We start from the raw sequence: 72,089 nt of genomic DNA on the forward strand, positions 1-72,089 counted from the left end.
GAATATGCATACTGGAATATTTTCCAATCATGTGAACTCCATTCTTTTGTCCATTTTCTCCCAGATCCTGTGCCCCTTCCACAGATCCTGGTCAAGTCCGCATCCATCACACCAGACTGGTGCAATGCCACCCTGGAGTGTACAGCCTCAGGGGACACAGAGGATCTGAAGGTGACCTCGGAGAGCAAGGGCCTGCTCAAGGCGCTGGAGCAGAGAGTAATATGGGGACGACCCTCCAACTCCTGGACTCTGTCTGTGAGCCTGCTCCTAAGCCAGCCCAGTGTCAGCTTAACCTGTGTGGTCAGCAACCAGGTGGACCAGAAAACTGCCACCTTAGACCTTGGAGAAGTATGTGCCCATGGTGAGTGTACCTTCCAGAGGGGACGGGCACCCTGAGAGTTCAGGTAACACTGAGTCCTTGATGTTCAGGGCTTTTCTCCCCATTGTTTTAATAGCAATGCCTTTTATCTGGTTATTTCTTACAATAGCCTGGGACACACATTCAAATTATTTTTGCTGTTAAATGTCTTCACATCCATGCCCTCCTGTAAATCCCTGGTCCCTGCAAGGCCAGATCGTTACAATACCCCTCACCACTCCCATTCATTGTTCATGCATGGTCTTCAGAAAAGTAAATCATATTGGATCATTTCTCTCTGCTCTTCACTGAGTCCACCCTCCAGGATTCCTCATAGGATTCAGGGGTCAGATGGGCCTCTGTCCATGTGTATGGTCCCGCACATTTCACCGTGAATTTCTTGCTTGTAGTTCATAGAATGTGCCCTGGTATTTCAACTCTGGATATGCTGTTTCTCTATCATTAGCCCTTCTTCATCCTGTGTCTTTGATTTCTGTCTTATTTTGTATGAGGATTCTCCATAGTGACTGCAGACTTGTGATCATGTGAACATGCATACACATGCGGCCCTACCCTAACAAAGGGCCCAATATTCATTTAGTATTTTATGTGTTGTCTTTGAATTTTAATAACTTTTTATCAACTTTTCTGATTGTTTTTGCACAGAGCCCTGCACTGGTTTAGCCATCCTGCCCTCTAGCATCACCTCCTTTAAGGACCTTTCTTTAGTCACCCCCACAAAGGGTAGTAATGTTTTGTTTATGCATTTCTCTCCTCCGTAGACAGGAATATCTTGAGAGCCATGTTTTGTCCTCCTTTGAATTCTTGGACAAAAAACAACTTCTATCCAAACTTTACTTGCAATCAGTGTTTTATTAAATCAATGAATGACCTGATAACTGTACGTAGTCTCACCCTCTTTCTACCATCCTCTACACGTGAGCTGGTGGAGAGATCTGAATGTTAGCCTCAATATTTGTTAGTCTCTAGACACAGGCTGAAAGGTCAGATAAATTTCAACACTCAGTATGACCAGGAAGAGCCCTCTGAACACCCTTGACCACAGCTCCTCCCTACTCTATACCCCTGCCTGCCAGGGTGCAGGAACCTCCCAGGGCCTCGCCTTCTGAAATAGTCATTTTCTGATCAAGGTGCTCCGCCTACCTGGAATGCAATACCCACCCAACTGTACCTGGGAAACTCCTATTCCTTCCTAAAGTCTCGCTGTGCATTACTTTTTCTGAGAGGACTTCCCCAAAGTCCTGTGTATAAGATGTAAACCTCAATTGCACTGCAGTCCCTCTGGCTGGCAGATCTTGGTATTTTCTCGGTCCTCCCCTCTAGATGACCATGTCGTGTTCATCTCAGTATTCCTGGAACCAAGCAGGAGCTCAGGACCTGGTTGATTGAATGAACCTGCCATGCTCCTCCTTCTTCAGCTTCTGAAGAAGCTGAACCAGGACCCTTAGACCTATCCACCTGCTCTCTCTCTATCTCCCCTTGGCAATGGATATCTCATGTTCTCTCTTGTCTTAACATCCTTCATCCTCTCTGTGTGAGGGAAACAGGTCGACACGCAGAGACCAGTGCTGCCCTGCTACGAGGCATCCTAGGTGCTGTCATGGTTATGCTGTTGATTCTTGGAGGTGGACTGTACCTTTGGAAGACATGTGGTAAGAAAAAGAATAAGGAGTCTGGAATGTGGAGACAGGTTGCCCTTATCCCCTCTGTTCCAGATCCCTGCCCTCCCCACTGGACTCAGAGTCCTTCTCTTTTGCATCTTGCTACACAAGCAATCGCTCTGCAGAGGGAATGACAGGTATCACCCTGGCCCTGGAGTTTATAGTGATGGATGAGGATTCAGGCTCCACTGTGTGTCTGGCTCAGAAACACGACTGAGGGAGGACCAGAAGGACCATGCTGGTGGCATCTACTATTTAAAGCTGAGTCAGTAGGATTCTTGAGAGGGCATGGGCAAGATGACAGCTGGGAGCAGAGGCAAGACTGGGATATCCAAGATCCCTCACTGACTGCCTGGATTTGTCCAACTAATCACTGCTGCTTCTGCACCCTCTTGCCTCTTTAACTCGTTTCACACAAAGCACTATTGACTAAGAAAATATATTAGTAGGACAGTGAAATGCTGGTTTTTTTAGAGGGCATTAGTAAGCAGTGCATGTCAATGGGAGTTGGTTCCATGTGAGTTCCTCTGGGCTTCTGTATCCCTCAGCTGACTCAGGAATCCTGTTTCTTGCATCACTAGGGTTTTGCTGAACAATATCTGGAGGAAAAGGAACCTTTTACTAGTGTCTTTGGTGAGGTCCATACCCAAGCCATGTCATGAAGATAATTTAATTGGAGGAAGCAGGAGAATCGACAAGCCTGGTACATTTTTGCTGTGAACCTGACCACTTAGATACCTGCCTCTTCCAGATGGTATCTGCTCCTCTTCTGCTCCAGTTCCAGATGCTCTTGGTTGGCTCTACCTTGACCCTCATGGCTTCAGCTCTTGGGGCACTGGTGGTCCTATTACTTCCTTTCCAAAATACCCTCCCTCTAAGGATTCTCACCCCTGCAGACAAAAATTCTTCCTTTCATGGACTCTGCTCCTAACCCTTCTCCTGCTGAAGCTTCTTGAAGAGGAAATTACTGACTATGCTCATGTTAATCCCCCATCCTCAGCTCTGTGCCTGGAATGGGTCTTTCTGAGAACACGAGACCAGGCAGGGACTGTGTAGAAGTCCTTATCATGCGACAGAGAAAAGAGCCAGAATTGGTCCTGGAGTCTGAGTTGGGAATCCATGGGGCAGCATGAATGGATGGGAGCCCCCAAGCCCAAGGTTCCTTTGCACCTTCAATCGGGCCAAGAATCTGTGTTAGGCTGTGTGAGTGCACGTGTCTGTGTACTGGGAAGAGTGTCTAGTTCAATCATAAACCTTACTACTTATTTGACATCTCCATTTGGATGTCTAACATGTCTAAACTTGAACTCCCTTAACATGCTTCCCATACATGCAATCTTCCCATTTAATAAATGTTATTTCTATCTTTCTTTTTCCTTTTATTACCAAACATTGGTGTCATCCTTGGTTTTTTTTTTTTTTTTTCATATACCATGCTCTCTCAGAAAATATTTATATATTTTACATATATATGTTATATTATATATTTAATATATATAATGCTGGAGAAGCCTCTTGAGAGCCCCTTAAACAGCAAGGAGATCAAACTGGTCAATCCTAAAGGAAATCAACCCTGACTATTTATTGGAAGGACTTATGCCAAAGCTCTAATACTTCTTTACGTGATGCAAAGAGCCGACTCACTGGAAAAGACCCTGATGCTGGGAAAGACAGGACAGGAGAAGGGGGCGACAAAGGATGAGATGGTTGGATGGCATCACTGCCTCAATGGACATGAATTTGGGCAAACCCAGAGAGATAGTGAAGGACAGAGAAGCTGGGCATGCTGCATTCCATAGGGTCACAAGAGTTGGATGACTTAATAACCGAACAATTATATTATATATGTATGTATATGTATACATACACACATACACATAATCCTGTCACCACTTCCCTGATTCAATATGACCATCATCTCCCATCTGACAATTGTAATAGCCTCCGTCTCTGTTTCTATTCTTGGCTCCTCAGAGTCTATTTACAAATGTGTGTCCAGAGCAATCATTTCAGATAGGCATGCTTGCATGTTAAGTTGCTTCAGTCTTGTCTGATTGCTTGTGACCCTGTGGACTGTAGCCCATCAGGTTCCTCTGTCCAGGGGATTCTCCAGACAAGAATACTGGAATGGATAACGTGGCCTTCCTCCAGGGGATCTTCCAGAACCAGGGATCAAACCAGAGTCTCTTTATGTCTCCTACATTGGCAGGTGGGTTCTTTATCTCTAGCACCACCTGGGAAGCCCTCTTTTCAAACATAAATTGTATTAAATCACTCTAGCTCAGTACTCCTCCATCACTTCCACCTTCTCTGAGGGACCCTGCACCATCTGACCTCACCTCCCATGTTCCTTTCTTTCCTTAGTCCATTTTGGACACTGGCTTTTTTTGCTATGCCTTCAATAAAACAGACAGGCTCATGCCTCAGAGTCTTTACTTTTCCATGGAATTCGATATGTGTCATTCCCTCACTTTCTTTGGGGGTTTGCACATATTTTATCTTCCCCTCTGCCCTATTTAATACTGCACCCTCCTTCTGACATCTTCCTCACTCCTTGCTCTATTTTATCCATAGCATTCAACACAAGGTTAGAGGCAGAGTACATTCACTCCAGGCTGTTCTTTAAAGACAAACATGTGAATCGGGTCTCAAAGAGTAACCTGGAAATGCTAGTATTCAGATGTCTTCATTATTCCCAGGAAATTGCAACACTGAGAAGTTAATGCACTTTCCCTGGATCAGGTAGCCAATATATGGGCAGAGTTGTAATCCAAAGTTGGAGTCAGATTCAGAGGTTACTGATCTTGACCACTAATTAAACTGACTTATAATGTATAATCTATCTACAAGATACTATTTAATTCATAAACATATTAAAGCTCATTTTTATATATTTAAATTGGAAGGTGTGGATGAAATATTAAATGTTTTATAATTACATGTACAGTTTTACTCTACAATTATAGATATAAACATATATATATTTATATGTATTTTTGTGTTATAAAGAATATCTAAATGTTGATGTGTCAAGAAGTCAGCAGTGGTTATCTTCTGGGATATGTCACTTTCTTTATATTATCAGATTTTTATAACTGTTACTAGACAAACCATCAACTATCAAAAGTTTTGAGCAGAGCAGTGACATGATTAGAGTTCTGTTTCTGATAGATAAAACTACATATATGTCAATACCAGACTTATAATCTTGGAATCTAAAGTATTTTTTTCTCAGACTCTACTTTTTATTGTGCTCAATATCAATATCTTTATTGAAAGATTGTTCAAAGTAATTTCCAGTACTTTTATTGAAATCAGCCTAAATATCTCTAGACCCATCTAGACAATACAAGAAAAGTGAAAATTTGGCTTAAAACAGAAAATTGTTCACAATCACCAATCGGACTCGCAAAAATAAAGATGCCTGGACCCTTTGAGCACACTTGGCATCATGTGTCCACACTTCCATAGTTTCCTGGATCACAAGCAAACTTTTATTGTCTTTTCCCACAACTAATATTGGCATCACATTTCCTAGGGTGGACAGCCCTACACACCACACCCCAATCTCCAAGGGGAAAAGTATCCCAGAAGTCTAACACACTCACTTCTCTGAGCACTCTCTGCATCCCAACAGACTTCTCCAAGATCTTGGGTGACAGTTTTCTATTCCATCTGATTACTGATCACACAGGTGAGGTTGGAGTCAGGACAACTCAGAGGCCAGCTCACAGGGAGAGTCCAGGAGGGGGCTGGCCCCCATTTCACTTTCTGCTCCAGTTCCCTGGGGAAGCACTTACTCACCCAGGTCACCTTCAGGTCCTCTGTGACCCCCGTGGCCCTGCACTCCAGGATAGTTTTGCACAAGCTTGGTGTGATGGATGGTTAGTTGGCCAAGATTTGGAGAGAAAAAGAGTTCATTAGTGCATTTGTAGAGCATGCTACTCATCCATTATGTAGTTTCTGAGAAGCCAAGTGGGATGAAACTGCATTTTACAGCCAAAAAATTGAAGCTTCAAGCGGTATAATTGCTTGCCAAAATCAAATAATAAGAAAGTGATACAAAATCTCTTTTTTTAAGAGAATGAAAGCCAGCCAGAGTCTCTCAGCTCCTTCTACCATCCATATCCCATGCCTGTACCACACAGCTTTATTCACACCAAGTGTCCTTCACATACATCATCAGATCCTTCACAAACCCTATATCCCTTGGAGGGTATAATCAAATCTCTTGAGATAAAACTCCAGAAGTCAAGTTTGCAAAGAGATCTGAAAACTGGTTTTCAAACTCAATTCTCACCTATCCTAAGGCACACAAAAATAGAATTTGGTGGTAAGTGGGAAGAGAATTTCTTCGGGTGAGCCTTACTGGGAGTCCACCGCCAATGTTGCCCATTCTTAGTTTCACCAATCTATTCTTTTAGTCTCTATTTCATTTATTTCTACTCTGATCTTTATGATTTCTTCTCTTGACATAATTTTGGATTTTGTTTGATCTATATCTAACTAGCATATTCCTTACCTCACTTTTTTTCTTCTTTTTTTGGTTTGCTTTCAGGGAAAACACTTAAGATTTACTCTCACAGCAGATTTCAAGTATCTGCAACTAAAAGTTTGTACCTTTGAAATCAGATATTGACATTTTGTGGAACGCCCTGCATTTGTGATTTGTATGATGGTTCTCTCACAACCAGACTGCTGTTGAAAGATTTTTGAAGGAAGATCACAGAGGGAGAGTGCTATTTTCATTATCTCAACCATTAACATGGCATGACTTGATTTTGACCATGACCTTCTGCCTGAGGTAGTACCTTGTAACATTTTTTTTTTCTCTCTCTTTGAGTTGTTATCTTCACTTCTGTGATCTTCTCTCAATTTTCAGATTATTCTTTTCTTGTGCTGTTGGGCAAGGGTGTGTATTTTTCTAGGAAGGCATTCCTGTACTTCTGTCAGAACCTCCAAAGGGAAGGAGCTTGAAATAAGTCCCAGGAGAAGACCAGGAAGGAGGCTGTAGTCAGCTGCTATTTGTGGTTCAGAAGAGGGAAGGGATGGTGTTCTGCATGTAAAGAACCTCACACACAGTGCTTTCTATATACAACACTTTTGAATTTGATGTACAACTTTAAATCAATTTTACATAGTTCTACATTAAAATATTAAGGTATTAAAATATCCATACAATTACAGACTTGATGAAAGGCAATAGTTACTATTAATTGCAAGAAACAAGAGAGGTTACCCCTGAGGACAGTGGCTGTGGGAATCAAAGGCGAAAAGGATACGCTTTCTATAAACAGTGGATTAAACTTTTAATCATATGTGTATTATCACATGATCTTTATGGAACAATTTGTTTTCTTCGTGTCACTTTTTAAAACTAAACTAATAAATGTTAGATTTTTTTTTATTTTCATTGGAGGCGAATTACTTTACAATATTGTATTGGTTTTGCCATACATCAACATGAATCTGCCACGGGTGTACATGTGTTCCCCATCCTGAAACCCCCTCCCACCTCCCTTCCGTACCATCCCTCTGGGTTATCCCAGTGCACCAGCCCCAAGCATCCTGTATCCTGCATTGAATCTGGACTGGCGATTCGTTTCTTATATGACAGATTGTTTTTCAGTTCAGTTCAGTTCAGTTCAGTTGCTCAGTCGTGTCCAACTCTTTGTGAACCTATGAATCGCAGCACACCAGGCCTCCCTGTCCCTCACCAACTCCCGGAGTTCACTCAGACTCACGTCCATCGAGTCAGTGATGCCATCCAGCCATCTCATCCTCTGTCGTCCCCTTCTCCTCCTGCCCCCAATCCCTCCCAGCATCAGAGTCTTTTCCAATGAGTCAACTCTTCGCATGAGATGGCCACAGTACTGGAGTTTCAGCTTTAGCATCATTCCTTCCAAAGAAATCCCAGGGCTGATCTCCTTCAGAATGGACTGATTGGATCTCCTTGCAGTCCAAGGGGCTCTCAAGAGTCTTCTCCAACACCACAGTTCAAAACCATCAATTCTTCGGCACTCAGCCTTCTTCACAGTCCAACTCTCACATCCATACATGACCACAGGAAAAACCATAGCCTTGAGTAGATGGACCTTTGTTGGCAAAGTAATGTCTCTGCTTTTGAATATGCTATCTAGGTTGGACATAACTTTCCTTCCAAGGAGTAAGCGTCTTTAAATTTCATGGCTGCAGTCACCATCTGCAGTGATTTTGGAGCCCAGTTGACTATATATATCAGGCACTGAGTGATACATCGTTCACTTAATCCTTACAATAAATAGATGAAGTCTGTCGTGTTAATATCCTCATTTGGATCATGAGAAATCTGAGGTTCCCTGAGGCTGAATAAACTGATCAGGCTCACACAGTGGGGAAGAAGGTCAGGCTCACAATCCCAGCAGGCAGGTGCTTAGTTGTGAGTGCTCAGGATAAGAAGGAGGCAGTAGATGTCCTACAGGTTCCAAACACTGCACATCATTCATCTCGGGCTGTCTCCAAACTGTCCTGAGAGGCAGTGGTGACTAATCTCCACTCTGCAGAAAAGAAAACCAGATCTCAGAGGGGAATAAGTGATGATGGAAAAGGTAACAGAGATATGACATGGGAGCTGGACTTGCTGTTGATGTGTGGTCTTCTCTTAGTCTTTCAAATCAGTTGACCTTCCAGGGAATGAATAGTTTCTCCAGAGTCTGACATTTCCCCCTTGAATAAATTCTACTTCAAGGAAAATCCTGTGCCCCATGTACTCCCTACCTGCAAGACACCTGCCTTTACTTCTAAGAGTCTGTCGCAAAGAGTGGGGCAGAATACCACTCTCTTCTCTGAAGCTGTTTTTCACTCAGAAGTCTCTTATCTGGATCGAGAGCTCAGATGAAAGACACAGAATTCTCAAGGGTTCCCCATTCCCAATGGTACCCACTCCACTCTCAGTCCTAAACTGTCTCCCACAAGGGTCTAAATTTTAGCCCCAATTCTCCCCACTATAATCATGAATATGGACATCTTCTGCATAGGAACATCACTCCTGACCTCTAACGTGGGATAATATTGTCCAGGGACTTGGGCCCTAATCACAAGGTCCTGAGACATGTTTTTACATCTGAACTGATGCTCCACCAATATACCGGACACCTTCTCCCAGCCTCTGGTTCTAACCACACCTATCTCCTCTCCCGGTCTCTAGTTCTAACCACACCTGTAAGTCTTTGAGGTCAATGTTAAGGGCTGAATATTTGTATACCCACAAAATTCATATTTGGAAGCCCTAACCCCCAATGTTGGGTTTTTAGGAACTGGCCCTTTAGGAAGTGTTTATTTTATGATCAAATCATGAGGGTGGAGCCCCCAGGACAGGATTATTAGAAGAGGAAGAGAGACCAGAACTTTCCCTCCACACCATGTAAGGAGACAGCAAGCCAAGAAGAGGGCTCTCACCAGGAAGAGCATCAACCTGATCAACCTTGATCATCAACCTGATCAGCCTTGATCTTCAACCTTGATCTTGGGCTTCACAGCTTTCAGGACTATGAGAAAATTAATTTCTGTTGTTTAAGTCATCTAGTATATGGGGTTTAGGAATAGTTCCCCGAGAAGACCAAGCAGTACTTCAGGAAGAGAGAAGGATTGACTCCATGACCCTCCAACCAGCATCCAAGCCTACCTCAAAGCATCTTTCTACCCTGTCTACTGAGCGCTAGTGCCACCTGGTGGCTGAACACCAAACTGATGTTAGTGCTTTCCTCACCATTCAGCCATCAGTCACACAGGGAGAGTCTACTGTGCACAGCACCACTGGGATACAAAGACGAAAGGCAAAGTCACTGTCTTAAAGGAGTTCAAACTCTAGTAGGGAGACTTCTAGAAGCAGAAACTGTTGCAGTGTGGGTTTATGTGCTACAGTATAGAGGAGTTAAGAGGTATTTTCTTTCAAAGAGAAGTAAAGGGCAACACGTGTGAAACTGAAATAAAGGAGGAAGGCCTCCTGGAGGAGGACTTCAGGATGACCTTCAGGAGGCAAATAGACCTGGCCACCAGCAGGGAAAGGGGCTGCTTCAATAGAAAGAGCTGTAGCTGGGAAGTCTGTGGCCAGGGTCTCTGTCCCTTACAGAGGCCAAGGCAGGTGTAAACTGGGAGGAGACTGGTCCAACACTAGGGATGTGAGACATGGCCAATGCAATGGCCTTAAGGTTAATTTAAAAAGAAAAAAATTGAGATTCTCATGAATAAAAATTTACCAGGAACTGACAGTCTGAGAGAGCAGGATACAAGGGAAGAAGTGAGTTCATTGTCTGTCTAGGTTTTCCTGAGATCCCTTTTTACACATCTCTAGGGGTTCAAGTAAGGCTGAGATCTCAGCATAGAGGGTCGGAGCCAACAGGACTGAGGAGGGCAGAACTGACCCCCAACAGGCCCCATCCAACAGACCAACTCAGTATCCAGAAGGTAGATGTGAATAGGAGGGACGGTGGGTCCCATGGACAGGCCCTAAGAGGATGAACTTTGACAATGGGAGCCTGAAGGCAACACTGATGAGCAGAGTCAGCATCAGTGAGTTCCAGGTAAGCCATCCACTTAGATCAATACCCCACCAACCATCAGGAGGGGTATAGAGAAGCCCCACATGCAGGGAGGCAGAAAGAGGGTGAAGCCAGGAGACCAGGGCCAGCAGGATCCAGGGAATGTGGACAGATCCCAGTGTCACAGCCAGATCATGTGATGAAAATACAGGAGAGCATCAAGACTGATAGCGCCCTCCCTGGAGAGGGTCTTTTATGGAGGCAGACGGGGTCTGTGGCTTCCATTAGAAAATGGAGCCCAGAGACCAGGACAGCCTTTTTCACCAGTGTCCTCAGGCTTCCCACAGCCCTTCAGAGGCTGCGTGCTGAATAAACATTTGCTGGATGTGAGGATAACTCAATTTGCACATGAAACAAACAGACAATTCCTATACTACATATCACCGAAGTTAAAGGGCCTTGGTCTCTGAGCTAATCTTTCCCCAGAAGGTGTCCCAGACTCCAGTCAGTGCTCGGAGGTGCCGGCCTGGCTGAACTCTGCTCCTCAGCCTGCCAACCACTCAGTTCCCAGAGGTCCTGACACTCAAGACTGCCTCCTCCCACTAGCCCTGACCTAACCCAGTGAGTACCAACTTCCCCCTGAACCAGTACAGCCAAGACACAAGACCTGTGCAGGTTCAGGATGGCGGACAGTGACTGTGGTGACATGCCAAGAGTTTCTCTCAAACATTCCATGGACTTAGTGAGCACAGGTTGACTGTTGCTCACACCTTCTAGACAGCCAGGGACATAACTGAACAAAAATGGCCCTGGATTTGAGACTAGATATTCTGGTCACCATCCCAAATAATATTAGGTGTTTCTCCTTCTCCCAGAAGAGTCTGTAGGCAAACTCAACCTCCTATGAGATACTTAGCTCTATCCCTGGGCCAGAGGACTTTCAAATGTCCCACTTCCTCAAGTCCCTGGTGCTGGTATGCCTGCAAAGAGAAAACCCTTAAAAATTGCTAACACCTAATCTGGACTCCACTGAACCATGAACCATGAACTTCCAGATGTTCAAGCTGGTTTTAGAAAAGGCAGAGGAACCAGAGAGTAAATTGCCAACATCCGATGGATCATTGAAAAAGCAAGAGAGTTCCAGAAAAACATCTACTTCTGCTTTATGGACTATGCGAAAGCCTTTGACTGTGTGGATTACAATAAACTGTGGAAAAATTCTGAAGGAGATGGGAATACCAGATCACCTGACCCACCTCTCGAAAAGCCTGTATACAGGCCAGGAAGCAACAGTTAGAACTGGACATGGAACAACAGACTGGTTCCAAATAGGAAAAGGAGTACATCAAGGCTGTATATTGTCACCCTGCTTATTTAACTTATATGCAGAGTACATCATGAGGAACACTGGGCTGGAGGAAGCACAAGCTAGAATCAAAATTGTCGGGATATATATCAATAACCTCAGATATGCAGATGACACCACCCTTATGGCAGAAAGTGAAGAGGAACTCAAAAGCCTCTTGATGAAAGTGCAAGAGGAGAGTGAAAAAGTTGCCTTAAAACTCTTAAAACATTCAGAAAACTAAGATCATGGCCTCTGGCCCCATCACTTCATGGCAAATAGATGGGAGAACAGTGGAAACAGTGCCTGATTTTATTTTGGGGGGCTCCAAAATCACTGCAGATGGTGATTGCAGCCATGAAATTAAAAGACACTTAATCCTTGGGAGGAAAATTATGAGGAACCTAGACAGCATATTAAAAAGCAGAGACATTACTCTGCCAACAAAGGTCAGTCTAGTCAAGGCTGTGGTTTTTCCAGTGGTCATGTATGGATGTGAGAGTTGGACTATAATGAAGGCTGAGCAGAGAAGAATTGATGCTTTTGAACTGTAGTGTTGGAGAAGACTCTTGAGAGTCCCTTGGACTGCAAGGAGATCCAATCAGTCCATTCTAAAGGAGATCAGTCCTGAGTGTTCATTGGAAGGAATGATGCTGAAGCTGAAGCTCCAATACTTTGGCCACCTGATGTGAAGAGCTGACTCATTTGAAAAGACCCTGATGCTGGGAAAGATTGAAGGCAGGAGAAGGGGATGACAGTGGATGAGATGGTTGGATGGCATCAGCGACTCAATGGACATGAGTTTGGGTAGACTCCGGGAGCTGGTGATGGACATGGAGGCCTGGCATGCTATGGTTCATGGGGTCACAAAGAGTCAGACACGACTGAGTGACTGAACTGAACTGAACCTGGACTCTTACTGCCTGTCCCTTCACTGTCAAGGCTGCTCTCACACCTTGTCCTGTCTGTAAGCAGTGAGACTAGCCCAGGAGCAGGATCCTTCTGAGCACAGCCCCACTCTGTGCGTCCAGCAAATGATTGAGGTCTGGCCACTCCTTTCTATGGATGTTGAGAGAGCCAGGATCACATTACCCTTCTCTTCTTGCCAACCTCTCTTGGTAAATTTTCTCCATAAAGCTAGTTCCTTAACCATATGAATTTTCAGGAATTCTACCTCTTACTTAGGTAGGTAGAATAGGGAAAAGGAGTCCAAAATGGCAGTGGCTAAAAGACAAGGAAGGGAAAAGCCAGCGAAAATAGAATAAAGGAAGGTCTGAGGACCAGAGTGAGGACCTCAGGTAAAACAAACAACACTCCTGGCTGGCCCAATTTACATAGTACAGGCCCAGGGAGAGAAAAACATATAAAAAGAGGAGCCAAAGCTAGCGCACTTGCGCGCGCGCGCTCTCGCTCTCTCTCTCTCTCTCCCCCACCACCGCCTCCCCACCCCCCTTCCCACCTGCGCGCTGGGGCACTCCTCTTCACGTCTTTGGATCCATGTGCTCTCAGCCTCAAAGACGGATTTTCCTGCTATCTTCTAAATTAAATAGAGCTGTAACACTGAGCTATAGTACTGATTTGTCCAAGAGCTATAACACGGTCCTTTCGCGACCTGAGAGCTATAACACGATCTATCCAAGACTCAAGAGCTGTGACACGCTGAGGGGGCTTTAATGGCCATCACTCCAAATCTTTGTTGTGATGAGACAAAAATCGAGGAACATATACTCGTGTGACATACCTTTGACTGGTATACACCATGTTAATAACAAAAGACCCACCTTGCAAACCAGCACAAGACTGGAAGTCAACAGTGAGACATTAAAATGATTTTTTTAAAGGAGTCAAAGGCAATGGGGCTGTTTCTCCAGGCCCCACACTGCCTGCAGCATCCCTACTCAGCCAGGGAGCATCCCTGCTTCCCAACAATGCCTGCTGCCCATCACTATACATTCAACTTTCCAGCTTTCTTTCTCTTGCCTCAATATCTCTGGGTGGAAAAAAAAAATGTTCAAAAAGCCTAAGGATTCTCTTCCTCTTAAATATAGATTAAATCACTCCCGTTTGTAGTATAAAGATCCGTCTACTGAAAAGTGAAGCAGCACCCTCTTATCAGTGAAGGATGATAATGAAGAGTGAGGAGTGGGAGACAGAGGGGTGGGTTCTGCCAGGGCAGCTTTGTCCTGTTCCTGGAGGAAAGTTCTAAGGAACTCTCAGAGTCTGGGAGCTGTGTGAATAGTAGAGAATAAAATGCTGAGACTGCTCTGGTGGCCAGGAGGACAAAACTCAATTTCAGGGTGCTGGAAAGAAGCACTGGTGCCAGGATGTGAAGCAGATCAGTACTGAGAATGGGAGCAAAGAGAATCCTCCTTCAACATGCAGTTGGGCCCATGTCAAAGAGGGAGGGTAAGAATGAAACTGTAGTAAGTCCCCACCGTGTTCAGGGCACTGTGCCAGGAGCTTATATACATTCTCCTATGTTATCCCTATAGCTCTAAGTCTGCTCCTAACTACCTGGTCTACACAAATGCATACACCTGGCTCCAAGGGACATGAGGAAAAAAACTTCTGTAATGTTGGATGAAGCCAGAGGAGAAAACACAAATTCTGTGCATTCATTGTGTGTGCCCCCAAACAAGCAACAGAAGTCTCCATGTTCATGGATGCCAACCAAGGGGGTCAAACTCTGGAGAAAAGCAAGTGCTTATCTCTGGGGATGGGGACCTTGTCATTGGTAAGGAACACACAGAGATTCCTAGGATGTAAGGGTGTTCTATCTAGTGACCTGTGGTGCTCTTGTTGACTGTTTCTTTATAATTCATTAGGCTATTCATTAATTGTTACATCCTACCTCTGTTGTTTTTCACAATTAAGAAGGTCTTTAGCAAAGAATACTATGAACAACCTTGAAGCATAAAATATTTACAATATTTTTGAGTTTTTTCCTTAGAGTTTATTCCCAGATATGAGTAATGAAGCAGATGGCATGAACAATTTATAGTTTTTGATTCACATTACATTTGAATTTCCACCACTGCAAGTAAGTTCAAATGTGTGCCGAAATGTTTATTAACTGCTTATGCTTTTATTTTCTGAACTCTCTATACATACCTTTGAATATTATTCATTTGGGAAGTCAAGTCATGTATGAGAAACTGACTTAGAGTGATTTGAGGGCAATGAGGTGTCCATGAAGAGGAAGATACTAAAGATACCGACGGGCAGGGTAACTGAGGGGACCAGCTGGTGTCACTTCCCCAGGATGCAGATGCAGAGCCCTGAGAATCCTTACTGTTTGGCCCCACCCATCCTGTGTTCACTGAAACCGCTCACAGGACAAGCCCTGGAGATGCAGAGTGAGCCGACTGCATATGCCTGGGAGAAGCAGGGCCAGAGGGATAGCAGACAAATCAAAACAAGACAACAGAGACACAGGACTAGTAGAAGCACACACAGTGATGAAAGGTAGACAACATGAACAGGCAGGGTAGGGAAACGAGCACTTGAAATGTCTGAGGAAAGAGGTTGGACATGGGGCAGTGAGGGCTGGGGGAAGAAGAAACACAAGCAGATGCAGAACTGCAAGGAACATTCAGTATGTTTGAAACTGGTCTGGGGAGACTGGGAGAGACCATGAAGGCCCCAGATGCCATGTTCAGAGTCAAGCTTTATCTTGTAAGCTGAGATTTCCAAAGTACTAATTTAGTGAAAGCTCAGACATTAATTTAGTAAAAGCTAAGGAGGGTTTTTGCTTGAAAAAATTAGAAGGAACATGGAATCCCATGGTCACATATGTTGTGAAATGCCAGATTAAAGAACTAAAACTGAATTTCCCACTGAATAGGGTACTATTAAGTCTCTCAGAAGGGATCAATCTGTGTATTTTGTAAAAATTATCTGACCTATGGGCCCCACCATCTTTTTGAGGAGTATTCTTAGAACTGATGGTCCATAGAGCACCCTGAGAATTTCTGATGTAGGTAAACTGAGTGCCAGCTTGTGGTAGTGTGTACAGGAGCCAAGCTATGTTTTGTTCTCTTCATGGGTCCTCACCTTCCTCTCCATCTCCCCCACCTATGGTAGATCATCAGCAATGTGATCCTTTTAATGGACCCCCATTTTATTGTAAGTAACACAACCACATCTCTGCATTAAGCATGAGCTATTTGAAGTAGACCTGTCTGCCCCAAGCCCAGGTCCTCTTCAATGGTATCCTCTTCCTTCCACAAATATTAATGAGAAACTACTACAGTCTCTGCTCCATTTGCTTAGGATACATCCACTAATGAATCCAACAAAACTTCTGTCTCACAGAGGTTCAGCTCTCAACATTTAGATAATTAAGATGCTGTCATAAATGTAGCAAATTTCTATACATTTTTTTTTCTTTTGAAAATTTTATAGCATTCTCTGCTGGTAAGACATTAATATTTCTCAGTGCTCATTTCTATTGAATAAGAAGATATGATGGCTGGCTTTGGAGACCTGCTTTAAAATATATTTTCTACACTTAATTAGAATAGCATTAAACTACCTTCTTGTAGCATTTGTATTCTTTTATATAAGTACATTCTTTTATTCTTTACCCATCCTTGTTTGGCTCCTGATTTTAGAGAAAAGGCTTTTAATTTTTTAGTAAGGCATTGAGACTGACACTAGTTATGGATTTGTGTATATTGCCTTTGTTATGTTGAGCTATGTATCCTCTACATCAACTTTGTTATGAATTTTAAATCATGAATTTGTCTTGAATTTTGTCAAATGCTTCTTTTGCATCTATTAAGATGATCATGTGACTTTTATTTTTCATTTTGTTAAAGTACTGAGTCATATTAATTGATTTGTGGGTATTGAACCATCCTTGAATTCCCCAAATAAATCCTACTTAATCGTTGTTTTTGATCCCTTTTTTGTATGATATAATCAAGTTTTCTAATATTTTGATGATAATTTTTATATCTATATTCATCAGGGATATAATTTTCTTCTTTATAGTGTCTTTATCTGGTTTTGGCATCATGTCCAGGTGTGTGTCTATTGGGGTTCCTCTTGTTTAAATCTTTCTGTGATTCCCATTCCTGGATTTCTGTTTCCTGCTTCAGATTCAGGAAATTTTTCAGCCATAATTTCATCAAATACATTTTCACCTCCTTCCTCTCTCTCTTCTCCTTGTGAGACCTATGAAGTGAATGTGAGTGTGTTGAATGCTGTCCCAGAGGCCCCTTAAACTATCCCCATTTTTAAAACTTTTGTTTGTCTTTTGTTGTTCTGATTTAGTGGTTTCAATTATTTTATTTTCCAGATTACTTATGCATTCTCATATGTCACCTAATCTTCTATTAATACACTCCAGTGTAGTTTTATTTCATTATTTTATTTTCCAGTCTGACTAGTTCTTTGTTATATTTTCTTGTTGTTGTTGTTCAGTTGATCTGTCATGTCCAACTCTTTGTGACACCATGGACTCCAGCATGCCAGGCTTCCCTATCCTTCACCATCTCCCGGAAATTCTCACTGTATTCACCTATTATGTTTCCCAGTTTCATTAGAAATCTCTAACTATTGCTTTGAGCACTTTATCAGATAAATTGCTTCTGTCTCATTAAGGTTTTATTCAGGGTTCTTTTGTTGTTGTTCTTTCATTTGAAGCATATTCATCTGTGTGCTCATTTTGTTTCATTTCCTCTGTCTCTATGAAATTAAGTAAAACAATTACGATTCCCAGTCTTGAAGGCATATCCTTGTGTGAGAGTGTCCCTGTGCAATCTTCATCTAGCCAGTGGCTTTGGTGGCAGAGCTGGAACTTAAGTCAGAGCAGGCTGCATCTTCCTCTGGGGTATGCTAGCAGACACCACTTTGGTGGGAGCTAGGCTGGAGGTGTGGGGGCTATGTTCAGAGCCAGGTAAAGCTAGGGTTTCCCCTATGCTTTAATGGCTGGGGGCAGATGTGGGCTCAAGGGAGTAGAGCAGGAGCTCAAAGGGAGTTGAGTTTCTCTCAGCATGTTATAGCACTTTCTTCTTTGGTTTGGCACATGGTCAGTAAGCATTGGGCTCCTGAGGGCTTGGGGGTGTACTTCTATGTTGGTTGCCTTTTTTCCCTGATGTGCCTTGGATGGAGGCTTGGTTGGCTTCAGAGTGGCTGATGCCACCTGAATGAGCTGGCCCTGCATCCTCCTAAATGTGCACCGTGACACACACTCTGGTGATGGTGATCTCTGATCTGGAGCTAACTTTCCTCACTCTGGAGTGTATGCACGGATACACGAGTTGGCAATGGGCTGACAAGTTCAGGGTCCAAGCTGGCTCCATTCTTTCCAAGTGTGCACACTCTCATGGGCAATAACAGCCTCTGAATTAGTGGGGAGCAGCATTGGAACTAGAAGGGCTGAAGCAGGAGCCCGCTGTGTGCCCGGCAGGAAGGCTGGGTAGCTAGCAAGAGCCACAGGCAGTTTTCCATCTGTTTCCTCCAAATGGTGACTGGAAGTAAGTATATGTGTGTGTATGCTCTTCAAGAATTCATTTTTCCTTACAGTGTTCTAATAAACACGTGGGTATTCAAACCAGCTAAGGGGGTTCATCTTCCCAGTATCAGACCTGGGGCAGCGTGTTAAATATATTTTTCATACTCCTCATCCCCAAGGGGGATTCTTGAGCCTGTGCTACCCCTTCTCTTCTATGTGCCCCCTAATAGTGGTGTTGGACCTGAACAGAACACTTCTCCTTCTTTCCTACCAGATTCTCCATGTATCCTTTCTCTACAACCTTGGGTTGTAGAAGAGCTATAAAGAAGCTGGAGCCATGTATGTTTCAGGATCTCTGGGGGTACAGATGGGAGTTTCCTTGACCTGGTCCCTGTCTAGCAAGTAGTCCATGGATGGCAGCCAAGAGAGGGGTATTAACTAATATGGAGCCCTTTAAGTAGCTCCAGAGATGGATGAGAGTGTCTCCTGAGGGTACCTGTATCATCAAGACATTCTTGGTCTGTGATGGGGACAAAAGGGGCACATTTAAATCTTTCAGAATCTAGTCAGTCAAACTTTGGTGGACTTACCTCCAAGAGTTTCCCTACCACAGAGGGGCTGAACTGCATTCACAGGCAATTTCAGGGTCCACAGCGAGGACCAAGGTCTGTATATTTATTACCCGAGCACAGGTGGACATGATTTTTCCTGGGTCTTCTGCCTATGTTGGTGACAGGCCCACAGCCAAAAGGGGTTCTAACTGACTTCTCAGAGATAGAGAGCTGATTCCATTTCTGTGGCCAGGATCACAGTTAATAAGTCAGCTTCTTTCTTGGAAGTTATATGCTTCGTTTTTATTTATTTGGAGATTTGACTTAACATTATAACATGCATACCTAATCCAAACCCTACATCAATACCTCTGCCCACTTCCTGAAACTGAAAAGGAACTTAGAGCACTTTCGTTCTTCTCTCTCTAGTCCTTAATGTTATTTTTACCCAATGTTTGTTTTCTGTAGTTTTACTACAGAACTTGTATATTCTCCACTCCCAAGCTCATTCTATGAGGCTTCTGTCACCCTGATACCAAAACCAGACAAAGATATCACAAAAAAAAAGAAAGAAAGGTCAACATCACTGATGAATACAGATGTAAAAATATTCTATATAGTACTAACAAACTGAATCCAAAGACACATTTAAAGGATAATACACCATGATCAAGTAGGACTGAACCCAGGGATGCAAGGATTCTTCAGTCTATAAAAATCAATCAATGTAATAGGCCATATTGCCAAATTAAAGAATAAAAACCATACAATCATCTCAACGAATGCAGAAAAAGACTTGACAAAGTTCAACACCCATGTATGATGAAAGCTCTCCAGAAAGTGGGCATAGAGGGAAACTACCTCAACATAATAAAGGCCATATACAACACACATATTGACTGCAAAGAACTGACTCATTGGAAAAGACCCTGGTGCTGGGAAAGACTGAAGGCAGGAGGAAAAAGGGATGACAGAGGATGAGATGGTTGGATGGCATCATTGACTCAATGGACATAAGTTTGAGCAAGCTCCGGAAGTTGGTGATGGTCAGGGAAGCCTGGCGTGCTGCAGTCCATGGGTTGCAAGGAGTCGGACACAACTGACTGACAGGTCTGAACTGAACACAACATTGTAAATCAACTACACTCTAATATGAAATATTTTTTAAATTGTAAATTTTTGTTATTTTTATACAATGTACTCCCTGTTAAGTTCTACACCCTGTTTAAGTTCTACTCACTTTTTCCACTCACTATTCCTTTATGTTTTCAAACTTCCCTACTAGGTCATTTTTAATGAAGTTATGTTTAGTGATTAACTATTTGTGGTAACATTCTCAGTTTTAATTTGGCTGGAAATATCTTTGTTTTAACTTTTCTTGAATGACAGGGGCAGACCTTGTCTAGAGTAAGATATCTGGCATAATCAACACCCTGCTTCCACTACTTGTCGAAAAAGCACCACTGGACCACTGGCAGAGACTGGCATACCTCCTATCCCAGTGAATGGGAGCCACATGCTCCTGCAGTGGTCCTTAGTGTAATATTCAGTCAAAGATGTCACTCCAAATAAGCACAAGTTCCCAAGGTTATGACTTGAATTGGTTTTGTCTTGGGCTTCAAGAGTCATGAACTTGGGTTGACACACATAGACCCTTCCCTGGAGAGCAGTCTGCAAATAAGTGCAATCTTAATATAATACCATTTGATTTTGTCTAAGTGATATCAATGTTATCAATACAAACTTAGATTCGCCAATCTCTTTTACCTATTCGTGGTGGTTTAGTCTCTGTCCTGTTCTACTCTTGCAACCCCATGGAATGGGAACCTACCAGGCTCCTATATCCATGGGATTCTCCAGGGAAGAATGCTGGAGTGGGTTGCCATTTCCTTCCCCAGGGGATCTTCCCAACCCAAGGATCGAACCCAGGTCTCCTGCATTGCAGCCAGATTCTTTACCTACTGAGCTACAAAGGAAGCCCCCTTTACTTATTCTTTTGCTCTAATTTTTCCTTCCTAATCACTCCTCTTTGTTCTTTCTTCAAACATTTTTCATTTTGTATTATAGGTTTAATTCCTTTCTGATTCTTTTGAAAAGTATAAACATAGTTCTCTGAAGTTCCCTTGCAGCTTTCTCAGTTAACTATGGTTTTTAGACTGTGGTTTCGTGTTGGTGGCCTCTGCTGACTCTGTCTCAGAGGGATATGCATCTCCTGGCAGAAAGTGAAGAGGAACTAAAAAGCCTCTTGATGAAAGTGAAAGTGGAGAGTGAAAAAGTTGGCTTAAAGCTCAACATTCAGAAAACGAAGATCGTGACATCTGGTCCCATCACTTCATGGGAAATAGATGGGAAAACAATGGAAACAGTGTCAGATATTATTGTTTTGGGCTCCAAAATCACTGCAGATGGTGACTGAAGACATAAAATTAAAAGATGCTTACTCCTTGGAAGGAAAGTTATGACCAACCTAGATAGCATATTGAAAAGCAGAGACATTACTTTGCCAACAAGGGTCCGTCTAGTCAAGGCTATGGTTTTTCCTGTGGTCATGTATGGATGTGAGAGTTGAACTGTGAAGAAGGCTGAGTGCCGAAGAATTGATGCTTTTGAACTGTGGTGTTGGAGAAGACTCTTGAGAGTCCCTTGGACTGCAAGGAGATCCAATCAGTCCATTCTGAAGGAGATCAGCCCTGGGATTTCTTTGGAAGGAATGATGCTCATGCTGAAACTCCAGTACTTTGGCTACCTCATGCGAAGAGTTGACTCATTGGAAAAGACTCTGATGCTGGGAGGGATTGGGGGCAGGGGGAGAAGGGGATGACAGAGGATGAGATGGCTGGATGGCATCACTGATTTGATGGACATGAGTCTGAGTGAACTCCGGGAGTTGGTGAGGGACAGGGAGGCCTGGCGTGCTGTGATTCATGGGGTCTCAAAGAGTCAGACACGACTGAGCGACTGAACTGAACTGAACTGAACAAACTAGTAATGTTCTACTGTTATCATACATACATTAACAATTGTTCTCTATGAGTCCAAACACATGACTTGATATGGAATTTGCCTCACTGATCTGTTTACTCTATGCTCCTGCCAAAGCCCTGTAGGCTTTATTTTATGGTATTGTTTTTGAGTTTTAAAGCATGGTGAGAAATCACACTCACAATTACATATAGTACAGGCTTGGGCTCCAGTTTCCCACTAATTTCCCACAGATTCTTCCCTTACAGTGCAGGTGGCAGCCCTCAAGCCAATTTCCTATAAGGCAGATACTTTCTCACCTTATATTTACTCCAGCTCTTTATTGGCCTTGTGCATACCCCTAAAGGTCAAAGTCACATGTAAGAACATATAACATTGGCCTCTAAGGGACAGATACATTTCTGACAACTCCATGGAATATGAGAAGTTTAAATCTCATGCACCCCTTTAACACTTAATTGTCTCTTGTTTCTGTAACTGGAGTTTCCTGAACCTCACTTGCACAATAAAAACACTTAGTTAAAAAAAAAAAAAAAAAAAAAAAACACTTAGTTTAATAAAGCACTGTTGTTACCTAACTAAAACACTTTTATTATATAGTTATCAAGCATTATTGTATATTCAGAATTTGAGGATGTGCTCCTGAGTCAGTTCATGTGTCTTCTTCTCTGGAAAATTCTAAAGTATTTTTCCACTCTTGTAGTCCTTATTCCCCACAGCCTCCAACACTTGGGACTGAAACAGCCATGCTTAAGGTGGATGCTAGAATTCCACTGAAGGTGCAACTCCATGTTCATCTTTTAACTTCAATGTATGCAAGACTATATTTTATTGATTAAAAAGAGATTTGTGCTTTCCAAAACTAAGGATTATAGATTCAGAGAAAAAATATTTTTCAAAAGTACTGATAACAAACTGAAAAAATGCCAGGAAAGCTCTAGGACTGAGATGTGTAACAACCCAGGTGATAAAAATTCCAAACAGGTTAAGAAGAAGCACAGCAGAAGGAGGAGCTGTGGTGCCTCTCATAATTAATCTGGGATGTTAATTCCACCTCCCAGGAAGTCCTCTGTTTATTTATAAAAACTAAAAGGATGCCAGGAGAAGGCAATGGCACACCACTCCAGTACTCTTGCCTGGAAAATCCCATGGATGGAGGAGCCTGGTGGGCTGCAGTCCATGGGGTTGCTAAGAGTCGGACAAGACTGAACGACTTCACTTTCACTTTCATGCATTGGAGAAGGAAATGGCAACCCACTCCAGTGTTCTTGCCTGGAGAATCCCAGGGATGGGGGAGCCTGGTGGGCTGCCGTCTATGGGGTCACACAGAGTCGGACACAACTGAAGCGACTTAGTAGCAGCAGCAAAAGGATGCCAGGCAAGCTGTGGATCTGAGATGTGGAACAAGCCAGATGATGGAAACTCCAAACAGGTTAAGAAGGAGAACTGCAGCAGAGGCTCCCCGGCTTGTGCTAGTGGTAAAGAACCTGGCTGCCCACTAGTGTGGGAGGCAGGGCATGGCAACCCACTCCAGTATTCTTGCCTGGAGAATCCTATGGACAGAGGAGCCTGATGGCCTACAGTCCATGGGGTCACAAAGAGTAGGACACGACTGAAGCAACTCAGCACCCACACATGCTTACTGTAGCAGAAGAAGCCGTGTGCCTCTCATAATTCATCTGGGATGGTACTGCCATCTCCAAGGAAGTCCTCATGGATAGGAATCAAAGCATGGTGCATCTAGGCAGAAGAATAAACCTCAAAAGTGCTCCAACTTCCCATCAACATATACATGACTATAGGGAGATTCAGAGGTTCTTATGGATCCGTACAGGAGGAAGAAAGTCCTGGGAGGATCATGTGGCAGAATACGCATGAGAGGAGAAAGGAAAATTCAGAGGACACAGAACTCACTACAGGAGGCAGTGTAGGCTGTCTCAGTGGCATCTCTCCTCTAGGCTTTCTCAGGTGTGAGTCAGTCACCTCCCCCATTGCATCCTCAAAGGACAAGAACACGTCAAGCTCTCTGAATAGTCTCATTAAAGCTCAATCTCATCAGCTCATAGCTTTTGGGAACCCACAGAGGGGAGCAAGGGAATCACAAAATAGCTTTCTCCAGATAAATTGTCTATTTCTTCGTGTCCAATCCTACATTTTTTATGCCTTCAGTATGTCTGAGAGCTTAAGAGTCTCAAACCACTTTTCATACACTAACTTGCATATCCTGCCTGTGAAGGTATTTTCCCAAGAGATTTTACTTTACTTCCTAAGGGCTATGGGTCTTGTTAAGGATCTGGTGACATGTGTGGTCAACTGGTGAATTCACCTGTTTGTGTGGTATGGGCAGGGGATATGCATGGTGAGGGAAACTGAGAGACTTTAGCCACCTTCCCTTCTCTAAAACTGATATTCTGAATACATTTATCATTATATAACTTTGGGTAATATGTTTTCACTCTCCAAACTTCTGTTGCTTCATCTGTGAAATGCCCTGCCTTCCTAGAAGGGTTTTCTGAAACTAAATAAGATAATAGAAGAGCAATATGCTCCACAATGCAAAAATAAGTGAGATGTTGCTAATCCAAAGAGGAAATTTAGTTGCTGTAGACATTTACAGAATTGCTGAGAAAATAGAACCAGAAAACTCTGGGAAAAAGCCAAATAGAATACAGCAGTGGTACCCATCTTGTTTTCCTATGCCTTGATGAAGAAGAGATGTAGAATTATTCCGTATTACCAACAGGCTTAAAGGCTCAGAATACAACAGCAACAAAATTAAACTTTATTAAAACTCAGCACAAATGAAGCCTTGTCTGATGTTCTCAAACTATTTTATGATTGTTTCTGTTATTAATGATAGCAAATAACTTTCATCATTTATTCAAAAAACGTTCTTGAAGTACCCACTCTGTTCTGTTTTAGGTACTGTATGAGACAGTTAGAATAAATTATCTAAATCCTCAAAATCACCCTGTGAAATAGCTGTTATAGTCACTTTTTTTCTCAAAAATATATACATATGTTTTCATATATATATGCAAACATATATACATATATGTTATATATATATGTATATATATATATATAGTTTCTTATTTTTATGGATCTTGTATGTATTTATTGTAAACTCTGTTTTTGAGTACTTTTAGGTTTTTAAGGTCACAGAAAAACTCAACAGAAGGTATGAAGAGTTCCCTCATACCTCTTGCCTCCACAGATCCATAGCCTTTCCCAGTACCAAAATCCCTAAACTGAGTTGTATATTTGTTATAGTTGACATTATCACCTAAAGTTCATAGCTGACACTGCTATTCATTCTTGGTATCATATATTCTATGGGTTAGGACTAATATAATATGACGTGTACTTACCATCATGTTGTTGTTGCTGTTGTTCAGTTGTTAAGGCATGTCTAACTCTTTTCAACTCCATGGATTGCAGCCAGGCTTCCCTGTCCTTCACTATCTCCTGGACCCATGTCCACTGAGTCGGTAATGCTATCTAACCATCTCATCCTCTACCACCCCTTTTCCTCCTGCCCTCTATTTTTACCAGTATCAGGGTCTTTTCTGATGAGTTGGCTCTCTACATCAGGTAGCCAAAGTATTGGAGCTTCAGCATCAGTCCTTCCAGCACATAGTATCATATTTTCACTATATGCACTCTGAAAAATATGTGCCATGCCCATTCATCCACTAATATTCGTTTGTTACCTGCTATCACAGAACCCAAATCCATTCCACAGATTCTATTTTCACAGTCCGTCACAATAGGCTGGTACAAACAGGGCAACAGAGAACCTGAACCTCACCTGGAAAAGCAAAATTCACCCCCAAGAGCTGGAGAAGAGAAGGACCTGGGACCAGCCCCAACTTTTGGGCCCTAACTATGAGCCAACCTCAGGGACAGTCCAACACCAGCCCCAGCTGCATGGTGAGAACCCAAGGGACAAGAAAACCACCCCCATTGAATCCTAGAAATCTGATAGGATAAAAAATGTCCAGGCGGGTGATGCCAGCCACTTCAGAGCACACTTCTTTTCCAGGAGATTGTGGGAGTGGTGCTGCTCACTATCACCAGGAAATGTGAAATCCAATCTCTTCAAGCCTTGGCCTGATGCCAAATGGGATTGCAGAGACTGTAAAGATTACTGTGTGCCCCAGGAAACCATTGAGTTGGGGTTAAGTAGGGATTTTTAAGAAGAAACAGCTCTACTGGGGGCTGATGTTTATCTCTGCTCAAAAACCCATTTGAATGGCCATTGAGTTGACAAGGAATCCTATTTGTAATGAGAAAACTCAAGGCAGAAACTATTGTCAGAGGATGAAGATAGAGGGAGACAAGTTTTGACTTAAATATTAGAGATCTTAAACATTATAGGAGATCTTTCTATAGTCTTTCTATAGTTAGAGTCACGCAAAAATGAAATAGATGCTTTGGGACACAGTGAGGTCCCATAACTGGTAGAATATAACCTTAGGCTCAGTCAGTTTATGGGTAGTTATAAGGCACAGGATGGGGTAGATGGATGGGGATGGAGTAGAACTCCATGGCAAGATTACTTCCAATGAAATGCTCAGTCGTGTCCAACTCTTTGCAGCCCCATGAATTGTAGCCAGTCAGGCTGCTCTATCCAAGGAATTCTCCAGGCAAGAATCCTTGAATGGGTTGCCATTCCCTTCTCCAGAGGATCTTCCCTAACCAGGAATCAAACTTAGGTCTTTTGCATTGCAGGGAGATTCTCTACCATCTGACCCACCAGTGAATCTCAGCTTCCAATGAGACATTCTTAGAATAAGAAACTCTCTTTACCAAAGTAACAGGATAATTCTGATCCCAAAATCCCATTTTCCCCATAACCATCAAGTGAAGCAAATTCCCTGGCATTGAGCCAGTCTACTGCAGAGTGGCCAGTCCAGTATCCATCATCCAGAAGCCTGTTTCTTCCTCCTCTTGTTTCTACCCAATAGAGATGAGAACTCTGTGCTTATTCCCATTACTATAGATGAGACTGTTGAAAAGCTTTCTGCTCCTTGGGCTCCTTGGGAAACTGAAAGTTTAGTTTACAAGAAGAGGTTTTCATCAAAAGCAGGAAAGTGAGAGGTGCCCAAACAACCTTGAGAAATGAGTTGGGGGTTTCTTTTTGTGCTTTGTCAAGTTTTAAGACCCATAAATGAATGATTTATACCATCTGCCAAGTTTTAAGGTGTGTTTGTTGCCATAAAAGTTAGCCCCTCTATAAAGACTTGAAAGAATTCACTGCTGATAGAATTTGGCCCTTATGCCTTCAAAAGAGAAATATATACTTAGAAGTTTTACAATAATTTCTGTGTTGGTTTTCTGAGATTGATGTACACACATAACTAAATTTCAGTGATTTATATTTTTCCAGAAATTGCCCATCATGAAACTTTTTCTTTCAATAGATGACATTCTCTTAGAGTTCTATTGTTGTTGTGTTGTATTTTGCAGTTTTAAATATAAGAAGAACTTACTGAAAGGCTAAGGGATAAAACAGGTGAACACACCAAACTTGAGAGTCACAGGGCTCATTAACCAGTTCACCACATATTGTGGAATCTGTGAAAAATCAGATTTGTGGTTGAGCTGGTGCTATGCGGTTTATTAAGAAGATGACATCTCTCTGACTTACCATACTCTCTACTGAAGATGAATGAAAATTTAATTTTAGCTGAAGGTATTTCCACATTTCTTACATGTGCTGGGCTTCTCTGTGTATGGCCTTTCAAATGTAGAGTAAGAGATAAGGTTTAAGAGAAAACTTTATCATAATCAGTACATTCAGAGCTAACTCTAAATTTTCTAAAATATTCAGTGAAGATTTATAACCTTCACTGACCTCTCTCCAGTATGAATTTTCTTCTGCTCAATGAGATTTTATCTAGGTAAAGGCTTTTCAATATTCTTTAGAAGCACAGGATTTCTCTCCAGCCTGACTTCAACATTGAATGAGGTGCAACTACAAATGAAAGTTTTCCCACATTCAGTAAATTCATAGGTTTTCTCTCCAGTATGAATGCTCTGATATCATGTGGGGTTCAAATTTTTAATGAAGGCATTTCCACACTGATTTTATACCCTTTTACAAAAAGGGTTATTACTACAAGGAGTAAGCTGTGGCAGATTTCCACACTATTTAAATTGATGATTCTTTCCTACACAACTAACTCTAAATTGTGTTTCAAACTATAGGTTGAAAAAGTTTTTGCCTTAAAATATAGTCTGATATCAGAGGAAGCACTTTTCCAGTTTTCTTAGTCACTGCTTTTTTTCTGTCTGTACTTTATTGAAGCTGGATGCAACTTGTCTCCCAAGTCTTGTTGCCAATCTATCTGTTCATCATCTTCTCAAGCTTCTTCTGAACAAACTTCCTTTCCACTTCTTTCCCCACCATCCAGAGTTCGTCTTTGTGCTTCAACAGAGGATCACATCCAGCCTGATCAGTTCACAACCTGCTACTGGGGAAATGACACAGCACTAGAATGTTAATGCTGGAGCCAAGGTTCTCTCCTAAAACTCGGCTGAGCCCTGGGGCCTCCCGGCTTTCTGAAGGATGAGGACGGTGTACAAAGAAGTGACCCTCCTATTTTCGCACCACGTGGACCCAGGGGCAGGACTGACCCACGGACAAAGACCAAAATGTCTGGGTTGTTCTATATATCAATATAAATTGGCCCCATGTTTACATATTCTTGTTATTGACCGAATTCAGTTCTTGGCAGTTGTAAGAGTAACGTTTTCATTTTCATTTGGTTGTAGGCTTTCTTAGCTTCTGGAGACCACCACATGTCCTGAATTTCTGTCCCTCTTACTCCATCTTCAAATACAGAAATAGTATGTCAAATTCTCATCTTCCATCTTTCTGACTCACTTTTCTACCTCTTATTCTTCCAGTTTTGTGAACTTCCATGATTAAAATAGGACACTTCGATAATTTAGAGCAATCTCCCACTCTCAAGGACCTTAACCTTGATCACATCTGTAAGACATTTTTGCCTCGTAAGTTTACACAGTCTCAGGTTCGGGGATTAGTACATGGCCATAACACAAGAAAATAATGAGTATAGATAGTGAAGAAAAATTATATGGATGGTCTGTGTCTGACCCCTGGGATATTCCAGAATTTAGAGATTGAAGAGATAAGAAAGAAACTAGTCAAGGCAACTGGGGAGCTACCACTGAGTGTGAGAGAAAGGATTGAGACTGTTGAATGCAAGGTGATGCAGGGATTCAAGCAAAGACAGCTCCATTGCTGCTGAGATTGAAGGGAGATTAAACAGGTTGTCTATTAGATTTAATGATAGTTTAATGAAGTTTCCTAGTGACTTGAACAAAAGCAGTTCTATTGGTGTGGTGGGAATAAAGCATGATGAGAAGGACTGAGAGAGAGAAATGAATTAATTCAAATAAGGTATACAAATGATTAATACACAGGAAGTGATTTTCAACCTTGTTATCATTATTGTTATTGTTCCGTCATAGTCATGTACGGTTCTTCACAACCCCATGGGCTGCAGCACTCCAGGTTTCCCTGTTCACCACCATCTACCAGACTTTGACAAAGTTCATGGCCATTGAATCAGTGATGTCATTCAACCACGTCGTCCTCTGTAACTCTCTTCTTCTACCTTCAATCTTTTTCAGCATTGGGTTTTTCCAGAGTCAGCTGTTGTCGTCAAGTGGCCAAAGTATTGGAGCTTCAGCTACAGCATCAGTCCTTCCAGAGTATTCAGTATTGATTTCCATTAAGATTGACTGGGGTTTGATCTCCTTACTTTCCAAGGGATTCTCAAGAGTCTTATCCAGCACCACAATTCAAAAGCATCAATTCTTTGGTCCTCAGCCTTCTTTATGGCCAGACTCTCACATCCATATATGACTACTGGAAAAACCATAGCTTTGACTATATGGACCTATGTCACAAAGTGATGTTTGCTTTTTAAAACACTGTCGAGACTTGTCATTGCTTTCCTGCCAAGAAGCAATATTCTTCTAATTTCATTAATCATTAGGGAAAAGCAATTCAAAAATGACAATGAGATATTACATCACACACACTAGGAAGGCTATAATTTAAAAATGCATAATAGTTATACACAGAAATTCTCCTATAATGCTGGTGGCAATGTTAAAATGGTGAAACTGCAGGTAGAATATAGGAATAAATGAATGAGAGGAGGATGGACTACAAGAAGCATTTTGAAGAATAACCCAATGGAAGATGATGATTGGTTCGATGTCCTGAGAAATCTGTATGCAGGTCAAGAAGCAACAGTTAGAACTGGCCACAGAACAAGAGACTGATTCCAAATAAGAAAAGGAGTAAGTTAAGGCTGTATATTGTCACCCTGTTTATTTAACTTATATGCGGAGTATATCATCCATAATGCCAGGCTGGATGAAGCACAAGTTGGAATCAAGATTGCTGGGAGAAATATCAATAACCTCAGATATGCAGATGACACCACCCTTATAGAAGTAAGCAAAGAAGAGCTAAAGAGCCTCTTAATGAAAGTGAAATAGGAGAGTGAAAAAGATAGCTTAAAATTCAACATTCAGAAAATGAAGATCATGGCATCTGGTCCCATCACTTCATGGGAAATAGATGGAGAAACAATGGAAGCAGTGAAAGACTTTATTTTTGGGGCTCCAAAATCACTGCAGATGGTGAGTGCAGCCATGAAATTAAGAGACACTCACTCCTTGGAAGAAAAGCTATGACCAACCTAGATAGCATATTAAAAAGCAGAGACATTACTTTGCCAACAAAGGTCCGTCTAGTCAAAGCTATGTTTTTTCCCAGTAGTCATGCATGGATGTTAGAGTTGGACTATAAATAAAGCTGAGCACAAGAGAATTGATGTTTTTGAACTGTGGTGATGAAGACTCTTGAGAGTCCTTGGACTGCAAGGAGATCCAACCAGTCCATCCTAAAGGAAATCAGTACTGAATATTCATTGAAAGGACTGATGCTGAAGCTGAAACTCCAATACTTTGGCCATCTGATGAGAATGGACTCATTTGAAAGGACCCTGGTGCTGAGAAATATTGAAGGTGGGAGGAGAAGTAGAGGACAGAGGATGAGATGGCTGGATGGCATCACTGACTCGATGTACATGTGTTTGAGCAAGCTCTGGGAGTTGGTGATAGGCAGGGAGGCCTGGTGTGCTGCAGTTCATGGGATCACAAAGAGTCGGACACGAATGAGCAACTGAACTGAACTGAATTTAACTGGATGCCTGGAATAATGGAGGAAAAAAGAGTCAGAATTAGTGAAATTATAATCCTCTGTAAACACAAATCAGGCATATTACTTTACTTGGGGAACTTAAATGTGGTGTTTAACATCTGTAAGTTTTATTTTTCCATCTCTTCAGTGGAAATTTATGCCTCAAAGTATCATTGAATGTTTAAATGAAAAACTTATGTAAAACATATTGAGCAGACCTCTGAATAACAATGTCAGGGAAGCTAGTTGGAAGGCTGTGCTGCTTAAATCCAAAACGCACCTTGTAAAGAGAGGAAGAACACTTACAAAACCCAAGATTAAGAAGCATGTCCTCTCAGAATGTTTCCTCTGAACTGAGGTCAAGGTCCCCCTTTCCAGGTCTCCCCATTGTTCATTTAAGAGGTAATTCCTCTGTTAGCCACCAGCAGATTCATCAACAGTGAACTCAGTCCATATTGCAGCAGCAGCAACAGAGGCTAGGTCCTTGGGAGAGGAACACATAAAGAATATTCCCATCCAATACTCCAGGATTCACTGACCATGTAGAGAAAGGATAAGATGTGAAATCTGGAATCACTTAGTGTTGGATTTAAGGCTTTCCTCTGTCACCAACTAGCTTGGGAATAACAATTACTGTCCTGTAAAATACAGAGCATGGTATCTACCCTAGAGGGTTCTTGTGAGAATTAGAAGAGATAATATTTGTAGAGTGACTGTCAGGGAATGTTTAACAGGAGGATTCCTACGTGCTGTTTCTCATAAATTCTCTGTTCCTTATCATTTCTTATTACACAAACAAGTAGAGCTGCATGCAGCTCTCAGGACTGAGATCATGAAAAACAGTATCTGCTTGGACTCCTTTCAGTAACTCCCTTCAGTGACTCTTTTCAGCATCAGCGACCTTGTATGTATTAGACTATCCATATTGTGGCTATTTATAAAATTTCATCCTGTGTACGGACCTAACAGAAGCAGAAGATATTAAGAAGAGGTGCTAAGAATACACAGAAGAACTGTACAAAAAAGATCTTCACAACCCAGATAGTCACGATGGTGTGATCACTCACCTAGAGCCAGATATCCTGGAATGTGAAGTCAAGTGGGCCTTAGAAAGCATCACTACGAACAAAGCTAGTGGAGGTGATGGAATTCCAGTTGAGCTATTTCAAATCCTTAATGATGATGCTGTGAAAGTTCTGCACTCAATATGCCAGCAAATTTGGAAAAGTCAGCAGTGGCCACAGGACTGGAAAAGGTCAGTTTTCATTCCAATTCCAAAGAAAGGCAATGCCAAAGAATGCTCAAACTACCGCACAATTGCACTCATCTCACATGCTAGTAAAGTAATGCTCAAAATTTTCCAAGCCAGGCTTCAGCAATATGTGAACCATGAACTTCCTGATGTTCAAGCTCATTTTAAAAAAGGCAGAGGAACCAGAGATCAAATTGCCAACATCCGCTGGATCATCAAAAAAGCAAGAGAGTTCCAGAAAAAGATCTCTTTCTGCTTTATTGACTATGCCAAAGCCTTGACTGTGTGGATCACAATAAACTGGAAAATTCTGAAAGACATGGGAATACCAGACCACCTGACCTGCCTCTTGAGAAACCTATATGCAGGTCAGGAAGCAACAGTTAGAACTGGACATGGAACAACAGACTGGTTCCAAATAGGAAAAGGAGTACATCAGGGCTGGATATTGTCACCCTGCTTATTTAACTTATATGCAGAGTACATCATGAGAAATGCTGCACTGGAAGAAGCACAAGCTGGATTCAAGATTGCCGGGAGAAATATCAATAACCTCAGATATGCAGATGACACCACCCTTATGGCAGAAAGTGAAGAGGAACTCAAAAGCCTCTTGATGAAAGTGAAAGAGGAGAGTGAAAAAGTTGCCTTAAAGCTCAACATTCAGAAAATGAAGATCATGGCATCTGGTCCCATCACTTCATGGGAAAGAGATGGGGAAACAGTGGAAACAGTGTCAGACTTTATTTTGGGGGGCTCCAAAAAGACTGCAGATGGTGATTTCAGCCATGAAATTAAAACACACTTGCTCCTTGGAAGGAAAGTTATGACCAACCTAGATAGCATATTGAAAAGCAAAGATATTACTTTGCCAACAAAGGTCCGTCTAGTCAAGGCTATGGTTTTTCCTGTGGTCATGTATGGATATGAGAGTTGGACTGTGAAGAAGGCTGAGCACCAAAGAATTGATGCTTTTGAGCTGTGATGTTGGGGAAGACTCTTGAGAGTCGCTTGGACTGCAAGGAGATCCAACCAGTCCATTCTGAAGGAGATCAGTCCTGGGATTTCTTTGGAAGGGATGATGCTAAAGCTGAAACTCCAGTACTTTGGCCACCTCATGCAAAGAGTTGACTCATTAGAAAAGACTCTGATGCTAGGAGGGATTGGGGGCAGGAGGAAAAGGGGACAACAGAGGATGAGATGGCTGGATGGCATCACTGACTCGATGGACGTGAGTCTGAGTGAACTCCGGGAGTTGGTGATGGACAGGGAGGTCTGGCGTGCTGCAATTCATGGGGTCGCAAAGAGTCAGACACGACTGAGTGACTGAACTGAATGAAACAGCTGAGTAATCATCTTACTAAAGATATGTAACCCTGCATTTTTGCTAATAAAATACCGTTGCTCCATCAGAGCTTGGGTCCCCATGTCTTTCCTTCCTTCCTTCCTTCTTTCTTTCTCTCTCTCTTTCTCTTTCTTATAGTCGATTCCGGGCCACCAGGTTCCGGTCCATTAAAGGACCCCAACAAGTGGCGCCCAGAGCAGGGACTCTGGTTCACATGGCATTTCAGACGGAGTGACTCAAGGCCTATTGAGGTCGGGACCTATTGAGGTCGGTAAGTACTAAGACACAGGTCAAGCGGCTGGAAAGCCCCATCATTTCTCTACTTTACTTCACCATTTGTTTAAAGCTCAGGGACTTTTGGTTTCATGCCGATGAATAGAGGCTTGCTTTCAAACAGTGGTTAAATGTAATCCTTGGTTCCCTGATAAATGCAGTTTTGACTTAGAAATTTGGCACTGGGTCTAAGAAAATGTTGAATGAACCGCCAGGCAGGGAAAAAATATTCCAGTTGATTTCTGGCCCTATGGGCTCTCATTAAAGCTGTAATTCTGCCATTTCAAGGTAAATTCTAGCCCTCCCAATATTCAACAACAGATAGAACACTTATTACATGAATATAAATTAAATGATAAAACTTTACAAAAGGCCCAATTAAAACAACATAAAATATTTCAGAATTTTCCTACAAGCCCTGCCCCGGCTACTCCAAATGCTCCTCCTCTGCCAACAGGTGCAATTCCAAAAGTCTCTCCTTTGCTAGAACCTAATGGTTCTAACAACGACTCTCCTGAGACACTTTTTGACATCAAAACTGGCAATACTTTTTTAGATAATAATGGTAAGTCCTTAGCACAGACTCATATTTACAAAAAATTGGCCCTTACTCACTCTCCTCCACAACAGAGGCTCTCTGAATTACTGGCTTTGCAATCACAAGTCTCTGAAGCCAATGGGTTTTCCATCTTTCCAGTTTTAAGAAATCCTGACACTCAAGGGCACATAATACCTCAATATGAAGGTATTAGTTTTTTTTTTTTACATGCAACAAATGAAAAAGGCTATAACTATGTATGGCCCACATTCGCCTTTTACTAAAGAGCTTCTGAATGTTGTGGCATCTTCTATTGGAAACTTTATTCTCTATGATTGGCAAATTTTAATAAAAGCTCTCCTTAAACCAGGAGACTATCTTCAATGCACAATGTAGTTTCATGATATAGCCAGAGATCATGCTAACAAGAAAGCTTGAGCTGGCACTCCCCAAAACCAAATTACTTTTAAAATGTTAACTGGCACCAAACAATTTGATACCATAGAAGCTCAAATACAATACCCTCCTTTATTGCATGAACAATTAAAAACAGTGGCCCTTGAAGCTTGGGATCGAACTACTCCTCAAGAAGAGCCTACAGGTAGCTACACTAAAATATTAAAAGGACCTAATGAAAATTATGCTGATTTTTTAGCTAGATTAGAAACTGCTATTTCCCGTACACTAATCGGAGAAGAAACCAAAAAACAACTAGAGAAATTATTTACTTATGAAAATGCAAATCAGGAATGTCAAAAAGCTATTGCTCCAATTTGTGAGACTGAAACTATTTTTGATTATTTGAAGGCTTGTCGAAATCTAGGATCAGAAACTAAAAGATGCAAATGCTAGCTGACACAATGGCTGCTGTCTTTAGAAAGGGAAATAAAGGATGCTTTACATGTGAAGATAAAAACCATTTAAAAAGGGACTGCCCTAAGAAGGCTAATAAAAAACCTACAAAAATGTACCCTCGCTGCCATGGAAGAATGCATTGGGCCAAAGACTGTAAATCTAAATTTGATATTGAGAGAAAACCTATTCCAGGAAACTCCAAGCAGGGGAACCCCCAGTTCCCCCTCAACAAAAACCAGGGGCAAATTCTATCTTTTAATAATACACTGTAATAGATGGGAAAACAGTGGAAACAGTGTCAGACTTTATTTTTTCGGGCTCCAAAATCACTGCAGATGGTGACTGCAGCCATGAAATTAAAAGACGCTTACTCCTTGGAAGGAAAGTTATGACCAGCCTAGATAGCATATTCAAAAGCAGAGCCATTACTTGGCCAACAAAGGTCCGTCTAGTCAAGGCTATGGTTTTTCCTGTGGTCATGTATGGATGTGAGAGTTGGACTGTGAAGAAGGCTGAGCACTGAAGAATTGATGCTTTTGAACTGTGGTGTTGGAGAAGACTCTTGAGAGTCTCTTGGACTGCAAGGAGATCCAACCAGTCCATTCTGAAGGAGATTAGCTGTGGGATTTCTTTGGAAGGAATGGTGCTAAAGCTGAAACTCCAGTACTTTGACCACCTCATGTGAAGAATTGACTCATTGGAAAAGACTCTGATGCTGGGAGGGATTGGGGGCAGGAGGAGACGGGGATTACAGAGGATGAGATGGCTGGATGGCATCACTGACTCGATGGACGTGAGTCTGAGTGAACTCCGGGAGTTGGTGATGGACAGGGAGGCCTGGCGTGCTGCGATTCATGGGGTCGCACAGAGTCGGACACGACTGAGCAACTGATCTGACCTGATCTGATCTGATATTTCTAAGCAGTTCAAACAATTTTTGCATTAATTCTCTATTAAACAGATTATAGACATTCCTTATAATCCACAAACACAAGACATAATTAAACACATTACACACTGAAACTACAAATAAAAAATTAAATAAGAGTGAATACACAGAAACACTTTTATCTTCCTTATCCAGAGCAGACTTTACTAGATTCCAATGCAATTTATTCTTTAAGCCTATAACTATTGTTAATATAGCTTTATTTCTGTTTCCAGTCTGTCAGATTCTTAAAACAAAATAACATCAGCTTCAGTGCCTATTTCACAATACAAAACAAAAACAACATTAAAAAAAACACCATTTGCCAAATAAGTTATTTGTTCCTAAGAGTATCAAAAGTGCAAAATATTCATCTTCTTTTCAGGTCTGTCTTGAAAGTATAATTATCTTCCTTGACACACTGAACAGAGAGATTCAATAGCTGCCAGGTGTGTTTTTTTTTCCAGGGACAAGGTCAGACATTTGGACTTGAACAGCGTTCCATTTGTCAAGTTGTTCTGCATCAGCTTTTCAGTAATTTCACTTAAGAAAAAATATTTGAGTGTTTGTTCCTAATCCTTTGCCCCAAATAACACAAACCACTTAAAACACAGTCAGATCCCATTTCTTTTTATATCAGGAAAAATGTATATACTGAATGAGGAAGAAGTCAACCCATTATTTCAAAACCACAGCCAAATTTTCATGGTTAGTCAGTGATGGCAGCAAGACTGTGGTGCCTCATGGGAGTTAGGGCAGGCTTGCTTACTGACACGTACCTTGGTTGGAGCTGATGAACTCTATGTTAGACAGACTCTGCCACCGACACCTGGGCCTAATGAAAAAAAAAAATTTTTAATGGGTGCTTATGTCTACAAAGTCTTGTTTTAGGTCAGTGACTGTCCCATCTGTTAAACATGAGACATAAACTGTATCAACCAGAAAAACCTACCTCTAACAACATCAGTGTTGTCAGTTCCAAGATACCCGAAGACCAAGAAGTTAACTTACAGCCAAAATTGGGCCTGTTTGATTTACATATGTGAAAAAGAGAAACAATAGCATTGGCTGAGCAAGATGGTGGCTCATACATTTGACACGGAAGTAAATTCATGGAAACAACATTCAGGAGGAAAGGCTTAGGTAGTCAAGAGTTAAGGTCAATTTAAAATAAGAGCTTCTCAGTGTCCTTTTGGGGGACATTATCTACTAGTCCCCAAACTGACCTCTAGATGATGTTTTTTTGGACTGAAATATTTCCTAGTAATGTTTTCATCATTATCTCTTTCCTTTCTTTCTGTAACTATTGTTAGTATAGCTTTATTTGTTTTAAATTTTTTAAATTTGCAAGGAGATAATTTGACAAAAGCAGAAAAACATTTCGAGACATTGAAGGATACTTCCCTTCCTTTGCCCATTTGGCATCAAGACGGGTTAACTAATCAATGGAAATCTAGGAAATTAATCTTACAGGGAAAGGGGTATGCTTCTATTTCTCCAGATGGATCCAACGAACTCACATGGCTTCCTCTTCGGAAGATTCGACCTAAGGGGGCCCCCAACATTCAAACTAGAGATGAAACAACAAAAACCCCAGGAGGAAGAAATTCCAGTACAAGCCATGGCAGCTTTAAAAATTTCCAAAAACACTGCACTCGATGTCATCGACCTCATGATCTCCCTACTTGGTGACAGATAAAAACCCTTACTAATCAAGCTGAAACTCTGATTTCTCAACAGGGAATGCCTCAGAATCCTGAAAATATTTTTTTCACTATGCTTGCTTTGCTTGCTTTCGCTTCCCCCGCTCAGGCTGACTTGATTGAACACACTTATTGGGCTTATGTACCTAACCCCACCCCACCATACCCCCCGCTTTATTGCAGGTTATAGAATGGACAGATATAGGACTAATCATATCCACTAATGACTCAACACATATGCCCCCTCCTTGGAGCTTGGAGGGACCCTCTCATCCTGAGGAAGAAGGAAGACTAATTAACATTTCTCTAGGCTATGAAATCCTTCCTTTATACATGGGCTCAATAAAATTATGTATTAATGTTAATTGACAAACATGGACTTTCATCCTGCCTCCAAAAAAGGAACTTCCACACATTGCTTGGACTGTTCACTGCCCTGTCCTTTTATAGAAACCATGTCAATACTCCCAAAACTCTAGGAAAATGACAAAAGTTAAAATGTAAGGAGTTTACTTATAAAGACTTTAAATATACTCCGGTTTATTGAGATAAATGTCAAGATAAATCAGGGAAATTAATATTTATGGCCAATTACACCATTGTTGATTGGGGACCCCATGGTATGTGGGTATCTAACTGCTCAAATGATATTAACAGCACTATGTGTGACTGTGCTAATCAAGTAGCATAGAAGGTTACTAACACTACAGTGGAGCATTACCATGACAAAGGACTTCTTGGAAGGCTTGACGGTGGAATGCCGCCCCACCCCCACTTCTTGAATCGCCATCGATAAACGGATTGGGCCTAAACAATGGGACATCTGGAAACTTGCTGCAAGCACTGAAGAACTTGGGACTTGGACTGGACATTTCATAGGGACCAATCGTAGTCATAGAAACTATTTCTTTTGTTATAATCAATTATATTTCATGCAAGCTTGTGTTCCCCTTCCTTTTGTTCTAGCATAGGAAGTTTACAATTCAGTAAGACTTTATGTTCTATAACTTGTGTAAATTGCAAATTATATACTTGTTTCAACTCTTCTGTTTCCTTAAGAAATGAATCCCTTTTGATTCTTCAATCTTAACGTAGTCTGTGGTTACCAATAAATCTCCAGCGGCCCTGGGAAGAAGGTCTCATGGCTGGACTTGCTTCTCGGTTACTTACTAAATTGCTCCAGTGATCTAAATGATTCATTGGATGGCTGGTTTTTGGCATTTGGGGATTAATAGCTATTTGCACCACTGCTGCCATCACTGGCATTGCATTACAAACCTCAATTCAAACACATAATTTTATCCAAAATTGGACTAAAGATGCTCATACTATGTGGGCCACTCAAGATCAGATAGAAGAAGATATTCAGAATGAAATACAGGAACTAAAAACAACCATCAGATGGGTTGGTGATCAATTAATAGATGTACAAAAACAGGTGATGCTAAAATATGATTGGAATTCTACCCAGTTTTGTGTTACTCCTGTTCAATTCAATAATAGTGCCTACAGCTGGGAACAAACTAAGTTTCATTTATAAAACATATATGATAATGCCTCTCTGAATGTACAATTATTACACACACAAAAAAAATCTTTGAAACCTTTTCTAAAAATCTGCCCTCTTCCACTATTTTGAAAACTTTAGCTGAACAACTAAGCTGATCAATTATCTGGGCTAGACCCAAGCGCATGGTTTCAAAACATTACTCACAGCATCGGGTCTGGAACTGTAATTTTTGTGATTGTCTTGACAATTATATTTGTCATTTACCATTGCCTTCATGCAAAAATTGTTAAAACTAAACACTTTTTACAATTATTATAAATAAATAAGGGGAATTGTCAGGGAATGTTTAACAGGAGGATTCCTACGTGCTGTTTCTCATAAATTCTCTGTTCCTTATCAGTTCTTATTCTGAGAATGAGTAGAGCTGCATGCAGCTCTCAGGACTGAGATCATGAGAAAAGGTATCTGCTTGGATTCCTTTCAGTAACTTCCTTCAGTGACTCTTTTCAGTGTCAGCGACCTCGTATGTATTAAACTATCCATATTCTAGCTACTGATAAAATTTCATCCTGTGTAACAGCTGAGTAATCATCTTACTAAAGATATGTAAACCTGCATTTCTTCTAATAAAATACCTTTGGTCCATCAGAGCTTGGGTCCCTGTGTCTTTCCTTCCTTCCTTCTTTCTCTCTCTCTCTCTCTCTCTCTCTCTCTTTCACTTTCTTATTGTTGACTTCATACCACCAGGTTCCGGTCCATTTAGGAACCCAACAAGTGACCAGGACAAAACTTGACCCAATATTGGCTCTGAAACTCCAGCTCAATCTCTTGCTGAGCTGGCATCACATGGGTCAAAGTAAAAGACCAGGGGCAGCTGGGGCTGAAACTGAATTGGAGAAGCAGGTGTCTAAAGGATGTCAGCATCAGAGTGTAGGTGTCCCAAGAGTATCCTGTTTTCTCAATTTTCTTCATGCTCTGGTCTGTGTTCTGGATCTCAGAGTAGACAGTGCTGAGAGGCAACTCTACTTTCAGACATTGCTCACTGATACCCTGGGAATAAAAGACAATGGATTCTAAAACCAGATGAAGTATAAAGCAGATCCAAATTTGGAAAACTCAGCAGTGGCCATATGAAAGGTCAGTTTTCATTCCAATCCCAAAGAAAGGCAATAGCAAAGAATGTTCAAATTACAATACAAATTGCTCTCATTTCACATGCTAGCAAGGTAATATTCAAAATCCTTCAAGTTAGGAGTCAACAGTACATGACCAAGAACTTCCAGATGTATAAACTAGATTTAGAAAACACAGAGGAACCAGAGATCAAATCACCTACATGCCTTGTACTATAGAAAAAGCAAGGGAATTCCAGAAAAACATCTACTTTGCTTCACTGACTACACTAAAGACTTTGTCTGGATCACAACAAACTGTGGTAAATTCTTAAAGAGATGGGAATACCAGATCACCCTACCTGTCTCCTGAGAAACCTATGTGCACATTAAGAAGCAACAGTTACAACCAGACATGGAAAAACAGACTGGTTCCAAATTGGGAAAGGAGTACATCAAGGTTGTATATTGTCACCTTCTTATTTAAATTGTATGCAGAGCACATTATGGGAAAAGCTGGGCTGGATGAATCACAAGCTGGAATCAACATTGCTGGGAGAAATATCAGCAACCTCAAATATGTAGATGATACCACTCTAATGGCAGAAAGTCAAGAGGAACTAAAGAGTCTCCTAATGAGAGTGAAAAAGCTGGATTAAAATTCAACATAGAAAAAACTATGATCATGCCATCCAGTCCCATCACTTCATGGCAAACAAACTGGGAAAAAGTGGAAACAGTGACAGATTTTATTTTCTTAGGCTCTAAAATCAGTGCAGATGATGACTGCAGCCATGAAATTAAAAGATGCCTGCTTCTTGGAAGAAAAGCTATGACCAAACTAGACAGCATATTAAAAGCAGAGACATCACTTTAACAGAAAGAACTGTATAGTCAAGATATGATTTTTCCAGTAGTTATGTATGGATGTGAGAGTTGGACCATAAAGAAGGCTGAGGAAGAACCAAAGAATGAATGCTTTCAAACGATGGTGCTAGAGAAGACTCTTGAGAGTCCCTTGGACTGCAAGATCAAACCAGTCAATCCAAAAAGAAATCACTCTTGAGTATTCATTGAAAGGACTGATGCTGAAGTTGAAGCTCCAATAATATGGCCACCTAATGCAAACAGCTGACTCATTGGAAAGACCTTGATGCTAGGAAAGATTGAGGGCAAGATAAGGGGGCAAAAGAGGTTGTATGACATTGCTAATTCAATGGACATGAGTCTGAACAATCTCCATGAGATAGTGAAGGATAGGGAAGCCTGGCATGCTACAGAACATGGGGTCACAAAGAGTAGGACACAACTTAGTGACTAAACAATAAACAACAAAGGAACCCACATGGAACCAATGCTGCTGATACGCACTGTTTATGGATGCCCCCCAAGTTCCCAGTACTACACAAGCCTCAGATGTAAAATTTCCTAGTTTATACTGTTGATTGTTCAGAAAGAGGCAGTGGGACAAGAAGTAGCAGTTATTAGGTCTGATAAGCACAAGTGCAGCTGCAGAGGAACCTGGTACAGCCCTCGATGATCATAGCTCCCGCCTCTCACCTGGTACACGCCTTCTTGATACTCTTCTTAACCCTGCTCTATCCCTTTGCCATCATCATGTTTCCTCTGGTCCTCCTGCAATGCTTCTCCTGAGTCACACACATACACAGAGTGGAGATTGAATCTCAGTCTCAAAAACCTGTAAGCAGTTCCATGGTTATGACCCTAAAGCCATTAGCACACCCACCAGCCCTTTTTCAGGGGGAAATCTCTGAGCAGCAAAGTGAGGAAGAAAGGGTTTCAGTGGAAGAGAGGAGTTATCTGAGGAGGAAAAAGAAGTGCAACTTGCCTCTTCTGGTATCCATGTTCCTTTCCCTCTTATACATTTTCCAAAAGCACAGTCAAGTTCCCAGGAAGAATAGCACAACCACGATGGTCCACAGGATGCCTCCAAGGGAGTCAGCAATCGTCTGTCTGTGTGAACCTGCTTCCCTCACACAGAGAGAATGGAGAATAGTTAAGGGAAGACAGAATTTTAAATAACCATTGCCATAGGGAGATAGTCTAAAGTCCTGGTTCAGAAGTTGAAGAGGTAAGAGTGCAGTAGGTTCATTCATAACTGAACTGAGAAAATACCACCTGTACACATGCCTTCAGGGTGGGCCTTCCACAGGAGCTGATGCATAAACTGAGTCTTGAGGGAGGAGTAGGAGTTCCCCAGATATTCAAGGTGGGCACAGAATTTCTGAAAGGAGGAGCACCACGTTCAGGGAATGTTATTGTCAGATCATCAGCCCTGGGGGTTGCCATCACCCCACACTGCAAGCTGGAGAGGGACAGAGCAGGAAGCAACCAGGTGAAGAGGATAAGAGGGAGAAAGAATCTCCTTCGCAAGGGTCTTGCTGAATATTTATTTTATCTGAGAGTCCATGATGAGGCTGAGGGGAGGGTGATAGGGGTTTGAGTGATGCTGACATATCAGATTCCTCCAGCAGGTCAGTTCTCCCTTGTGGAGGATGGGTTAGAAGAGCAAATACACACATTTATTCATGATTCAATGAAACAATAAATGTGAGCAAACATTGCCAGAATCTTTGCTTGGGACATGAATTCAAAGAAAACAAGACATGGCCTCTGCCCTCAAGGTGTTCTAATCTGCACAGGAGACAAGTCCACAAACAGCATTGTTAACTCAGTGTGGGGTGGCCTTGGACCCCTCCTTAAAAAAGATAATGTCTATGCTGGAAGGTTATAACACCTGCAAGGTCCTGTACCAAATGAGATGGAGGTTCCTTTTCTTCAAACTTTATTAAGAGCAGAACCATAACCAAGCACAGGACCCTGTGTAACCGTATTGATCACTCCCCCATGAAGCTGGCCTTAACTGAGAGACATCCTTCAACAGGAGTAAATAAGAAAGTGAAGGGTTCCTGACTTTGGAGAACTAATGGCAGAGGAAACGGCATTTCCAGAGGGTCGGAAGCTTGTAATAACAAGACTCATTCAGGGGCTCTAGTTAAGCAATCCCGTGTGAAATACATGAGGAGAGTGACATGGGCAGAGAAGCATTTGAGCCCTGAATCCTACAGGGAGACACTGGAGGTCAAATCCCTCAGATGACACATTTGATACAATCAAATTCACTTTTTCTAAAGACCACACTAAACACACAATGAATGATGAATGATGTGGGGAGAGGTACTGGAAGGCTACTGTCTGGACCAACAATGGCAAGAGGTGGAGAGGAGAGCATGGATGTGAGAAAAATTTAAAATTAGAAGCAAATTGGTTGTGCTTCACAGGCTCCTATATGGGGTGGCCCAGGTGGAAGGTGGTGCTAATAATAGAGTGGGAAGAAAAGCCCAGAGTTCTCACCCCAGTACACTTGAACTACAGGAGTGTCCCTCCCCTCTGGCAGCTTGCACTCACCATGGGAACAGACTTGCGCAAAGTCTACAGAGGCAGTTTTCTTGTCCACATAGTTGCTGACCACACAGGTGAGGATGGCATTGGGCTGACTCAGAGACAAGTTCATAGTCAGTTGCCAGGTGTTGGGGGCTAGTTCTGGTGTCTCACTCCATGCCAGCTCCCTGGGAAGGCCCTTGTTCTCCCAGGTTACCTTCAGGTCTTCTCTGTTTCCTGGGGACTTGCACTCCAGGGTGACATTGCACCAGCCTGGAATGATGGATGATGACTTGACCAGGATCTCAGGAAGGATCATGGGCTCTGGGGCAGGTGAGACAAAAGAACAGAGCATCACACAAGTGGAGAACACGACACTTCACATTCTCTCATCCATTGTCTCACTGAAGCTCAGGCAACCTCCCTCTCAGGATGGTGAATGCATTTTCCAGAAGAAACACCATTTTCCCAAATCCCAAATATACAGCAATGACAATAGGAAAGTAAACAATTGAGGTAAGCCCTATGTGATATCAGTAGATTACCAAGCCTTAAAATTCTTCCATTAAAAAGAAAAGCTATATGCTGGACCTCACCTTCCAGGATTCATTGAATATAAGAATTTGGCCTGTGGCGGATTCATTTCGATATATGGCAGAACCAATACAATACTGTAAAGTTTAAAAATAAAATAAAATTTAAAAAAAAGAAAGAAAGAAAGAAAGAAATTGGGATATTTCCTTCTTTCCAGGGGAAGAAGTCGGGGAAGGAAGGACTTGACCTGGTCCAGGACCATTGCCCTGCTTCTCCTGTTCAGATGATACCTAGGACTGCACAGCCATTATAGAGCATTGACATATGGCCTGTGCTGGGATGCCAAAAGTAGAGACATTTCTGAGAGATGCAGTGGTAGTGACCAGCAACTACAAACCAAGTGCGGTTAGAACATGCCACTAAACTTGAGGTCCACACAGGCAGAGAAGTCACTAACAAGTTTGTCATAGATATCACATGGGAAACAAAAGCTGTCAAAGTCACTCTCATAGCAGATATTTCCCTATGCAACAGAAACTTTAGGGAAAAAAAGAGTTGACTAAACGAGGCTCTTAAGATGTATCACAGTGTAAAATTTCCCCTATATCTATTGAGGATTTGAGAGCTACATTTGAGGGGTCTTTGTGAGCAATTATATCTCTGACCTTTTCATACCGGAGTTTGAGCAAGCTCCGGGAGTTGGGGATGCATAGGGAAGCCTGGCATGCTGCAGTCCAGGGAGTGGGAAAGAGTCAGACACAACTGCGTGACTGAATTGAATTGAAACCTCTGGCTGGTAAGAAGAGAGAGGACAGGGAGGACTGCCTACATGTGGATTTCCAAATTGTGGTAGATGCATAGGGCCTCAATTCCAGAACCTCTGAATGTGTTAGGTTATTTAGCAAAGGGAAATGAAAGTAACAGATGAATTAAGGATATTAATTAGCTGACCTTCAAATAGGGAGATTATTCTGGAATATCTGGTTGGAACCAAGGTAATTACAAGGGTCCTTACAAGAAGGAAGAAGAGGAGGAGGTCAGAGAGATCAATGTGAGAAGGAATTGTCCCTCCATTGCTGGCTCTGAAGATGGACAAGTGTGACCATGAGCCAAAGAATGCAGGCAGCCACTAAAAGGTACAAGGTGAAAGAAAATGTTTGTTCCTCTGGAACCTCCAGGAAGGCACACAGCCCCGACAGCACTGAGAAATGGAGAATTTCCTGCCATATCAATAAACAAGGATGTCACAGCCATCAGTGGTTCCAGCCCCCAAATGTGAATTTCTGAGCTCAGAAGGGGCCCAGGAAGAACAGTGCCTGTTATCTTGCAGCCATCAGTCATTCCCCATGGTGATCCCTGAGGAGCTGGGGTGGTGGGGACAGGGGGGGTGTGAAAAAGCCCCAGAGAGCTGAGATGAATATGAAAGGAATGACTTCAGTAAGCCCAGACTTTTGTACCTTTTTCACACATAGAAAAGTGCTAAATTCCTTGAGATATCTGTTTTTCCTTAATTAGTAATTGTCTTTTGATGTTCAGACTACCTGCCCCTTGTTGCAAACTTACATATGACCTGACTCCTCCCTCTGCCTACTCAGAGCAGTTCTCTCAGGGTTACTTGAGATGCTGTCTCTCAGGCTTGAAATCCTAAAAATGTCCACCAAATAAAACATAATTCTCAATTTCTAGGTTGCAAATATTTTTTTAATTGACTTGATTTAACCCAGTGAGACCCCTGCTGACTTCTGATATCCAGAAAGATAAAATAATAGTTTTGTGTTTTAAGCCACTAGTCACTCAGACTAGTCACTCAGTCGTGTCCAACATTTTGCAACCCCATGGACTGTAGCCCACCAGGCTCCTCTGTCCATGGGATTCTCTAGGCAAAAATACTGGAGTGGGTTGCCATTTCCTCCTCCAGGGGATCTTCCCAACTGTACATAAAGGAGACTTCATTAATGTGCATTAGAGGATACCCCAGGTTAACTGTCATAGAAAACTGTCTCTTGAGCCTTTAAATTCTATACCAATTCTACACCTCTGGTTGGCTGATTGTTTCTTTATTTAGGTTTTAAGGTGAATGACCTGGGGCTATTTGTTTCCATCAACCTGACTGCGAATCTAAAGGTGCAGTTGAAATGTCTATTTTTCTTGCCATCCTCAGAAGAGATTACTGCAGATCTACTCTATAATTCTTATTCTTTTCAGTTTACAATACAAATAACTTATTACTTTTTGCAACCTATACCTTATAATAAAACGTTGCTGAAAAATTAAATAGAAGAATGTTCAGTTGCCATATAAGCTATGAAAATGATTTGCTGGTGGTGATTTTTAAGCTTGATTCTAAATAGATTTATGAAGAATGGCACTTGGAAGATGTGGTTCAAATTTTGCTATTTAAGGTATCTTGAAATTATAGGCTCACTGTCCCTAAAATTTCAAAAAGCATAGAGCTTAGGCTCTTAACCATATAGCAGTGATAAAAGCTTTCATAGTCATTTCTAAAAAGCAACACTTTATAGTTTTCTGTCTCCAATGGTTCTCTAATACACTTGTAGAAGGAAGGCAACAGAAAACCAAGAATAAAAATAGCTGAGCTCTCCACAACTGGGCTTCCTGATTACTTTCCCTGTTCAAACTTTATACTAATTTGTGATAGAAGCAATAAAAAATTAATATACAAATCAAATAAACTGAGTCCTATAAAGAATAATAATTATTATGACAAATACTAATGAAGAACTATGGATGGAGGTTCATAACATTGTAGAGGAGGAGGTGCTCATAATCAATCCCAAGGAGAAATGCAAAAAGGCAAAGTGGTTATCTGAGGAGGCCTTACAAATAGCTGCAAAAAGAAGAGAAGTGAAAGGCAAAGGAGAAAAGGAAAGATATAGCCATCTAAATGAAGAGTTCCAAAGAATAGCAAGGAGAGATAAGAAAGCTTTCCTCAGTGATCAATGCAAAGAAATAGAGGGAAACAATAGAATGGGGAAGACTAGAGATCTCTTCAAGAAAATTAGAGATAACAAGGGAACTTGTCATGTAAAGATGGGCACAGTAAAGGACAGAAACTGGACCTAACAGAAGGAGAAGATATTAAGTGAGGTGGCAAGAATACACAGAAATTATACAAAAAAGATCTTCAGTTCAGTTCAGTTCAGTCGCTCAGTTATGTCCGACTCTTTGCGACTCCTGAATCGCAGCACGCCAGGCCTCCCTGTTCATCACCAACTCCTGGAGTTCACTCAGACTCAAGTCCATCGAGTCAGTGATGCCATCCAGCCATCTCATCCTCTGTCGTCCCCTTCTCCTCCTGCCCCCAATCCCTCCCAGCATCAGAGTCTTTTCCAGTGAGTCAACTCTTCACATGGGGTGGCCAAAGTACTGGAGTTTCAGCTTTAGCATCATTCCTTCCAAAGAAATCCCAGGGCTGATCTCCTTCAGAACGGACTGGTTGGATCTCCTTGCAGTCCACGGGACTCTCAAGAGTCTTGTCCAACACCACAGTTCAAAAGCATCAATTCTTCGGCGCTCAGCCTTCTTCACAGTCCAACTCTCACATCCATACATGACCACAGGAAAAACCATAGCCTTGAATAGACGGACCTTTGTTGGCAAAGTAATGTCTCTGCTTCTGAATATGCATGACCCAGATAACCATGGCCGGAGAAGGCAATGGCACCCCACTCCAGTACTCTTGCCTGGAAAATCCCATGGACAGAGCAGCCTGGTGGGCTGCAGTCCATGCGGTCACTAAGAGTCGAACATGACTGAGCGCCTTCACTTTCACTTTTCACTTTTATGCATTGGAGAAGGAAATGGCAACCCACTCCAGTGTTCTTGCTTGGAGAATCCCAGGGATGGGGGAGCCTGGTGGGCTGCCGTCTATGGGGTCGCACAGAGTCGGACACGACTGAAGCAACTTAGCAGCAGCAGCAGCAGATAACCATGGTAGTGTGATCACTCACCTAGAGCCAGACATCCTGGAGTATGAAGTCAAGTGGGCCTTAGGAAGCATCACTATAAACAAAGCTAGTGGAGGTGATGGAATTCCAGCTGAGCTATTTCCAATCCTAAAAGATGATAGTGTTAAAGTGCTGCACTCAATACGCCAGCAAATTTGGAAAACTCATCAGTGGCCATGTTGCAAAAATACGACTGTTGAGAAACCAAGCACCACACTTGGAGGGTTGGAGAACTCGGGTTTATTAAGCCAGTGGTCCCAGATGACCTAGCACTCTGAAGTTCTGGGAGCCTGAACTCAGGGTGAACTTTACTCTTATAGGTTCAGTACACACAATTACACTTGGCACTGGTTGATTGGTTACCTGGTTGCTATGTGATATGGGCAGTTACACAGCACAGGAGTTGCTATGGGTTATGTGCAGGGAATTGCCAAACAGAAACTCACAGAAGCAGGAACAGAACATTCCATACTTATCGGAACATCTTGTGGTAATAGTCGATTGCTAGGTCATCTTGTTCCTATCTTGGTGCAGCAAGCATATTTTACAGAAGCAGAACTTGCATGAAGTTATTTCTGAGTGTAAGTTTTAAATTTTCCTCTTCAGTCTCCCCTCTGGAAGCCCCTTAAATCATATAAGGCATCAACTTCTTTATTTTCTTGGCCCAGGGGCTGATAACCTCTAAAGGGCTAGGAGGTGTGTGGTGCCCTCCATCTGCGGCAGCTTCTGCTAGGCTGGAACCTGTCCTCATGATTGATTAATGGCAAAAGGCACGAAAAGAGGAGGCAGGTCCCAAGGAAGAGTAGGACTATTCATACTAGAGTTTTGAATCCTCCTAGATAAGAAAACCATCCCTCAAGTAGCTCTCCAGGATTCCATCCCTTCCAAGTCTGGACTGGAACATGAGCTATTTTAGTCATTTTCCTGGTTATTTCTTCTATGACCTTGCGTTTATCATCTATGTGTAGACAACAGTTGCTAAGATTGAACTTCCCACAGATGCCCCCTCCCCCAACTGTAGCCAGTAAGTAATCTAGAGCCAGGTGCTTCTAATAGATAACATATGCACCTTGGTTTGTTGTTCTGCCAATAAGTTGTGCAATTTGACCATTTAGTTACTAAAGATCTCAACCACTGCCTGGAGCCAAATAATTCTGTTAAACATGTAAATTGGGGTTTGGTAGCCCCAGGACCCATCTTCTGCCCAGTTGGCTGGCCCATAGTATTGGATTATGAATTCAGGAGGCCATTCATCAACTTTCTAATTTCCAATCTGTAGAGATCTGCACTTTTTGATGAGGCCTCTGTCTTTATAAACTGGGACTCCCAATGATTCACCTTTGGCTAGGGGAAGTAGGAAAAAGGAGAGATGGATAGTCCCCAATAAGCATGCCTCCTGTTCAGCTGGCTGGCAAAAATGAATATGCATTAGCCCCACAAATCCAGTATAATAATCCTCCTGGAGCAGGCCAATGGCCTTCAGTGGACAAGTCCTCCCATCTGGTCTTTAAATTGGGGAAGCTTGCTAGAGGGTGAGGATTAGGCTCTGTATAGTTTGTGTTTCCCCACCAATCAGAGATGTGAGTAGTTGCATTATAATATCTTTGGCCAAGACAATAAGGCTTCCTACTGGAACATTGAATATTGGGCCCCAGAGCACCAGACAGTTCTTGCCAATTGTGGAAGTCTTCAAATGCCAAATTCTGACCCTGGTTTTCTTGAATTCCCCTGAGCTGTTGAAGGGTCTCTGGGGATCTGATTCTTTAGCTTCCCAGGGCCATTTGTCTCCCATCTTAGTTACCCCACACACATAGCAAGAAATAACCATTAATGTCTGGGCTATGGTCTCTGCTAGAGCTAAGAACAGGTTTTTAGTTCTGACTGAAACAGGAGGGGGACCACTTTCTATCTCTTTATAAAAAGAATGGAAGAGCTTGTGTCTAGATGCCAGGAATGAAACAGAAATACTCTGGAAATCCAACACAGTTCCTGGGTCAGCACCTCTCCCATTGATATAATTACCAATTTTGAAACCATGTTTTTTCATTTTGAGTCCCCAGGGTTGAAAATAGCGAAACTGACAGGATTATACAGCCCTAGTTCACAACTGGGGCCAACAGTTCCCTTTTGAAGGAGAGTTATCTTCTTTTATCTTTCCAGGATGTCCATGTGACACAACTCCATTGAGGGCAGTAAGCCCAGTAATCACCATAGCAAGAGGAGTGGGTGGGTGCTAATTCACACATATATTTGTCATTAAACACGTACTCTTGTCCCATGATAAGCCCCACATTTTATAGTATTCATGGAACAACAGACTGATTCCAAATAGGAAAAGGAGTACATCAAGGCTGGATATTGTCACCCTACTTATTTAACTTATATGCAAAGTACATCATGAGAAACGCTGGGCTGGAAGAAGCACAAGCTAGAATCAAGATTGCCGGGAGAAATCTCAATAACCTCAGATATGCAGATGACACCACCCTTATGGCAGAAAGTGAAGAGGAACTAAAAAGCCTCTTGATGAAAGTGAAAGTGGAGAGTGAAAAAGTTGGCTTAAAGCTATAGAACAGTCTTTTGGACTCTGTGGGAGAGGGAGAGGGTGGGATAATTTGGGAGAATGGCATTGAAACATGTATAATATCATAAATGAAACGAGTCGCCAGTCCAGGTTCAATGCACAAAACTGGATGCTTGGGGCTGCTGCACTGAGACGACCCAGAGGAATGATACGGGGAGGGAGGTGGGAGGGGGGTTCAGGATGGAGAACATGTGTATACCTGTGGTGGATTCATGCTGATATATGGCAAAACCAATACAATATTGTAAAGTTAAAAAATAAAAAAAAATTTTTTTAAATTGCAGCAAGGAAAAAAAAAAGCTCAACATTCAGAAAACTAAGATCATGGCATCTGGTCCCATCACTTCATGGAAATAGATGGGGAAACAGTGGAAACAGTGTCAGACTTTATTTTTCTGGGCTCCAAAATCACTGCAGGTGGTGACTGCAGCCATGAAATTAAAAGACACTTACTCCTTGGGAGGAAAGTTATGACCAACCTAGACAGCATATTAAAAAGCAGAGACATTACTTTGCCAACAAAGGTCCGTCTAGTCAAAGCTATGGTTTTTCCAGTGGTCATGTAAGGATGTGAGAGTTGGACTATAAAGAAAGCTGAGCACCAAAGAATTGGTGCTTTTCAACTGTGGTGTTGGAGAAGACTCTTGAGAGTCCCTTGGACTATAAGGAGATCCAACCAGTCCGTTCTGAAGGAGATCAGCCCTGGGATTTCTTTGGAAGGAATGTTGCTAAAGCTGAAACTCCAGTACTTTGGCCACCTCATGCGAAGAGTTGACTCATTGGAAAAGACTCTGATGCTGGGAGGGATTGGGGGCAGGAGGAGAAGGGGACGACAAAGGATGAGATGGCTGGATGGCATCACTGACTCGGTGGATGTGAGTCTGAGTGAACTCCGGGAGTTGGTGATGGACAGGGAGGCCTGGCATGCTGCGATTCATGGGGTCCCAAAGAGTCAGACACGACTGAGTGACTGAACTGAACTGAGGGGTTTCTGTTAATAGCAGCACACACATCAAAGTGAACTGACACCAGAAATTCTAAATTTGTAATTCGTGTCTGGTTAGTCAGAAGCCCTCCTTCTTGGTGCCAAACCTCTAACCAATCTTCATTAGGAGGGGGAGCTGGTGGTCAAAACAAATGTATTGGCCTTCTTGTTGACAAATAGAATAGGTTGCCTTGTTATGAACACAGGTTTCATTGGGCCTTTCCTTGGCTGGGGAAGTGAGTATGGTGAAGCAAGGTCCAAGTTACCCCCTGACCTGATCTAGTCATGTGAATGCATGGAGTATATGTGGGGTCTATTTTACTTTCTAATACACTATAGCTCAGCATGATATAAACTGCTATTATACAAAACATTTGATTCCATTTAATAATCCCATTACTTTTGGGATTGATTGTAGCCAAAGCAATCCCTCATGTTTGACCCACAGAAAGCATCAAGGCCAGTGGTACAACCAGTCCTTACTTGGCACGGTGTCATCATAACCCTGACTTTCAGATGTCCCTTGTCAAATTCCTCAAATTTCCACCATGTGTGGACCAGCCAGCCATGGAGTGACTGGAGCAGGGTTGAAGATCTTGGGCAGGATTTGGGTGTCTATGAAGGAAGACCCAAAGTGGCTGGTTCAGATGAGTCTCAGAAGTCCAGTTCTCTCACACTTCTAGAGGTGCTGCTATCTTCACCCAGGTATGGTGAATCCACGGAGTGATACATGTAACTTAACAGCAGTAGGGGTCACCAGGACAACTGTTTGAGGGCCTGTCCAGACTGGCTGAAGTGGTTCCTATTTCCAATCTTTAACCAGTACCTCAGCTCCTGCCTTATAGGAATGAACCCAATTGCCCAAAGGAACGGGGATCCTTTCTAAGGTTTCTCAAGTGATATGGCGGAAGACTCTTCCCAGGGCCTGGAGGTGTCAGGACATCTTCAGATCAACTAGTTGTTGGGAGTCTCCCTTGAGCTTCCCTATGACTGGGGGTGGTCTCCCGTATATGACCTCTAAGGGAGAATAGCCTGAGGACCTCAGGGTGCACTGGGCTCAGAGCAAAGCTGAGGTAGCATGTCGACCCAAGGTAACTGGGTCTCCTGACAGAGCTTAACTAACGTAGTCTTGAGGGTCTGATTCATGTGCTCAACTTTCCCTGAGCTTTGTGGCCTGTAAGCAGGCCACAAAGTGGAGCTTCCATTTGACTCTCAGTGTCTTGGACAAAGTCTGGATTATCTCAGACACAAAGGCCGGCCCGTTGTCATACCCTATATAGAGAGGTAGCCCATATCTCGGAATTACCTCTCTTAGTAGGGCCTTGGCCACCTCACATGCCTGGGATAGACCTCAGCTCATCCCAAGTAGGTGCAGACTACCGCAACTAAATATTTAGAACACTTGCAGGGCTTGACTTCCATGAATTCAATTTCTAAATCTTCAAAGAGCAGTGTCCCAACTGTGTGAACCCCTGGGCTGGGTCTTGGTCCTTGGCTGGTATTGTTTTGCATACAAGTCACATACCTAGCACTGATCTGGGGACACAGGGTTGGGAGCTTAGGAACGAAATAGTAGCAGCTCAGTAAACTTTCCGGCACAGTTTTCTTTAAGTGAGTTGTCTCACGGTGCTGTTCACCAGCTGGACTGCTATATTGCTGGGGACAAAGACCCTTTGGTCTGGAAGCCTCCACCAGCCCTCTTTTTCTTTTGTTCCACCCTCATCTAAAGCCCATTGATCATCTTCCTTGGTATATCTCAGGAATGGAGGAATTCTGGTGCCAAGAGTACCTTAGAAATTGGCTCAGGGCCTACTGTGGGACTTGGTTGGGTTGCTGCCTTCTTGGCTGTCTGGTCGGCCAACCGATTCCCTTGGCTAACTAGATCAGTTCCTCTTTGATGGCCTTTGCAATGAATGACTGCCACTTGGGAAGGCTTTCAAACTGCCTCTAACAGCTGAAGGATTTCTTCTTTGTTTTTGATCTCCTTTCCCCCTGCTGTCAGTAGTCCCCTTTCTTTATAAAGGACTCCATGAACATGTAAAGCAGCAAAGTCGTACCTTGAGTCAGTGTAGATATTGACTCGCTTTCCTTCAGTGTGCCGTAGTGCCTGGATAAGTGCCCACAGCTCAGCCCGTTGTGCTGCCTACCCTTGTGACAAGGCCTCAAACTTTACTATTTGTCTTTTGTCATTATTGCATAACCTGCCTTGTGTTGTCTGCCCTGACGAAACTGCTTCCATCAGTGAACAGTCCCAGTTCTGGGTTTTGGAGGAGAATATCCATCAGGCTTGGTCTGCTCAAGTAGATTTCATCTATGACCTCTTTGCAGTTAAGATCAGGGTTTCATGCCTCCTTAGGTAAGAAGATAGTGGGATTCAGCATTTGCACAGTCTCAAAGTGGACCCGTGGGTTTTCACAGAGTAGTCCCTGATAATGAGTCATCGTGGTGTTGGTGAGCCACTTGTGCCCTTGGCTGTTTATCAGCACAGTAATAGCATGGGGAAATTTTATATTTATATTTTGTACTAGTGTAAGCATTCCCTTGTGGCTCAGACAGTAAAGCGTCTGCCTACAATGCAGGAGACCCAGGTTCGATCCCTGGGTCAGGAAGATCCCCTAGAGAAGGAAATGGCAACCCACTTCTGTGTTCCTGGCTGGAGAATCCCCTGGATGGAGGAGACTGGTGGGCTACAGCCCATGGGGTCGCAAAGAGGTGGACACAACTTCACTTTCACTTTCAGTTTCAGTGTAAGCTTATCTTCTTCTCTAACCAGGACCACAGTGGTAGCTAATGCCTGGAGACATGGAGGCCATCCCGTGGTCACAGGATCCAGTTGTTTGGAAGGTATGTGACCAGGCACTGCCATGGCCCAACTGTGTGAGGACCCCAAGTGCAGTGTGATTTTTCTATGCACGAAGAGGTTAAAGTCCCACATCACATCTAGCAGCTCTAATGCTGGAGCGGTGGTCAAAAGTCCCTTTATCTCCCTGAAGGCTTTTTCTTGTTTAGGCCCCCACTCTAGGGAGTCCTTACCAGACCTTGCTGTGGTTTCATACAATGGTTTGGCAATTTCAGAAAAACTGAGTATCCAGATCCAGCAAAATCCGGCAGCCCCAAGGAACTCACAAACATTTCTTGGTGACTGGCCGAGGTATTGAGCAGATGGTTTGTTTCCTCTCATGCCCAAGTGCCCAGTGGCCTCTAGAGATGACCTCCTGTCTGCAGATTGGAACCTTTTTCCATGACATCTTGTACCCTATGGTGGAAAGTAGAGCCAGCAGGGCTTTGGTGGCTTTCCAGCAGTCCTTTCTGGTTTGACTGGCTAAAAACAGGTCATCTATGTACTGGAGGAAGGTGCAGTTCAAATTTTCTCTGGGGAAGGCAGCAAGACCCACAGCCAGGACTTCACCAAACAGGGTAGGTGAGTTCTTGAAGCCTTGCAGCAGTCGGGTCCAAGTCAGCTGTGTCTGTGTGTGGGTCTTCCCACTCAAAGGCAAAGAAGGTCTGGCTGGCCCATGACAGTGGAGACAGAAGAAGAAGTCCTTGAGATCGAGACAGGTGAACCAGCTTGCATAGATGGGTAATAGGCTCAGGAGTGTGTAAGGGTTTGGGACCACTGGATGGATAGTGATCATTGTGTTGTTGATGGTGCGGAGATCCCAGTTATGGAGACAGTAGTTCCCTCCAGGTTTCTTAACTGGTAGGAGCAGAGTGTTTAAGGGAGACTGACAATCAAAATGTTGGTGCCATGCAGGCATTGGGTGTGGTCTCAAATTCCCAGGCATGCCTCCTGTGACACTGGATATTGCCTCTCTCTGAAAGGAGTGCCCCTTGGCTTCATGTCCACCATGATGAGTGTGTGGTTTTTGGCCAAACTGGGGGCCCTTTTTCTGCTCAGACAGCAGAAAACACTTTAGCAGACTGGTTGGATTTGTCTGTTCTCTCTCTGAAGAATAGAGGCACATTTCATCTTCCCTGGGCATGGTCACAGCCATCATAACAGTTGATTGGCTCCACAGGATGAGGCTCACATGGTTCCTGGGGGCAAAGGTAATCTGCACTCCAAACTTTGTCAGTAAGTCACTGCCCTGTAGGGGAATAGGGCACTCCAGTAAGTACAGGAATTCATGAGTCACTAGGGGCCTTGCTGGCATGAGTGGGCCTTGCAGAATGAGTGGGCAGTCCTGTCCCCTGTGGCCCTGATGATAATTGCTGTTTGACCTGTGAGGGGAGCACAGGTGTGATTATCACAGAGCATTCACCTCCAGAGTCCACCATAAAAGTCATTGATTGCCCCTCTACTTTCATCACCACCATAGACTGCCAGGAGACCAGGGTCAGGGAGTCTGGTCCTTCCTAGTCTGATTCTTCCCTGCCAGGTCGATAAAGTCTTGGACGACTGGGTTAGGCTGGTACCTTCCTTTACTGAGTTGATTGAACTTCTTTGACCATTCACACATCCTTCTGCAATGGGAACATTCATTCTTCCAGTGTCCAGTCTCTTTGCAATAAGTGCACTGGTCAAGATGTAAGAGTGGTCTCTTCTTGTCTTCCCCTTTCCAAGGGGGAACAGTCTGTTTCCTGGATCTGTTTTCCTGGATCTGGGTTCCCCAGTGCAGCAGCCAACAGTGACAGCTTCTACTTCATTTGCTTGTCAGCCATCCTTTGGGCTTCTCATAGTGGTTCACAAACACCTTGTTTGGAACCTCCAGCAGCTGAGTGGCATTCATTCCAGTGAAGCTGTCAAGTTTCTGGAGCTTATGTCAGATGTCAGCATTGACATCTGAGCCACAAACACCGCATTGACCATGTGTTGGTTTTCTTGCACTTCAGGGTCAAAAGGGGTACACACCCAGAATGCTTCACACAGTCTCTCATAGAACACCATGGGTGATTCATCTGGCTTCTGGTGCAGCTCTGTTGTCTTAGACATATTGGTCGGTTTTCTGGCGCCTGCCCTCAGGCCCTGTAGCAGTCCTTGCCAGGACTTGTCAACGGAGTCCTTCCCATCCATTGCACTGAAGTCTCAGTTGTGCCGAAGGTCCAGGGTAGCCCCCAGGGCCCAGGCTGCAGGATCTACTGTACCAGCTGGTCCCTGCCCTTGGATCCATCTCTGAGCCTCTGAAAGGATTCAGCAGCATTTCTCAGTGTTGAAGAGAGTCAGCAATTTCTCAGTGTTGAAGAGAGTCAGCAAAAGATGGCAACAGTTGTCCTGGGTAGGTTGGTGGGCATGAAAAATAGACTGAAAAAGATCAATCATTGCCTGCTGTTTCTCTGAGTAAGATGGAGTGTGGTGTTTCCAGTTGAGGAGGTTGGTAGTGGTAAAGGGTTGGTAATAAAGGACTGGGCATCCTAGCTGGACAGAGTCATCCTCATTGATCTGGGGAGGGCCTCAAATCTCTCGTAAAGATATCAGCAGGGCTGTGGGCTGTTGAGCCAGCTGGTTGTCTGAGCAAAGTTGCTGTGGGCTCGAAGAGTGCTCTGGATTTGGAGGTCATGGAGACACAGATGGTGGACAGCTGTCTGGTAAACGGTGAGGAGGCTGAAGGAGGACTAGTGGAGCAGTTGGAATGTAGGGCAGAGGCACAGGGGACTCTTCTTCAGGGTCCCCTTGGTGGATAACCTTTTTTTGGCACTTCTTTGCCTTTTCTTGGAGCCAGCTGGGCCACAAAGACCCTACAATGTCCCTGCCAGTTTGCACAGAACTGAACCCAAGGAGTTAGCTGATTGGTGGTTTGAAACCAGGACTGTATGTATGGAAACTGGTCTGGGTGACCAGGGGTCCCTGTCACTGCTCAGTATTCAGCTCTAACCGTAGGAATGTCTAGAGTACCTTCTGCAGGCCAACTCACCCTGAAGGTGGGCCATTCTGACTCACACAGGGTGCAGAGCTTTCCCAAGGTCATCTTAACCCCATAGTCTCCAGAGAAATTTTTCTTAAAATTTTTCATCATACAATTTAAAACAGTTGGCTTAGAGTAGCTTCCCCCATATTGATAAATGTAATCTACCTCTCTGACCAGGAAGGAGAGGGGTGCACATGGGAAGGGCCTTGTCTTAGGGCCTTAAAGCCTAGGTAGCACTGATATCACCACTCCTGGAAAGCCCAGTATTCCCACACAGCGCAGTTACAGGTCTCCTTGAAGATGGCCCTGATCGATAAATGCCTCAGGGAGACAGGACTGAAAGGAGGCAATCCCTTGTAATGGGATTCATGGAGGAATAATTTCAGGAGGGGCTCCGAAGGGTGTCTGGGGTGATTGACCCTCTTAAAGGAACTGAGCAAGTGGAGAGAGCAGTATGCATACTCCTTGCCTGGGTGAAGGGCCTGAAACCCTTGGGGAATCAGGGAATCATAAGGAAAAGGTAAAAGAGGAAGGCAGCCTCATAATGAGAATCCAAAAGTATGCTGGAGCACGTCAGAGTGTGCCCTTCCACACGGGCTGGCTCAAGGGACCAAGAGAAAGGGAGGTACAGAACTGCCTGGCAAAAGAGGCAAGTGTTTTGAGGAAAACTCAATTTTTCAATAATTGGCTCAAAGAGTCAGCTGATGGAAGGGGGAAATGAGCATTCAAAATTTTAAGAAAATAATTTTGATAGAGGGTCCTAGGGCAAAAAAGCCATTTGGACATACACAACTTCTAAATCAAATCAGTAACCAGTTGTCCCACTCCCTGTGTGTCCTTCCTTGTGTTGGTGGCACGAAGACAAACAAGTGTGGGTTCCCCCTCCAAGAGGAGACCATTCAGGTGCCCACCTGGCCATGTCTCCATGTGGAACTTAGATACCTCTTAGCTTTGGCAGGTCAGTATAAGCCCCTGACCAGAATCTGACTCACAGGGAGGGACTGGGTCCCTCAGAGACAGACACTGCCCTGAGCCATATGAGGTCACCACGGAACTGCAGGTTAGGACCCACTCAGAATCCAAAGCCATGAGGGCCGTGTAGCCACACAATCACCCTGGAATGAGGACAAACCAGGGAGTTCACTCACACACACATTCAGAGCAGAGGTCGTCACAATACCTCCCTTCTCCATAGTTCCCAGGTTTCCCTAACTGTTGCTCAAGGAGATGATCAATCTCCTCTTCTACCCATTGAGGTATAACATGACTGGGGACTGGCCCTGGGGCCTTACCTTATTGAGAAGTCTTGCCTGATGAACTGGTCCATCCCTCCAATGAGTCCAGTCAGGGCCCGGCCACATGGAGAGTCAGAATGCCAGTCCGAAAGAGAACCCAGAAAACCATAAAGGTTCTCCTCATTTGTCTTGGAGTTCCTCCGCTCCGAACTAGCCAAGCCACTGGTGCAGTGTCTCAAGGGGCCAGTGCGGCTGGAATCTCCCTGGGGCTTCCAGAAATGTTTCAGAAGTCAGACCATCGAGAAACCGAGCACCACAATTTGAGGGTTGGAGAACTTAGGTTTATTAAGCCAGTGGTCTCAGACAAGCTAAACTTCTGAGGTTCTGGGGGCCCACGTTCAGGGTGAGCTTTACTCTTATAGGGTCAGTACACATAATTACAGTTGGCACTGGTTGATTGGTTACCCTGTTGCTATGGATTATGGGCAATTACAGAGCACAGGAGTTGCTATGGCTTATATGCAGGAAATTTCTAAACAGAGACTCATAGAAGCAGGAACAGAACATTCCATACTTATCAGAATATCTTATGGCAGTAGTTGATTGCTACGTCATTGTGTACCATTTTGGCCCAGCAAAAATATCTAACAGAAGCAGAAAGAGCATGAAGTTATTTCTAACTGAGTGTGAATTTTAAATTTTCCTCTTCAGCCACAGGATTGGAAAAGATCAGTTTTCATCCCAATCCCAAAGAAAGGCAATGCAAAAAATGTTCAAACTACTGGAAAATTGCCCTCATCTCACACGCTAGCAAAGTAATACTAAAAATTCTCCAAAATAGGCTTCAACTTTATCTGAACTGAGAACTTCCAGGTGTTCAAGCTGGATTTAAAAAGGAAAAGGGACCACCAGAGATCAAATCACCAACATCTGTTGATTATAGAAAAAGAGAGTTCCAGAAAAACAAGTACATCTGCATCACTGACTATGTTAAAGCCTTTGACTGTATGGATCACAACAAACTGTGGTAAATTCTTAAAGAGATGGGAATACCAGACCACCTTACCTGCCTCCTGAGACATTTGTATGCAGGTCAAGAACCAACAGTTAGAACGGGACATGGAACAATAGACTGGTTCCAAATTGGGAAAGGAGGATGTCAAGGCTGTATATTGTCACTCTGCTTATTTAACTTCTATGCAGAGTACATCACGGAGAAGGCAATGGCACCCCACTCCAGTACTCTTGCCTGGAAAATCCCATGGACGGAGGAGCCTGGTGGGCTGTGGTCCATGGGGTGGCTACGAGTCAGGCATGACTGAGTGACTTCACTTTCACTTTTCACTTTCCTCCACTGGAGAAGGAAATGGCAATCCACTCCAGTGTTCTTGCCTGGAGAATCCCAGGGATGGAGGAGCCTGGTGGGCTTCCGTCTATGGGGTTGCACAGAGTCGGACACTACAGAAGTGACTTAGCAGCAGCAGCAGCAGCAGAGTACATCATGTGAAATGCCAGGCTGCATGAAGCACAAGCTGGAAACAAGATTGCCAGGAGAAATATCAATAACCTCAGATATGCAGATGACACCACACTTATGGGAGAAAGAAAAGAGGAACTAAAGAACCTCTTGATGAAAGTGAAAGAGGAGAGTGAAAAAGCTGGCTTAAAACTCAACAACAAAAAACTAAGATCATGGCATCCAGTACCATCACCTCATGGCAAATAGATGGAGAAACAATGGAAACAGTAACAGACTTAATTTTCTAAGGCTCAAAAATCACTGCAGATGGTGATCACAGCCATGAAATTAAAAGACACTTGCTCCTTGGAAGCAAAGCTATGACCAATCTAGACAGCATATTAAAAAGCAGAGACATTATTTTGCCCACAAAGGTCCATCTAGTCAAAGCTATGGTTTTTCCAGTAGTCATGTATGGATGTGAGAGTTTGACCATAAAGAAAGCTGAGAAACAAAGAATTGATGTTTTTGAATTGTGGTGTTGGAGAAAACTCTTGAGAGTCCATTGGACTGCAAGGAGATCAAACCAGTCAATCATAAAGGAAATCAGTCCTGAATATTCATTGGAAGGACTGATGCTGAAGCTGAAGCTCCAATACTTTGGCCACCTGATGTGAAGAACTGACTCTTCCCAGCATCAGATAAGTCTCTGATGCTGGGAAAGACTGAAGGCAGGAGCAGAAGGAGAAGACAGAGGATGAGATGGCTGGATGGCATCATCCACTCATTGGACATGAGTCTGAGCAAGATCTGGGAGTTGGTGATGGACAATGAAGCCTGGCATGCTGCAGTCTATAGGGTTGCAAAGACTCAGACATGACTGAGTGACTGAACTGAACTGAACTGATGACAAATACACTTACCCCAAATTTTTTTTCTCCTTTTCCAAAACACTGAAGTGATTTTATCCCTGGTTTGAATCTCAGCTCTGTTCATTTGTGGTAAACCTACTTATCCTAATTCTGAATGAGAAAATAGGATATGAAGACTGGTGTCTTGAAGGGATCCTGAAAAATGGGGCCTGTGTGAAACTCCTAGCACAAAAGCAGGAGGGAAGGCTTAGGGTAGGGTGCAGAGGTGTCACTTACCATAGACAGTGAGGTGGAAAACCTGGGTAAGTTCTGTTCCCCCAGTGAAGCTGGCTCGAGCCCGGTACTGCCCACTGTCCTCTCGGGTCAGGTTCTTAATCTTCAAGGATGTCACATTGGGCACATGGACCCTCTGCTGGTACTTGTCCTGGAGGCTAACCCAGGTTGGGGTGTCTGCCCCACGACGGACTTGCAGCAGGACTCTGTAGTTTGACTGAGGACCAAAGCCCCATGAGACCTCCACTGGGTCAGCTTCTTGCTTCTTGATTACATGAAACAACACAGAACCTCCTTGGGTCCCATACATAGGAACAAATCCAGGATCCTGAGCTTCAGAACCATGTGATCCAGAATTATAGGCCACTGTGCTGCAGATGCCTAGGACAATGGAGATAGAAAATGTGAGTAGTTTTTCAGTTAAGAAAAAAAGAGAAAGCAACAGAACTCATCTTTTTCATGAAATCCATCCAATATACTCTCCTGATTCTTGGAAAGCAAGTACAATGAATTTGAAATAATTCTGGAATCTAATCCTGGTTCTCATGGTGCCTAACCTTAAACAAGTTACTTAAACTTGCTAACCCAGATTTTCCTTGCTTGGCTGATATTGATGTGTGTGAATTATGTCAGATCATGGTCTGAATCACATTTTCAGGTACATATAAGTGTGAAATTATAGAAGGAGCTCCCAAAGTGTCTCCCAAAGACCCCCCTCCCCCTTCCTCCTGTTCTCACCCTTTTGACACCTCTTCCCCTGGAATATGGGCTGCACCTAGTGATCTTCTTCCAAGGAACAGAATATGGACACAGATGGATGTCACTCCATGATACTAGGTTACACAAGACTGTGATGTCCCTCTTCCTTGCACACACACTCTCTTTCTCTCCTTCACTTTCTTTCTCACTCTGAGGAACCCAGCTATCAAGTTGTCAGCTGCCCTAAGGAGGGGCCCATATGGCAAGGAACTGAGGGAGCCTCTGGCCCACAGTCAGGGAGGAACTGAGGCCCTCAACCCAACAGGCCCAGAAACTGCCTCGCATCATCAATCGCACAAGTGAGCTTAGAAGCAGATCCTTCTCAGATGACCCTAGGGCTGATGCAGCCCCAGCCAAGACTTTGATTTTAGTTGGGGACACTTTGAGTCAGAGAGGACCCAGCTGAACTACCCCTAAGCCCTGACCCACCGAAACTCTGAAACCATATTGGGTGGTGATTAAGGCACTGGGTTTTTGGGTGACAGGTTATACAGCAGTAGACACCTAATACAAATATGAAGGCTGCTCTCCTTCCTGTTCTTTACAGGCAGTGTAGTAGTCAGGACAGATAGACTGTGCTGTGTTAAAAACAGTTATAATACCTCAGGGTCTTAGAACAAGGGGTGTTTATATCACCCACCCCAGGTCCCAAAAGAGAGTGAGAAAGAAGTCCTATCACACATGGAGGAGGTGCCACCTCCTTGTAGCTGCACCCATGGAACTCACAGCATCCTCACAGGCTCCCAGCCCCACAGCAGGGAGGGGAGACAGGAGAATCACCCAAGGGTTTCCCTGCTTCTGTCCAGAAATAGTTTGATTTCTGTTTTTGCTTTTTTGCCAGCACTAGTCACAAGGCCCTAGCTAACTGCCAGCTACTAGAATATGAGAGGGAGCAAGTGAGCATTTAGTGAACTCTGCAGTCCATTCCACCAAGTCAGCACTTCCCAAAGAGTCTCAGAGATCGCAGTGGACCTTACTCAGACAGTTTAGGGCAGAACTGTGACCAGTTGGAACATTCCCCTCAGGGCCAGTTGCTCCAGAGCTTACTTTCCCCCTTGAGGCTTAAATTCCAGGGACCTGATACCCTCTGCCCTTTAGGAGACCAGGGTAGGACAGGGAAAGTGCCACAGAATAACTTTATCCTGAAAGGAAAAACAATCTCCTTCTTCCAGCATGTCAGGATTTGCCTGGGTGGGGCTCTGACTGCCGGGGACACAGTCTTCTCTCCAAATCAGTTCATTCTCATCTCAAACCTGCCTCCTTCCTGCTGTACTAATACCTATTCCTGATCTCACTGGAAGCAGAGAATAGCTCATGCCAGCATTCATATGCACAGGTGTTTCAGATATTTTTGTATTCATTTAATCATCAACTCATTTAATAAAGCATTTCCTCAGGATCAGGCCCTCACCACAGTCCTTTCAGCTCCTCTTACAGAACTCACAGACCCTCTTACAGACTGTCACAATGAGCTTAATGACCTTTTAGTCCCAGGTCAAAAGGCTTCACAACATGTATATTAGGGAAAGTGGTCCATGAGAGTAAAAGGTATTTATTTACTCATCCATATATCCTGCCTGGCTCCTCAGAGCTCCTCTTTTGTCCCTCCTTTCCACACTTCACTCCCCTATGAGACCCTAGTGCAAGACTAGGTCTGGTGCAAAGGACTGCTGCCCTGTAGAGCAGCAGTCACCAACCTTTTGACACTAGGGACTGGTGTCATGGAAGACAATTTTTCCACAGACTGGGGATGGTTTCAGGATGATTCAATCGCATTACACTTATTATGCACTTTATTATTATAATAATACATTGTGACATATAATGAAATAATTATACAGCTCATCATAATGCAGAATCAGTGGGAGCCCTGAGCTTGTTTTCCTGAGCTTTGGCAGTAATTTGGGTGATGGGGAGTGGCTGTCAATACAGATGAAGCTTCACTCGCTCACCTGCCACTTAGTCCCTTCTTTGTGGCTAGGTTCCTAACAGTCCAGGGACCAGTGCTTGTCCATGTCCCAGGAATTGGGGGCCCCCACTGTAAAGCACACACCCTGGTGTGAGAATGGATACCCCCACACAGTTCACAGAAGGTCAGTTGAGAAGAACTGGGCAAAACTTTCCTACCAGTCCCTCTAAACAAATCAGGACACAAACACCATGGCCAGAAGGTGCCCATGACACAGAGCCCTATCCCTCTCTCACCAGAAACAGAGCTGGCACAAAACTTGATCTTAGACTATAACCTCCAGAACTAAGGGAAAACAAATTTCTGTTGTTAAGCCACTCGGTCTGTGGCATCTTGTTTTAGCAGTCCATGCAGTGTAACACACCCTTCAAGTTTTAGAGAGAATATATTCCTGCTGACACCTTGCTTTTGGACTTGTGAGCACCAGAACTGAAACCATACATTTTTGTTCTTTTATGTCATCCAGATTTGGGGTTCTCATGAGGAGATAATTGCCTATAAAAGGAAGAAGAAGAAGAAAGAGAGAAGTTTTTCTCTCTCTCCCTCCCCGTCCCCATTCTCTCCCCCTTTCTCTCTTCCTTTCTCTCTCCACCCTCTCTGCATGTCTGTCTGTCTTTCTTATGTAACCTTTGAGTCTCAGGAACTATAGGAAAAACAAAAGAACTCTAACATATCTCTCTAGTGAAATAAAATTGACGGAACAGAAAGCTTACATTTTACTGTTGACACAAAGGTACTTAATCAAACAGGATGCAATGTCATGCAAAGTTCATTGTTATTTCAAAACATCTGTTTACATATGCTTTCCAGGTGGCACTGGTGGTAAAGAACTGGCCTGCCAATGCAGGAGACTTAAGAGACATGAGTTCGATCCCCAGGTCAGGAAAATCCCCTGAAGGAGGGCATGGCAGTCCACTCCAGTATTCTTGTCTAGAGAATCTCATGGACAGAGAAGCTTTGAGGGCTATAGTCTATAGGGTCACAAAGAGTCAGATACAACTGAAGCAACTTAGAATGAATGTTTACAAATGCTCTCTAATCCACTGAATTTTGTATAACTCCGAAAAGTTCATATAATGACTGGGCTACTAAATCCAAAAATTAAAACAATAAAAGTTTTCCAAACTTTTTTCAGAATTGATACTTCACTGGGTCTTATTATTTCTCATCAAATTTTATTTAATTTCACTATAAGCACATAATCTGTGATGAAGTCATAAATGAGATATACAGAGAACAAGATGACAGAGGAGTAGGTGGATGCAGAGCACATCTCCCTCCACAGATACATCAGGAACGCACCTTCAGACACAGAAGTGCTTGCGGAACACCACCCGAGAGCAGACAGGAGTACCTGACCACTGGAAAAGAATATATGGAAGCATGAAAAACTCGGTAGGATGAAGGAACTAGGGGGAAAAACAGTGGGACTGGACCTGCTCTCAGCGGTTGGGGGAAATGAAGCAGGGGTCTGACCCCACATCAGGGCAAATGTCTGGGTAAGAGGAGAAATATTTAAGGCTGGGAGTGAAACAGCTGATCTGTGGCAGCCTAAATGGAAGGAGAATCAGACAGTCCTTGGCACAGCCATACCCCAGACAGGAACACAGGTCCCCTAGAAGGCACAGTGTCTGGGATCTGGAGTGCAGGGATTGTGGAGCAATCCCAAGGCGAGGGCTGCTGCTGACTGCAGAGAAGCAAACCTAGGGGACATGAGGCAGCAGGTTGTGGTGGGAAATGCCTGTGGGGAAAGTCAAGCAGCCATGGAAGCAAAGCAGTACTACTGAGTCATGCATCGAGGGTGGAGCCAAGGGGGTTTCACAAGTGAAATCCAGGGGCACCTTGCTTTGGCTCTTTTTTCCAGTGTCTGCTTCAGTTAGTTGTGTTCTTAACTGGTAGATATCATTTTTGGTTTCCTTTGTTCACCAGGTCAATCTATTGTACTTTATTTTTGTTTGTTCTGATTTTGCTTAGGGGTATATATGTATATGTGTATATTCCATTATTTAAATGATTACTTTCCTGATTTTTTAACTGCTATTTGTCAAATCAAAAAATTCCTAGAAACAAATGACAAATTGATGACAACTCAAGATCTATGGGATGCAGCAAAAGCTGCTCTAAGAGGAAAGTTCATAGCAATACAATCCTATCTCAAGAAACAAGAAAAACCTTGAATAGACTACCTAACTTTACACCTAAAACAACTGGGAAAAAGAACAAAAAAAGTCCCAAAATTAGCAGAAGGAAAGAAATCATAAAGATAAAAGTGGAAATAAATGAAAAATGGAAGAAATAATAGTAAAGATTAATAAAACTAAAAGCTGGTTCTTTGAGAAGATAAGCAAAATTGACAAACCTTCAGCCAGACTCATCAAGAAAAAAGAGAGAAGAATCAAATCAACAAAATTAGAGATAAAAAAGGAGAGGTTACAAGACAATGCAGAAATACATAGGATTATAATAAAACACTATTATGAACAACTATATGGCAATAAAATGGATAACCTGGAAGAAATGGACAGATTCTTAGAAAAACTCAATCTTTAAGACTGAAGCAAGAAGAAATAGAAATTATGAACAACACAATTACAAGCACCAAAATAGAAGCTGTGATCAAAATTCTCCCAAAAAATTAAAGCTCAGTAACAGATGGCTTCACAGAATTCTATCAAACATTTAGAGAAGAGCTAATGCCTATCCTTCTAAAACTCTTTCAAAAACTTGCAGAGGAAGAAACACTTCCAAACTCATTCTATGAGGCCACCATCACCCTGATACCAAAATCAAACAAAGACAACACACAAAAAAGAAGACTATATGCCAATATCATTGATGAGCATACATGCAAAGATCCTCAACAAAATTTTAGCAAACAGAATTCAACAACACATTAAAAAGCTCATACACCATGATCAAGTTGGGATTATTCCAGGGATGCAAGAATTCTTCAATGAACACTAATCAATCAATGTGATACATCATATTAACAAATTTAAAGATAAAAGCCATATGATAATCTCAGCAGATGCAGAAAAACACTTTGACAAAATTCAGCACCCATTTATGATTAAACTCTTCAAAAAATGGGCATAGAAGGAACCTACCTCAACATTTCCTTCTCCAGTGGACCACATTCTGTCATACCTCTCCACCATGATCCACCCATCTTGGGTGGCCCCACACGGCGTGGCTTAGTTTCATTGAGTTAGACAAGGCTGTGGTCCATGTGATCAGATTGGTTAGTTATCTGTGACTGTGGTTTCAGTCTGTCTGCCCTCTGATGCCCTATCTCAGAGTCTACCATCTTACTTGGGTTTCTCTTACCTTCGATGCAGGATATCTCTTCATGGCTACATCAAAGCAGTGCTCCAATGGAGAAGGGAATGGCTAACCACTTCAGTATTCTTGCCTTGAGAAGCCCATGAATAGTATGAAAAGGCAAAAAGATAGGACACTGAAAGATGCACTCCCCAGGTCGGTAGATGCACAGTATGTTACTAGAGATCAGTGGAGAAATAACTCCAAAAAGAATGAAGGGATGGAGCCAAAGCAAAAACAACATGCAGTTGTAGATGGGACTGTTGATAGAAGCAAGGATCTATGTTGTAAAGGGCAATATTGTATAGGAACCTGGAATGTTAGGTCCATGAATCAAGGCAAATTGGCAGTGGTCGAACACGAGATGACAAGAGTGAACATTGACATTCTAGGAATCAGCGAACTAAGATGGACTGGAATGGGTGAATTTAACTCAGATGACCATTATATCTACTACTGTGGGCAAGAATCCCTTTGAAATGGAGTAGCCATCATAGTCAACAAAAAAATCTGAAATGCAGTACTTGGATGCAATCTCAAAAATGACAGAATGAACTCTGTTCATTTCTAAGGCAAACCATTCAATATCACAGTAATCCAAGTCTATTCCCTGACTAGTAACACTGAAGAAGCTGAAGTTGAACGGTTCTATGAAGACCTACAGGACCTTATAGAACTAACACCCAAAAAAGATGTCCTTTTCATTATAGGAGACTGGAATGCAAAAGTAGGAAGTCAAGAAACACCTGGAGTGACAGGCAAATTTGGCCTTGGAGTACAGAATGAAGCAGGGCAAAGACTGATAGAGTTCTGTCAAGAGAACACACTGGTCATAGCAAACACCCACTTCCAACAACACAAGAGAAGACTCTACACATGGACATCACCAGATGGTCGACACCAAAATCAGATTGATTACATTCTTTGCAGCCAAAGATGGAGAAGCTCTATACAGTCAGCCAAAACAAGACCAGGACCTGACTGTGGCTCAGATCATGAACTCCTTATTGCCAAATTCAGACTTAAATTGAAGAAAGTGAAGAAAACCAATAGACCATTCAGGTATGACCTAAATCAAAGCCCTTATGACTATACACTGAAAGTGAGAAATAGATTTAATGGACTAGATCTGATAGACAGAGTGCCTGATGAACTATAGACAGAGCTTCATGACATTGTACAGGAGACAGGAATGAAGACCATCCCCAAGAAAAAGAAATGCAAAAAAGCAAAATGGCTGTTTGAGAAGGCCTTACAAATAGCTGTGAAAATAAGGGAAGTGAAAGACAAAGTAGAAAAGGAAAGATATACCCATTTGAATGCATAATTCCAAAAAAATAGCAAGGAGAGATAAGAAAGCCTTCCTCAGTGATATATGAAAAGAAATAGAGGAAAACAATATAATGGGAAAAACCAGAGACCCCTTCAAGAAAATTAGAGATACCAAAGGAACATTTCATGCAAATATGGGCTCAAAAAAGGACAGAAATGGTAGGGACCTAACAGAAGCAGAAGATATTAAGAGGTGGCAAGAATACACAGAAGAACTGTACAAAAAAATCTTCAAGACCGAGATAATCACGATGATGTAATCACTAACTTAGAGCCAGACATCCTGGAATGTGAAGTCAAGTGGGCCTTAGGAAGCACCACTATGAACAAAGCTAGTGGAGGTGATGGAACTCCAGTTGAGCTATTTCAAATCCTGGAAGATGATGCTGTGAAAGTGCTGCACTCAATATGCCAGCAAATTTGGAAGACTCAGCAGTGGCCACAGGATTGGAAAAGGTCAGTTTTCATTCTAATCCCAAAAAAAGGCAATGCCAAAGAATGCTCAAACTACTGCACAACTGCACTCATCTCACATGCTAGTAAAGCAATGCTCAAAATTCTCCAAGCCAGGCTTCAGCAATACGTGAACCGTGAACTTCCAGATGTTCAAGCTGGTTTTAGAAAAGGCAGAGGAACCAGAGATCAAAATGCCAACATCCGCTGGATCATGGAAAAAGCAAGAGAGTTCCAGAAAAACATCTACTTCTGCTTTATTGACTATGACAAAGCCTTTGACTGTGTGGATCACAATAAACTGTGGAAAATTCTGAAAGAGATGGGAATACCAGACCACCTGACCTGCCTCTTGAGAAGCCTGTATGCAGGTCAGGAAGCATCAGTTAGAACAGGACATGGAACAACAGACTGGTTCCAAATAGGAAAAGGAGTACGTCAAGGCTGTGTACTGTCACCCTGCTTATTTAACTTATATGCAGAGTACATCATGAGAAACAATGGGCTGGAAGAACACAAGCTGGAGTCAAGATTGCCAAGAGAAATATCAATAACCTCAGATTATGATGACACCACCCTTATGGCAGAAAGTGAAGAACTAAAGAGCCCTTGATGAAAGTGAAAGAGGAGAGTGAAAAAGTTGGCTTAAAGCTCAACATTCAGAAAACTAAGATCATGGCATCCGGTCCCATCACTTCATACCCAATGGATGGAGAAACAGTGGCTGACTTTATTTTTCTGGGCTCCAAAATCACTGCAGATGGTGATTGCAGCCATGAAATTAAAAGATGCTTACTCCTTGGAAGGAAAGTTATGACCAATCTAGACAGCATATTAAAAAGCAGAGACATTACTTTGCAAACAAAGGCCCATCTAGTCAAGGCTATGGTTTTCCCAGTAGTCATGTATGAATGCGAGAGTTGGACTATAAAGAAAGCTGAGCACCGAAGAATTGATCCTTTTGAAGTGTGGTGTTGGAGAAGAGTCTTGAGAGTCCCTTGGATTGCAAGGATATCCAACCAGTCCATCCGAAAGGAAATCGTTCCTGGGTGTTCAATGGAAAAGGTCTGATGTTGAAGCTGAAACTCCAATACTTTGGCCACCTGATGCGAAGAGCTGACTCATTGGAAAAGACCCTGATGCTTGAAAAGATTGAGGGCAGGAGGAGAAGGGGACGACAAAGGGTGAGATGCTTGGATAGCATCACCAACTCAATGGACATGGGTTTGGGTGTACTCCAGGAGTTGATGATGGACAGGAAGGCCTAGCATGCTGCGGTTCATAAGGTTGCAAAGAGTCAGACATGACTGAGTGACTGAACTGAACTGAACTGACCTCAACATAGTAAAGGCCATTTATGATAAGTCCACAGCAAAAATTACTCTCAATGTTGAAAAATTGAAAGCATTCCCCCTAAAATCAGGAACAAGACAATGGTGTCCACTTTCCCACTATCATTCAACATAGTTTTGAAAGTCCTAGCTAAAGCAATCAGAGAATAAAAACAAATAAGTGGAATCCAGATTGGAAAAGAAGAAGTAAAGTTCTCACTGTTTCCAGATGACATGATACTATATCTAGAAAACCCTAAAGATAGTATCAGAAATTTTCTAGAAATAATTAGTGAATTTAGCAAAGTCACTGGATACAAAATCAATACAGAAATCACTTGCATGCCTATATACTAACAATGAAAAATCAGAATGGGAAGTTAAGGAATCAATCCCATTCACCATTGCAACAACAAAATATCTAGGAATAAACTTACCTAAGGAGACAAAAGAATTGTATGCAGAAAATTATAAGACACTGATGAAAGAAATCAAAAATGACATAAACAGATGGAGAGATATTCCATGTTCCTGAGTAGGAAGAATCAATATTGTGAAAATGACTATACTACCAAATGCAATCTACAGATTCAATGAGATCCCTATCAAATCACCAATGGCATTTTTCACAGAACTAAAACAAAAAATTTTGCAATTCATGTGGAAGCACAAAAGACCCCAAAGAGCCAAAACAGTCTTGAGGAAGAATAGAGCTGGAGGAATCAACCTTCTTGACTTCAGATTATACTACAAAGCTACAGTCAGCAATACAGTATGACATTGGCACAAAAACAGAAATATGGATCAATGCAACAAGATAGAAAGCCCAGAAATAAACCCAGGCACCTATGGGTACCTTATTTTTGACAAAGGAGGCAAAAATATATAATAGGGCAAAGACAGCCTCTTTAATAAGTAGTGCTGGGAAAACTAGACCGTTACATGTAAAAGAATGAAATTAGAACACTTCCTAACACCATACACAAAGATAAAATCAAAGTGGATTACAGACCTAAATTTAGGATCAGAAACTATAAACCTCTTAAAGGAAAACATAGAACACTCAATGACATAAATCAAAGAAAGACCCTCTATGACACATC

At 42.7% G+C, this 72,089-nt stretch overlaps 1 long non-coding RNA gene and 1 other non-coding gene across 2 annotated transcripts; both read right to left on the reverse strand.

The window, feature by feature from the left end:
- Positions 1-36,544: 36,544 nt before the first annotated feature.
- LOC123465873 lies at positions 36,545-38,190 on the reverse strand. Its single transcript, XR_006641163.1, has 2 exons — positions 37,118-38,190; positions 36,545-36,881 (listed from the first exon to the last, which is right to left on the reverse strand). It is a non-coding gene; the product is annotated as an uncharacterized LOC123465873 (long non-coding RNA).
- Positions 38,191-42,514: 4,324 nt separating this feature from the next.
- Positions 42,515-59,690, reverse strand: LOC102393885. Its single transcript, XR_006551588.2, has 3 exons — positions 59,275-59,690; positions 44,093-44,389; positions 42,515-42,647 (listed from the first exon to the last, which is right to left on the reverse strand). It is a non-coding gene; the product is annotated as an uncharacterized LOC102393885 (transcript).
- Positions 59,691-72,089: the final 12,399 nt, after the last annotated feature.

This window comes from Bubalus bubalis, chromosome 6 (genome assembly GCF_019923935.1).
Source record: "Bubalus bubalis isolate 160015118507 breed Murrah chromosome 6, NDDB_SH_1, whole genome shotgun sequence".
Lineage (NCBI taxonomy): Eukaryota > Metazoa > Chordata > Mammalia > Artiodactyla > Bovidae > Bubalus > Bubalus bubalis.